This window comes from Cheilinus undulatus, linkage group 23 (genome assembly GCF_018320785.1).
Source record: "Cheilinus undulatus linkage group 23, ASM1832078v1, whole genome shotgun sequence".
Classification (NCBI taxonomy): domain Eukaryota; kingdom Metazoa; phylum Chordata; class Actinopteri; order Labriformes; family Labridae; genus Cheilinus; species Cheilinus undulatus.
This window is the reverse complement of record NC_054887.1, coordinates 33,110,558-33,182,646: the sequence shown is the minus strand read 5'-3', so window position 1 is coordinate 33,182,646 and position 72,089 is coordinate 33,110,558. Positions and strand designations below refer to the sequence as shown.

Sequence of the window (72,089 nt, the reverse complement as noted above, 5' to 3'; positions counted from 1 at the left end):
ATCCTTAAGAATCACTAGCTATTTGTCTTATTATATTTGTCTCATTTGTCTAAACCTTCACTGAATTAGCTTTACTGAACAGTAAAGGTGAGGGGGTCAAAGGTGGCCCCGTGATCCTGATACTGCTCTGAAATAAACTGGACTGGATGAATGAAGTCTCAGTTATTTCTCGCTCTTGCTTTAAAGTTCCAGCATCCCTGCAGAGACCAGCACCTGATGGACCAGTTACCCTGGCTCACGAAGCTGCAGAACCGGCTCCTGCAGCCGAAACCATCTTTAGCACCAGCACATTCCTCTGTAATGCTCCTCTGACGACAGACGTCAGGAGGAGGAAGAAAATCCTTCATGAGGTTTGAGCCAAAAGCAGCAAAGAGAGCTGACAAGATTATTTTTAGAGGAAATACTCCACCCAATCAAACTTCACCTTACAGCAGCGTTTGATTAGGGGTGACCAATAATAGTCGAATATATTCACAAATGTTCTTCCAAAACAGCCTCACTGGACAAACGACTGCTCATGAATCAAGGATCTGCACAGAGCTGCACAATTAATCAGGTTTCAGTTCAGCTACTATTGTGGACAGGATAATGAGAGCATGGTAATCATGACTACTTTGGCCGTGTTGTGCTTGTTTTGTTTCCCTTTTTACCATTTTTACATTATCATCTCTATATATTCAGATTCTTTCCCTTATCTGTTTTCATTTGTTGAATTAAGCCGCTTTTAGACCATGTGATGCAGATGCTGTAAAATCATGGTTATTGATCAAGATCTTAGTATTAGTTCAGACTATCCTGATCAGTTTTTCCATCTAATCAATCAGGTTTGATTGCTCCAACAGACAAAATGGATTACTTCGTGTTTGTTTTGGATTGTAAGTATTATTGTTTTTTCTTTGTTGATTTTGATGCAGTAGGAATATTCAGGCCTTCATGTCTACAGATTTAGCTGGGAATGGCCCCTGATAAACCCAAAGAATGGCCCCTGATAAACCCAGGGAATGGACCCTGATAAACCCAGAGAATGGCCCCTGATAAACCCAGAGAATGGACCCTAGTAAACCCAGAGAATGGCCCCTGATAAACCCAGAGAATGGACCCTAGTAAACCCAGGGAATGGACCCTGATAAACCCAGAGAATGGCCCCTGATAAACCCAGAGAATGGACCCTAGTAAACCCAGGGAATGGACCCTGATAAACCCAGAGAATGGCCCCTGATAAACCCAGAGAATGGCCCCTGATAAACCCAGAGAATGGCCCCTGATAAACCCAGAGAATGGACCCTGATAAACCCAGAGAATGGCCCCTGATAAACCCAGAGAATGGCCCCTGATAAACCCAGAGAATGGACCCTGATAAACCCAGAGAATGGACCCTGATAAACCCAGAGAATGGCCCCTGATAAACCCAGAGAATGGCCCCTGATAAACCCAGAGAATGGCCCCTGATAAACCCAGAGAATGGCCCCTGATAAACCCAGAGAATGGCCCCTGATAAACCCAGAGAATGGCCCCTGATAAACCCAGAGAATGGACCCTAGTAAACCCAGAGAATGGGTATGAACCCATTTTTGCCATTTTTAATCCTATTTCACCACTTTTTCTACCCATTTTGCAACTTTCTGCCTATTTTTTTGCCTCTGACTACCCATTTTTGACTCTTTTACATCCCATTTTTTGCTTTTTTTATAGCATTTCACTACTTTGTCATTTTTTATTCCTCTAAATCCATTTGTTACTAATTTTCATCTCTTGTTATGCCTGTTTTTTGCCATTTCAGACAAACTTTGTGCCATTGTCCCCCAGTTCTTTAACCTCTGTTAACCCATTTTTCTTTGTTTTTAACAATTTTTTCCCACTTTTTAGCTCTATTTCACCACCTTTCCTGCACATTCTGCCACCTTTTGTCTGATTTCATCTTTGTTGACCCATTTTGATCCATTTTAATTCTGTATTAATAAAAGGGATTCACATTTACATTTTGTAAAATGATTTGTTACTTTGATAGGAGTAGTTATTATTCAGCTAAAATAAATAAATAAATAAAATATGGTTATCATGAACCTTCATATCATGGATGCCTTTACCCAGTTTTAATGTTATTGTTTATCTGTAATGGCATCATTGACAAAGAAGCATTTTTGACTCAGAAAGCATTAAGTTAATGGCTGATATTATTCTAAACATAAATAATATAAACTCAACCCTTAAATGTGTTTGTTAACTTGTGCTACTATCCTTTAGTTCTGATTTTTACAATAGAAATACTTTATTATAACTTTATGTCTGCATTTGTTTTCTTTTGACACATAAAGTTATAAATTCTTCAGGAGCATCCTGTTGATTAAAAACATGCCAGACAAAGAAGTATTTAGAAAACAGAAGAGACTCACCAATCAGCTGCACACATCAGTCATGGAAAATAAAACACCATGGTGGTTTTTCTTCAAAGAAGAGGACGTAAATGAAGCCGTGACTTTGCTGAAGTTTCTTTAAATTTCCGTCTCTCTGCGCTCTTGGACAGCTCCTTATGCGTAATGACACCACGGAGGCGCGTTACGCACCAGTTAAAGTCACGAAGAAGCTCCGCCCACATCATTCAGGAGGGTGTGTTGTCATTGAAGGTGTGTAGGGATGTGAGTGCAGTGACACAGAGAAATGTTATCCCACTCACACCCACCCCACAGTTTCACCGGGATGAGTTCAGAAACAATGGGACGTTTGAACCTGGGTTTGTTTTGGAATTTGACTGGAAAACTAAACATCTAGTTTTGAAGGTGTTCTTTTGTTTTTACATCAGTAGGTCAAACTTATATATGTGAAACCTAAATCCAAAGCTACTTATCCAAAAAGGTTCATTTTTACTGCAAATAAACAAGAAAACAGCAGGAACTTTAATAACAGAAGTGTCAAATTGTTTATTTGTTTGCTGTTGGCGCCCCCTGCTGGTTGTAGCATGGTAACAAATAGATGTGGGTTCAGGATCTTCACTAAAGCTCTAAACCACTGATCATCAACTGGCGGCCCAGGGGCCATATCAGGCCTCCCAAAGCTTCCTGTCCGTCCCCCATTAGATCATTAGATTAAGAAAAGCAGGGAAAGAAGATGCTGTGGTTTTAAGACTATCCCTTGGCTTTAAAAGTCTGCAGCTGTTAAATCCATCCCACAAACAATTAATATTGAAATATTTTCAGAGTGACTTCACATTTGATCTGTTTTTGCAGAAATGTAATGTCATATTTAGTAGATATTTTAAAAAGAGATAAGGTTGGCAGAAGTGCTGCAAAAATGACCAGATAAAGTGACAGAAAGAGGTTAGAGAGCAGCAAAGGTAGGTGATCAGTGGCGAAATGGGTTTTAAAGTGGCAAAAAGGGAAAAAATGGAAGAAAAAGTGGTGAAAAGAGGTCAAAACGTGGCAAGAATTGGTAAAAGAGAAAAAGGGGGGAATATAAAAAATGGTTACAAATGATAAAAAATAGTGCAAAAAAAGTAATGAAAAGGGGTCAAAAAGTGGCAAAAAATAAAAAAACAGTGGCAAAATGGATAGAAGTGGCACAAAGGGGCTAAAACATGCAGGTAAAGTGATTTAAATGGGTAAAGGAATGGTAAAAATTGGTATAAAGAGGCAAAAAACTATCAAAATGTATTAAAAGTGGCAAAGAGGGGTTTTAAAGTTGCAAAAATGTTGACATTATATAATGAAAAGGGGTTAAAGTGGCAAAAATTGAAGAAAATTGGATAAAAGGATAAAAAAAGTGGCACAAAGAGGATAAAACATGCAGGATGAGTGGTTTGAATGGGTTAAAGAATGACAAAAATTGTGTTATAGAGACAAAAAGTAACAAAAATGTGTTAAAAGTTCCAAAAAGTGGTTTTAAAGTTGCAAAAACTGTTTAAAAAACTATCAAAAAGGGGTTAAGAAGTGGCAAAAATTGAAGAAAATGGTAAAAATGGATAAAATTGGCACAAAGAGGATAAAACATGCAAGAAAATTGGTTTTAAAAGGGGTTAAAAGTGTCAAAAATGAGTCAATACTAGTACTAAATCACAATGGTGGAGGGCCCATCTCTGGGATTTTCAGGGGCCTGGCCTGTTCTGTTGTCAGGCTCTGGTGGCCTGCTGCATAGATAATAGGGATAGATCTCATTGATAGATCTCACTGGTAATTCCTAAAAATTTCCGACATTTTGAAAGAAAATACAAATATTACTAAAATAATATTTCAATTAAACCCAAAATATTGATTTAATTTTTGTGTATTTGAAAGTCTGGCCCCCAGAGTTTCTGTCAGGACTAAATCTGGCCCTTGTGTAAATGTTCTTGATGACCCCTGATCTAAACTCTGCTCCTCTTTAAGGTTAAAAAAATTTGAAACATAAAATGTGATATTCATAAGCAGGCCTACCTACTTTGTCGTTTAATCGTGTGTTTGTACTGTGGTGATTTTGGGGCCTTGAACATTTTTCCATCTGCCAAAGAGGGGGCTGAAAGATAAAGTTTGTATCGTAAATTTCTGTATCGTATAGCGTTTAAGCTTGGGTTGATTTTCTTTTTAAAATTGCACCGAACATTTCATGGCTTTATAAAATAGGAAAACGTATTTTGATGAAAGATAATAACATGTCACCCACATATCTATCCATCTTCAACTGTAAATCTGCCAAATATCAAGATAAATTGATCGTAATTGTGTAGTTTCCCAGTTGTCAATGAAGGCAACTCTCGTCACTGGGAGTAACATGCTTTGGTGTAACGCTTTAAAGGATGACCGTGTTACTTGGTGACTGCCATAGTCACAACATGTGTCGATTATTAAGAATAGACTATTCATGTTGCTCTGTTTATCTTTTAGATTGAGGATTATCTTGTGATTGTTTTACATTGTTATAAAAACAAAATAAAAATAAACTGACGAGTCTTCACAGTTTCAGCAGCAACGACAGATTCTGCTCAAAGTCACCAGTTTACACGGTCACTGTTTGAAGCGTAACACCGGTCTGCGTCAACAACCGCTCCGGTGTGTCCGTGTGTTTGTTTGACGGGTTGTCTCGGTTCATTACCGGGAGGGGAGACCCACCGAGCGGTCTGCTGCTTACACAGAGACTCGGTGAGTTTACAGCGGTGTTTTATTTGATATGAATGTGATTGTTTATTTCGTATTTAGCAAGTTTATGGAGACTCGATTAGCCTGCTAGCTATCTTCTTGCAAACGTAGCAGAAAGCTAAATGCTCCCATTACCGGACAGCGGACCGTCTGTCGCACTATTACTCTAATTCTTTGGAACTGATTGACTGAAAACTCTGACTGGCAGTGATGAAGCACGATTTTAGTTTTAAAAGACACATCATGTATTATGCATCCTTTTAATTCTTGTAATATTTGCGATTATGTTTAGCCATGACCGGGGTATGAGCATTGGCCGATAATGGAAGCAGGGTCCCCCCTTTCTGTTAGTCATACACCACCGGAATACAATAAAATGCTCGTATTTTGGAGGAGATCCCAGGGGCATTTGTGATTAAATCTTACTCTTATTGTAATTTAACTCAGGTCAAAGCTAACATAGCTGCTAATGTGCTGTCCCATCTGAATGAACGTGATGCTAATAGCTAATCCTGTTCAAATGTAAACGTTCGCTTGTTTTAGCAGCGAACCCGAAGCTGTCACGGAGAAGACGCTGCTTTCATGCATCTTTTATGTTTGCAGTGTCAGATAGCAGCACTAGCTTTTGAAAGATTAGCTGCCTACCCCTCTGTTTAACACTACTTAGCATGGTAGCCCTATTAGTACCACTTCAACATGCTAGCTGCGGCTAACCTGCTAGCTAGCTGTCACTGCGCCCTGAAAAAGGAAGATTTCTGCTGTAAAAGGCCACCTGTCTGCTAGGTTTCATGTGAAGCATGATATTTAATGTCAAGGTTTATTTCTAGTCTGTTCACATGCAGATAGCATCACAAACCGTTGCAGCAGGCTGGCTGGACATCATGTGAATGAACAGAGAGGCTGTTGTCAGTAAACTGGGTTAACATTTGTTGCATTCACTGCAGTTTTGGTGCAAGGGAAAGAGGCTGTTTTTACCAAAAAGATAAGTTTAAGGTCATTATTATTCTTACCTGAAGATAATTTAAAAATAATTATCAGATTAGCTGAATAATCCATGCTGTCAAACTTGATGTGGAACATGAAATTGTTGGATTTTATTTGATACCATGTTTTAAAAACAATGAAATCTTTGACATTTTAACGATCAATCCCAATCATTCTTTGTATTTTTTCAAATGCATAACAAATAACTATCTCAACTCTCTTTTAAAGAGAGCGGTCCTGTTTGTACTCTTTGTTAAATTATTAACAGAGAACATCATTAATCCACCCTGGCTGGAGACAGCACTAACAAAGATGTGGTGTGAAGGATAAACTCCCTTAAACAGGCAGAAACCTTGGACAACCAGACTCTTGTTGATCGTACAAGTACATCTCAAAAAATTAGAATATAATGAGAATTTTCAATATTTTTTGTCACTCTTTTCTGAAAGGTAAACCCATATATTATATAGACTTGTTACACCTGGAGTGAAATATTTCAAACCTTTTTTTCTTGAAATGTTGATGATTATGGCTTACACATAAGAAAACCCCAAATTCTGTCTCAAAAAATTAGAATATCACATAAGATCAATATAAAAAGGATATTTTAAACAGAAATGCCAGGCTTCTGAAAAGTATGTTCATTTCTATGCCTTCAGTACTTGGTTGGGCCTCCTTTTGCATGAATTACTGCATCAATGTGGCGTGGCATGGAGGCGATCAGCCTGTGGCACTGCTCAGGTGTAATGGAGGCCCAGGTTACTTTGATAGCAGCCTTCAGGTCATCTGCATTGTTGGGTCTGGTGTCTCTCATCTTCCAGAGATTCTCTATGGGGTTCAGGTCAGAATGAAGCACAGTAACACCATGGTCATTGAAGCAGCTTTTGGTACCTTTGGTAGTGTGGGCAGGTGCCAAGTCCTGCTGGAAAATGAAATCAGCATCTCCATGAAGCTTGTCAGCAGAAGAAATCATGAAGGTCTCTGAAATGTCCTGGTAGATGGCTGCGTTGACTGTGGACTTCAGAAAACACAGTGGACCAACACCAGCAGATGCCATGGCAGCCCAGATCATCACTGACTGTGGAAACTTCACACTGGACTTAGAGCAACGTGGATTCTGTGCCTCTCCACTCCTCCTCCAGGCTTTGGGACCTTGAAGGGGTCCGAACCTATGGAGACTGAGCGTTCAGTGCTGCAGCCCCCACCCTCTGGAACACTCTACTTGCAGACATCTGTAGCGCTCCATCTCTGGACATTTTCAAAAAAACGTCTCAAGCACCACCTGTTCACCACAGCCTACAGTCTTCACTAAACCAGCCCTTACACTCATCCTTCCCCTCACTTAGTTTGTCCATGTCTTATCTGTTTCTTGTAAAGCGTCCTTGGGTTTTCTGAAGGTGCTATATAAATTCAAGATATTATTATTATTATTATAGACAAAGAGATGATCATAAAGATGGAGCTGATGGGAGCTGGTGAGGATAAAGTTCAGCTTTTGTTTTCCACATGGAGTCTTTTACCCCAAAGTCACACTTGGAATGCACAGATATCGATACCAGTATTTGGTATCACCAAGTCTCACTGCAGATACTGTACTCACTTATTATAAGTCATGGTGTTGGCCTCTCGTTATCAGAGTTTGTAGTCTAAGTTGGAGCCATGTCTGCAGTTTTTTGGTATTGTTAACATAAATGAGGATGACAGAGTAGAGGAGGGAGAAAACTAACCCTCAGGAAATCTTAATTTATGACCTTAAATATGCAGGTTATGGTGCATTCAGCATGGCTTTTAAATGTCAGGCACGTAGAAGAAAATCCAGCTCATCACAGGAAGTTTCCTCATCAGATAAGTGGGATCAGCTGATCGTCCATGTGAGCTCTATCTATTTATTAATGAAGCTGTTGGTTATTGTTTGCTGAAGTGTTTGAATTCAGCTCTGAGCATTTGGTTGAGTCTGAACCCTGTAAACAGACGGGATGAGCCTTTAATAGATGGCTGGAGTAACTGTATCCATTACCCAGCATCCCCTGGGGTGTCGGGTTACAACAGGACCTCCAGAGCTGGTCTCCATGGAGACAGGGGAGAGAGGAGGGGTTGGCTGGTTGGTTTGAGGTGGGTGGGGTTTCACCTGAGTTTGACTGACAGGTGAGATGATTCTGAGATGCTGATGCTGTCTGTTTCCTCTCGGTTGTTTTTAGAACATTATTACGTGTGTTTGTGGTTTTATTTTGAAGGGATAAGCTCTACAATCTGGTGGAAAGTCTTGTTTTTAAACTTGTCTGCAGACATTTTTTAACTGTGACTCAATGATACTGATTTAAACGCTGTTAATTCTTAATGTGTGTCTTTAAATAACCCGAAGAAGTGACGTGAAGTCCTGTGAGTCACACCACCTTTATTTGTCTACATGAGCGAGCTGCTGAATTCAGCTTTTGTACACATGAGGGAAACACACCCACTTCACACACACCAGGCCGAGCAGGTGGGACCGGTGTGCTGTGGAAACAGCTGAGTGGGGCAAAACAAAAGAAAGATGAAGATCACGGCTATCAAACCAAGACCATAATGATGAAGAATAAAGAAGAGAGAAAAATCTCTGGTATGAAGATAAACTCGATGTCTCTGTCAGACAGAAACGAGAGGAGTTGTCCGGCACTCCTTTGTCTTTGTGTTCATTGGAGTTTGACCCCGAAAGTAAAGTCTACTGCATGAATCAAACACTTAATGGGTTTATAAGCCATTTCATTGAAAAGAATAACAAAAGCAGTCTCAATATGCTGAAGCATTACTGAGTGACAGTTTTTGAGAAGGGGGCTTCGTGGAACTGGGTTATGATCCCTCTAGTTTTCCCTAATGTATTGCAAATGAAAGACAAAATAAATCAGATATTCTAAAACAACTCTGAATCATCATGAATAGAGCAAAGAAATGTCTACAGGGATTCTGATCTGTCTGTAGTTTCTGTTTTTTTCATATCTAAGTAGTTTAAAGTGTGTCAGCAGTCTGCAGGTCTGGATGTAAAGAAAACTTAAGAGGACCAGGAGCCGTCTCTGTCTCTGTCTGTCTGTAACGAACACTAACGTTAAAGAAAACTTTAGAGGACCAGGAGCCGTCTCTGTCTCTGTCTGTAACGAACACTAACGTTAAAGAAAACTTTAAAGGACCAGGAGCCGTCTCTGTCTCTGTCTGTCTGTAACGAACACTAATGTTAAAGAAAACTTTAGAGGACCAGGAGCCGTCTCTGTCTCTGTCTGTCTGTAACAAACACTATCTGTATGGAGTAGGGATGCACGATATTGGATTTTTGCCGATATCCGATATGCTGATATGTACATATTTATTTTAGCCAATACCGTTATTGATACCGATATTTAAATATGTTTTATTGCACTAATATACCGTCCCTTGAACACAATTTAAGGTTTGAGGATGAAAAACGAAACAAACTTTTTTCTTAAAACACACTTTAAAGTTGAAAGAATGAGGATGAATAAAGAAAAAGATCTCAGTTTACATAGGTCTGTTGGTCCAGCCTGAAACTCCACTAATTTATTAGTATATATGGCCAAATTTTACAGCCGATATATGCTGATATTCACAGCCAAAATATCGGCAGAAATTTTGATAACTGCCGATATCGATATCAGGCCGATAATATGATGCATCCCTAATATGGGGGTTTCTAGCCATGTGCAAAGTCAAAGCAGCTGCTGACTAACCCAGGAGGCGTCTTTAGAGCAGAGCCTTCTCTGCCAAGTAACACTGCATATCCTTTTGGCAATAAAATGGTAGAATATATGATGAGAGTTCCTGGCTGAATGTAGGTTATGATCCTGAATCATTTATTGCTTGGATTTATTTAAAAAATACGTAACATGGGAAACCTAAGAATAATCGCGTATTAAATTGCAATATTGGTTAAAAAAATGGCAGATTATTTTTTAAATCGTTCAGCCTTAGTTTTGATTTTTTTTCAACTAATTGCCCAGCTCTCCTCAAAGTATAGTGGAAAAGGAGTTGACTTGTTCACTGTGGTTATAGTAGTCAAAAATGTAGAACAGTTTTAAGGCATAGAAATGTAATGTTAAAAAAATGCAAAGACAATTTATTCTCTCTCTCTCTCTCTCTCTCTCTCTCTCTCTCTCTCTCTCTCTCTCTCTCTCTCTCTCTCTCTCAGATAAAGGTTATTTTTACCTGTCAGCCTGTCTTCTGTGTTGCTGGTTCACGTTTTGACCTTCCTGCCTTATGACCCCTTTCTGATCACCTGTGAAGCTCTACAAACTGATCCAGCCAGCGTCTCCATCCACTGCTGCAACATGGTACACCTAATACACCTGCTAACTTCTCTACACTGGTTCCCAACAACCACTGAACTGGCATTTTACACTTGATATGAAACAGTACATGGGTTTACTTGTCTTATATTTAGCTGTAAATATTGGTAAAACATTTAAAACATTGGAGGGACAGTGGTGGGTCAGTTGTGGGTCAGGGGTGGACAGGGGCAAATAGACTGAAAAAGATAATTATTTTTTCTGAGGGGAGGTCAGTAAAAATAGCTGATGGCATTAAATGGATTTTCTCCTCTATTGGACATGAACTCTTTAGGGGGCACTTCATCAGGTCTCCTCCACTTAGAGGGCTCCCTAAAGGACAGCTGATCACAGTTTTTAGTCCTAGAGGCCTCCCTGGTGGGCACCGTTTCACATTTTGTCCTTGAACATGCTTCCACAGAGCGCAGCAATTTCATTTTCAAACATTATTGAACCAGAGGGGTGACCTCCCCCCACCCCCTCTGAGTCCACCAGTGAGTAGAATGATATTTTTGTTTTTATCGTTCGGGTTTCAGACTGGAAGCTGTTTTTTAGCTTCTTGTCAGAGTCTAGGGAGACGTTAAAGCTCTGAGCCTTGTGGACGTTGTCTTTCGTTCAGTAAATAGAGAATGTGTTGTTAACAGCTCTGTGTGTTTTTGTTTGTTTGTTTGTTTGTTTTGGCGGTGTGTGTTCAGAGTGTATGATGTCTGAGAGCAGCTGCTATGGCGTGCAGCAGCGGTCAGAACAATGCAGAGACTCTGGAGGGGTTTCACGAGGTGAACTTAGCCTCGCCCACTACACCTGACCTGCAGGTAAATACACACATCTGTCATCACAGAATGAACAGACCTGTTTTTACCATGTTTTTAGGATGTTTACACTCTTTATTCTCACTGATTAAAGTGTCAGAACCAGAGCTCTGGATGATGAAGTGTGTTCTGTTAAATTCAACATTTCTGCCTTTGTGTTGTTTTGTTGTTTTCCTGCAGAACCAAGCAGAGCAGCGACCACCTGTCCGGCACAGCACCCCTCCCACCTCTCTGTACCGCACACATTCACTGGGAGCGCCCCCTGCTGGCCTCCCCACATCACTACGGGCTGACCAGCTCCCAACGCAACCGGTTTACTCCACGCCACGGCACAGCCACAATGGAAGGTAGAGGAAGTAGCGAAGCTGGATGTAAAAGAAGAAACTTATTAAAACCTAAATCTTTTTTATGAAAAAGGTCCGTAGGATGAAGAGAAGCCTTCTAAAGTCAAAGGCAAACTCCTCTCTCTGTCCCAGATGCACAAAATCCCTGGCTACGTAGACAAAGAGATGTGTTACTCTGCAGTTGTTAGGGGGAAATTTGACCTTTGCATGTGCAAATCTGCCTGACTTTACCAAGCATCTGAATCCTAGACACTGGCGCTGATAAACATGCACGGTCAGGGTGAAACATAGGCTGTAATGCTAGTTGAAGTCATTACGTCACCTGGCTCAACTTAAGTCAGGGGTGTCAAACTCAAGGCCTGGGGGCCAAATCCGGCCCATGGTGCAGTTTTACCCAGGCCGCAAGATCATATATTTTAATTAGAACTGGCCAGTATGTCTGAGGTCTGCAGATTTCCTCCAGAAAAATTTTAATCTCATATTTTGCCCTTTTAAACTCCTAATTTTGACTTTTCATCCCATATTTTGACCTGTTAAATTTATGATTAAAAATTTAATCTCATATTTTGACTTTTAAAACTCATGATTTTGAATTTTATCTCATATTTTGACCTTTTAGAGTCACAATCTTAAATTTTAAGTCATACATCATTCTTTTAAACTCTAAATTTTGATTTTTTTATCTTGTATTTTGAACATGTCAACTCCTAACATTGATTTTTAATCCCATATTTTGACATTTTAAACTCAATATTTAAAATTTTATCGCATATTTTGAATTTAAACACATGGTTTTGGATTTTATCTCATATTTTGACCTTTAAACTCATGATTTTTACTTTCTATCTCATATATTGGCCTTTTGAAAACATTATTTTGACTTTTGTTTTGTGTTCTGTTCTTTTGAGCCAATATTCAACATTTTATCTCAGATTTTGAGCCTTTAAACTTATCATTTTGACTCTAAAAAAAATCTCAACTTCATTTATCACCAGTTTTTCCTCCTTAGTTTATTAGCTGTGGAAAATAAAATTTACAGTTTACGGTTAAAATTTAAATAACAAAAATGTTTTTCCTGTTAGGCCCTCAGGTTAAACCTAAATTCAGATCTCGGTCCCCACTGTGATTGAGTTTGACACCCCTGACTTCAGTATATTTCCTTGATTCCCACTTAAAGCTTTTTAGCTGTATGCTTGTAATCGATGTCTGACCCTTGTTGTTTGCCCCGCCCAGTGTGCCAGGCCAGGAGGGGGAGTCGGTGGACGGCACCGTCCTGTCAGGTGAAGACGGCGAGGAATGCAGCGCCCTGAGCGACAGCCTGTCAAGGCTGAGAAGTCCGTCGGTGATGGAGGTCAGGGAGAAAGGATACGAGCGGCTGAAGGAGGAGCTCGCCAAGGCCCAGAGGGTAGGAGGGGCACGCCTCTGATCTAAAACCTTTAGGACTGAAGTCGAGTGATTGTGTGTCGGACTTCATCTCATCACACTGCTCATGATTTCATTTGTGTTCTGTTTTATTTAGGCATATTTTCATTCAGTTTTGGTTATTTATTTTACTAAAGATGGAAATATTTCTTTCTTTTTAACTGTTTTACTCATTTTTGTTTTTGTATATTTTGCCATGCTATAATTTAACTCCCATGTGTTCATTGGGCCGTTGTTTTTTTGTTCTGTTGTTTTCTGTTTCGTGTGTGTGTGTGTGTGTGTGTGTGTGTGTGTGTAAGGAGCTGCTGTTGAAGGATGAGGAGTGTGAGAGGTTGTCTAAAGTCAGAGATCAGCTCGGCCAGGAGCTGGAGGAGCTCACCGCCAGTCTCTTCCAGGTCGGTCTTCCTCCCCTCCCTGTCCCTGTCCCTCTGCTCCGTGTCCTTTTTTCCTGTCTGTGTTCCTCCTGAGAAAGATTAAATGACCAACACAGCACTTTCTCTCTCCGGGCTTCATTCTCCAACATCTTCAGTGTTTCCTTGAATTTATTCTGAAGAGGATCTGAAGGAAAGAGTTGGGCTGGCTGCACACTAGATGAGTTTAGAAATGTTAGCTGGTTTTAAAAACATGGGAGACCAATGACCAGATCTCAGAAACTCTTTCTCCTTTCCTTCTTCATTTTCCTCCTGCTTTTTGTCCTCCTAGAAGGTACTGGAACTCTAATTCAAGTGTCTTTATTCTGCATATGTAACCAGACATTAGCTCTAAGTCTTTTTAGTGAATTTTCCCTTTAATGGAGCGTGAATCACAACAGTAAAAACAGAATCCAAACACGGACATCATCAGCGAGAGTAATGACCATGAATGTAAGTTTCTATGTCTGTGTGTTTTCCAGGAAGCCCACAAGATGGTCAGAGAAGCGAACGTCAAACAGGCGAATGCTGAGAAGCAGCTGAAAGAAGCCCTGGGCAAGGTGATAAAACTCGCCGCTGACGCTCGCGTAATGAGCTTGTTTAATCTCTGGGTTGGTTTGTACTGGCTTTGAAGAGGTCCGAAAACACTCACAGCACGCCGGGATGGAGATTTAATAAAGTAACTGATATAAAACCAAATAACACAACATAAAATCAGAGTATTTTGTTACTGAAGCAGAGAGAAATGTGATGAAGTTCACCACAAGAGGGTGACAGAGTTGAAAGTGAAGCTTCTCCCACCCCTGACATACTTTTACTGACTCTAATCTGCCAAAATGACCAATTTAAACATTTTTAGGCTATCATATTAAGTCATATTTAGTCTTCTACAGGCCTGCATCAGTCAGCTGAGTAGAAACATTTTGACTTCCTTCGTCTTCAGATCGACGTCCTCCAAGCAGAGGTCCAGGCTTTGAAGACGCTCGTTCTCTCCTCCCCCACCTCCCCCCTGGGCGAGCTCCCCTCCGTGGGAGCATCAGGAGGAGTAAAGACCCCCTTCAGGAAGGGGCACAGCAGGAACAAGAGCACCTCCTCGGCCATGATGGGGACGCAGCCCGACCCGTCGGCCACGCAGCCCATCGTACGGGAGTGCAGAGAGGTATGACCCTGCAGAGCTTTGTCTCAAAATAGCCGTCTGTATGATGCTAACATGTTTGATTGGACTCTCAGGTGGACAGTCAGCTGTTTGGTGAGTTTAAAGCGTGGAAGGAAGAGCCGACGTTGGACCGGGACTGCAGCTTCCTGGAGAGAGTTTACCGTGAGGATATTTACCCCTGTCTCACCTTCAGCAAGAGCGAGGTATTCAGTCATCCTGTTCAGAGGGGACGGGGGAGTGTTGACCTCTTATGAACATTAAAATCAATTTAAATAACCATCTATTTTTAAATATATCAATATGTTGTAGACCTTTTTAGTGGTGAATATCCTGAAGTGTCTCCATATTTGTACAACCACAATTCCAAAAAAGTTGGTACGCTGTGTAAAATGTAAGTAAAACAGCATTCAATCTCATAAACTCATATGTTATTCACAATAGAACATAAACAACATATCAGATGTTGAAACTGAGACATTTAACCATGTCATTAAAAAAATCAGCTCAAAAAAGTAGGGACAGGGCCATATTAACAATTGTGTAGCATCCGGCCAAACTTTCCTCTTGTTGCCCCTTCTTGTTTGGGGGAACAATTGAAACAAAAATTCCTTAGTAAGAAATTCCATGCTTTCAGTGCTTGTAGTTCAAAATTATTCATTTATATGATAATAAAAAATTGTTTATGCTGATTTATTTTTTTTGTGGGGGGGGGGGGGGGGGGTTAACAAATTTAACAAATTATTGTCATATCTTTAAAAATGCTTGTGGTGATTGCCTCTTTAGTTTTCGAGGCCATAAATTCTGCATAACTGTCTCTTTGTCATTGTAAATCCTTTGTTTTTTTGTCCACTGATGTCTGGTTTTTCTTCTTCTCTCTTCTTTTCTCCCAGCTGGGGTCGGCCATCTTGGAAGCAGTGGAGCAGAACACACTGAGTGTGGAGCCGGTGGGTTTCCAGCCGCTGCCCGTGGTCAAAGCGTCGGCGGTGGAGTGTGGCGGACCAAAGTGAGCTCACACACACACACTCAGACACACACACACTCTTTCTCCTCTTCATCAAAGCTTTCACTCTTTCATCATCATCTCTCCATCTTCCCTCGACTTCCTGCTCTAGTGGGCGAAGGGCTGAACTCGTCACGTAAGTCTGACTCGCTCTCTCTTTCTCTCTCGCTCCCATCAGCATCTTTTTATCTCCTCAGCCCCCCTTCGGCCCCCCGCCTGGCCTCCCCTGCTTCTCTCCTCATCCTCCCATCATTAATCCTTCCTCCCGTGCAGGTTTGTTAATCTGGTCCTGCTGAGACGATCTTAATAGACGCCTAACAGACTTCCCTCTCTCCTTCCCTCTCTCCTGCCTTAATATTAGTCCTCTACAGCTTGTTTTACTTTCAGTTTTCCTCCTGTTCAAACCAGTCAGAAAGCCTGACGTTTTTCCTTTCTCTGTGTTTCTGTCTCTGATAGAAAATGTGCCCTGAGCGGTCAGACCAAAACCTGTAAGCACAGAATCAAGTTTGGGGACTCGTCCAACTATTACTATGTTTCTCCTTACTGTAGATATAGAGTAAGTACCAGCACACACAAACACTCAGAATCTCATCAAATGCTCCATCTAAACTGTAAAGCAGCTGCCCACCACTAGTGGCCACTGTTTGATATGATGTAAACAATGACAAACTGATAGCATAGTAAGCATCTTGTAGGAGCAGCTTGGTTTAGCCCTACTTCGACCTAGAAAATGGTGATAGATTTGTACATAGATGTGTCAGCGTATACTCATATATAACTGGAACACTGACAACATTTAGCACAGGAATGTGGACGCTAACCTGCAAAGGCAATTGAAGGCTGGTGGTGCTAGCACTGCTAACAGTAGTCACGTTCTATAAACCCAACTTCATATAGCTTAAAGGGAGGTTTTGAAGTTGGGTTGTATGAGGTAGCAGTAGCAGTGGCGTTAGCCTAGAGTGATTTTAGTTAGCGTTGCACCTTTAAGAGAGTCTCTGGTTGTACTGGCCATGAAGCTAGGCTATACAGTGTTAACAGATGGGTACAGTTTCTCTGCAGAATTTAGCAAGTTTTTGATAAAAAATAGGCAACAAATAATGTTGTTAGCTGATGTCACTGCCTTTATTGAAAGTTAACAGTCAGTTAAAGGCTGTTTTTTGTTCATTGTGAGGTAAATTTACCAAACCTATCAGCCACAGTGGTCTATGGATCATTTAAAGCATTAGAACAGAGCTTTGAGATGGAAAACAGACTTTGCCTCCTCTCTGGCACAGAGCCAGGCAGCTGTGCTCTGATCATGAGGTCAACGTAAGGTCAAGGGGCAGGATAATAATGCGAGTGCTTTCCTCCAATCAGATTGTTGCATTCTTAAATCTGAGAGGGTCATATTTCTCCTTAGTGGGTGTGGCTTCAGCTTACTCAACAGACACGCCCACACCATTTTGGAGCAGAAAATGCTGCCTTATTTTTATGATTTATAAGCCTAATTTTATAAATTTAGAGATGTTTTATCTAACTAAAATTTGACATGGGGGTTCATAACACAGTGACCTGTCATACAACAAACCGAAACACAGATTTATTATCACTTTACAGGGTCTTTAAATTTCGTCAACCAGGAAAAACCTCATTGGGATTAAGAATCTCATTTACAAGAGGCAGCGTCACAATTTATAGGCACAGACATAAGAATAAAAATAAACATAAATTTTGTGAGTGAGTCACAGAATGAAGACTGAAGCTTCCAGAACTTTTAACCTCAGAGTGATCACACAAGTAAGATGGAAGATTTAGTAAAGCCTTATAAACAAGTATATGCCAAAGATTTTGTCTACAAGTGCTCAAAGAAGGCCAACCAACTCAATCATTCAGAATACATGGGTGAGTGAAGGACTTAAAGGGGACATATTTTACCCTATTAAGACAAATTTATATTGGTTTCAGAGGTCCCCAAAACATGCCTGTGAAGTTTGTTGCTGTAAAAACATTCCAGTATTGGATTTTTGCATGACTAAAACCCCTCTGTTTCAGCCCTGCTCAGAACGAGCTGTTTCTGTGCCTGTGGCTTTAAATGTTACTGAGCTTTCTGACTCCGCCCCTGACCACACCCCTCTGAGGAAACAGGTGTGGCACTCCTGATGTTACAATGTTACAGATGCTTTTATACAAAGAGGAGGATCAGGAGAGGAGGGTGGAACTTTCTCCCAAGCAGGGAGGGCCAACCAAACTTGGGGGCGGGGCTAACTCACCACATGACATCATGAGGGAAAATTCTGAGAACGGCCTGTATCAGCACTCATTTTCTGAAAGGTGGAGAAAGAGAGGGAGCAGGGAATGGATTTTTCTGGTACTTAAGGGGATTGTGGACAGGCACAGTCACATATTTTTGTTGGTTCGTTTGTTATAAACTTCAGTGCTCCATGGTACACAGTATCTAAAGATTTAAGGCATTGAGAAGATGCAGATACTGATATCCCATAGATAACACTCTTCTTCTGCTTCTAATTTGGTTTTATTTTAAACATTACAGCTGTATTTATTTGTGTTTGTCCTTCTCAGATCACAGCAGTGTGTAATTTCTTCACCTACATTCGCTACATCCACCAAGGGCTGGTTAAACAGCAGGATGGTGAGTCAGAAACCCTGTCACTACTCTAATAAAGATAATCAGACTGAATGTTCTTATATTTGATTTGTGCTTTCACATAAATGCTGCTAAACTTGTCTCTAGGTTCCTCTTTTTCTCAGAGGTGTGTTTTATTCTGTAAATGGCTAATCTAGTTCATTTCACTGTGAAGATAGATCTTGAGTTTCAGATTAGCTGTAGGTGTCATGGTTGTTTTGGTCGGTGAAATAAGTAGTGTTTCTGTTCATCGTGTTTCCAGCGGAGCAGATGTTCTGGGAGGTGATGCAGCTCCGCAGAGAAATGTCCGTCGCCAAGCTCGGCTACTACAAAGACCAGCTGTGACCGACGGACAGCCCCGCCCTCCAATCACAGCAGACTCTGCCCCTGGAGCCCCGCCCTCCTCTCCTTCCCCTGGATCTGGTCCCCCTCCTCTCCTCCAGTCCTTCCTCTCCATCCCTCCTCCCCTGTGTGAGTGTTTGTGTGCGAGGATAAACGTGGTTGTTTTTCAATCAAAGAGACTGAAGGACGGTGGCGTCTGTGGTCGTTACTGATTCTGAGTTTTTGTTGAGAGTTTAAATCCAAAGTTTGAGATTTGATTTACTGAAGAACTAAACACTCCGATGTATGAAGACAAGTGGCATGGAAATGATATTTAAATATGTCTGCATTTAAACCGAGCTGAGGAGCTTTGACCTTTGTTTTTTCATTCCAAAGTCCAAGTATTTATGATAAACTACTTTATAAACATCTGATGGAGAATAAGGGCCACTGTAGGGGAAGAAAATTACATTTTTCAATAAATCTATGAAGATATTTACAAAAAAGATAGAACTCACAAAACAAGGATAAAAAATGAAGAAAAACATAGTTTTACAATAAACAGATGATTTTACAGAAGCCTTAACTCTTTAGAAATGGTGAATTTTCTCCCAAATTTAAGGTTTGACTTCATTTGAAAACACATTTTTAATTTTCTTTTTCCAAATTTAAATTTAAATTCAAAATATGATGTCTATAAACAACTTTAAAAGCCTTTATTTTATTAAAATGAGTTTGTTTGGACTGTAAATTTGCTCTTTCTTCATATACATAAAGCTCTGTAAAAATCTTGTATTTTCCCCAACAGTGGCCCTTTTATTCTTCCATATTGACTCAAGTATCTAAAATCTGTTCCACTGCTGCTAAAATCCGTCCGTGACGTTCTGTAATCATGGAGGATGTGCTGTAGATGAAATAAGACGCCCATAATGCAAAAATGAAGACCAAACAATCAATTCTTGTTTACTTAAACTGTTTATAAGCTTCTATTTAATTTTAGTTTGTAGGAAATTATGAAGGAAGTTTATTTCTATGATTTAATGATGCATTATTAGATGCAAAGATAATCACAGCCCCATGCAGACAGGATTAAATTCTGGTTTCTATGATTCAGTGCTTGGTAGAGCATGAGGCCCAACGACTCTAACCCTTGACCTCCAAAATCTCGCCAGTTTATCCTTGAGTCAGAGTGGACATTTCTGCTAAGTTTGAAGAAAATCCCTCAAAGCATTCTAGAGATATTACTTTCACTATAAAGGGATGAACATGAGGCCCAGTGACCAAACCAGTGACATCCAAATTAAATGAGTCAGAGTGGACGTTTTTGCAAAGTTAAAACAAAAACCTAAGTGTTTGCTTTCATAAGCAAAGGGTGAACATGAGGCATAGTAGCCATGAGTAAGAGTGGACTTTTGTCAAAGTTTAAAAATATTCAAGATGAGTTCAAAACCAATGGGGGAAAATAAGGCCTCATGATTTTTTGGGGGGATATTTCATTACCAAACAAGGGATAAACATAAGGTCCAATAATCTTGCCCTCTATCAATTCCCCTCTAAAATGTAAGCAATCCATTCTTCTGTCAGAGTGGACATTTGTGCAAATTTAAGAGAAAAATCACTAATTTTTTAGGAGATATCCCATGACCCCAAGCAAGGGATGAACCTTAGGCCCAATGACCTAACCAGTGAGCTCCAGATTAAACGAGCCAGAGTGGACATTTGTGCAAAGTTTGAAAAAATGAGATTGTAGTCATAGGCAAAGGATGAACATCAGGCCCAGCACCCTTGATCTTTGAACTCCCAATTCCAGTCCATTCAACCATGAATCAGAGTGGACATTTATCAAAGTTTGAAAAACAAAATTCAAGATGAGTTTAAAAGTGACAACGGAAGAAAAGGCCTAATGAGTGTTTTTTGAGATATTCCATTATCAAGCAAGGGAACATAAGGCCCAATTACCTATCACCTCTCAAATGTAAGTCATCCATCCTTTTGCCAGAGTGGACATTCCTGCAGTTTTAGGATTAAATCCCTACAATTTTTGGAGTTATTCCATAACCAAGTAAGGGATGAACATTAGGCCCAATGACATTGAATCATTACCTCCAAATAAACCCATTCAATCTTTTAGTCAGAGTAGACATTTGCACAAAGTTTAAAGAAGAGCCCTCAAAGCAAATTGGGAAATCACGTTGACAAGTTAAGGATTGTGATGCACCATAACTTTGAACTTTAACCTCTTTAGTTCAGTCAGTTCAATCTCCAGTTAGAGTGGACTCTCGTACAAAATTAGAAGTAAGTTCCCTGCACCTTTCACAAGAAAAAGAAGAACATGAGGCATGGTTGACTCATAACAGAACTCGGATAATTCTTCAGTCAGAGTGGACATTTGTGCAATGTTTGAGGAAAACCCAGCAATCCTGAGATCTCCCATAACCAACCAAAGGATGAACATGAGACCCAATGAACATGAGCTCTGACCTTTGCCCTCCAAAATGAAAGCACCTCGTCAAATTTCAGAGTGGGCGCTTTTGTTAAGTTAGAATAAAATCCCTCAAAACATTCTTGAAATATCCCATAGCAAATCAAAAGATGAACATGAGGCCTGATAACCTTGATCTGACCAACAAAATAGGCTCAGTTCAGCTGTAGGTCAGAGTGTTGTTGATGCAAATCACTCTAAGCATTCTTAAAATGTTGCTTTAGCAGGCAAGGATGAATATGAGGCCTTATTATCTTGACCTTTGAGCTGTGACCTCTAATATACTAACAGTACATACCTGAGTCAGAGTGGATGTTGGTGCAAAGTTGAAGGAGAATCCTCCAATGCGTTCTTGAGATATTGTGTTTAAAAGTAAGGTATGAACATAAGGCCAAGTGACTTTATGTATGACTTTTAGAATCCAGTTAATCTCTTAGTCAGAGTGGACTTTTGTGCAAGGTTTTAAAAAAATCTTAAAGCGTTTAGAGAAATGTCTTAAACGAAAATTCTCTGACTGGATATCAGGAGCAAACATTATACTTCCATCATCTGCTCTCACCAGTCCTGAGGCTTACAAATTATACCCAACTAGTTAGAAACACTTCCTGTTTGTGGTATATTCTTTGTCCTACAGACAACTAGGCGACTTTAACACTAGAGTACATGAAACATGATGATCCAGGCAAGTTCTGTTTTTTTTTTTTTTTTTCCTATGGTTTCTAATTAAACGTGTGAATCACTTTACTTTGAAGATAATCCTGTCTGAATGGGGCTTATATATGTCCTCTTAGCATTAGAAACCTTGTTTGTGAATGCAGGAATCATTTTATTTATACTTTCTTTAAGAATTTGTGTTTTCTTTGTGAAAGGCTGGTTCCAGATTTTCAAGAAGTTTCTACAAAGTCACAGGAAAACTTGAACACTACATTTTGGCTGTTTAACACTACATGATGTTCGGGCATGTTTGGACACTTTTACAGAGACATTTTTGGGGAATCATCCTTTATAAGCTCCTGGTGTTTTCAGCCTGCTGTATTTAATCAATCAGGATGTGTGTAGATAGTAAGCTGTGTGAATGAATGGTGAGTGTGTGAATGCCTGGTGTTGTGTAAACTTTCTAAATGTTAATTTAAACCCCACTCCACTCCTCTGCATCTCTCTCTCTCCTATTCTAAGTCGGTGTCACTCTCCTGGTTTGGTTTAGTGCCTTTTCTCTCAGACACTCTGAAATAAAAACAGTAATACCTCTGAACCCAGCGCTCTCTGTGGAGTCTCTTTACCAGCTCTAAACGTCATTGTGAAAGTATGTGTGGACAGGTCTCATGTTTGCATGACCATGGCTTTATACTTTACATGTGTAAAGCATACTATGAAGGAATAATCCTAACATGTTTTCATGTATGACTATTGGTATCAACGCTTGATCTAAAACTGGACCTAAGGAGTTAGTATGTGTGTTGGTATAATTATGTGTTAGTATGAGTATTAGTATGCTCATGTGTTAGTATGTGTGTTTGTATGATCATGTGTTAGTATGTGTTAGTATGATCTTGTGTTAGCATGTGTTAGTATGATCATGTGTTAGCATGTGTATTAGAATGCTCATGTGTTAGTATGTGTTGGTATGATCATGTGTAAGAATGTGTGTTAGTATGATCATATGTTAGTATGTGTGTTTGTATGATCATGTGTTAGCATGTGTGTTTGTATGATCATTTGTTAGCATGTGTGTTTGTATGATCTTGTGTTAGCATGTGTGTTTCTATGATCATGTGTTAGTATGTGTGTTAGTATGATCATGTGTTAATATGATCATGTGTTAGTATGTGTATCATATGTGTTAGAATGTGTGTTTGTATGATCATGTGTTAGCATGTGTGTTAGTATGATCATGTGTTAGCATGTGTTGATATGATCATGTGTTAGCATGTGTGTATGATCATGTGTTAGCATGTGTTGATATGATCATGTGTTAGCATGTGTGTTTGTATGATCTTGTGTTAGCATGTGTTGATATGATCATGTGTAAGCATGTGTGTTAGTATGATCTTGTGTTAGCATGTGTGTTTGTATCATCTTGTGTTAGCATGTGTGTTTGTATGATCATGTGTTAGCATGTGTGTTTGTATGATCATGTGTTGGCATGTGTTCATATGATCATGTGTTAGTATGTGTGTTTGTATGATCCTGTGTTAGCATGTGTGTTTGTATGATCATGTGTTAGCATGTGTGTTTGTATGATCATGTGTTAGCATGTGTTGATATGATCATGTGTTAGCATGTGTGTTTGTATGATCATGTGTTAGCATGTGTTGATATGATCATGTGTTAGCATGTGTGTTTGTATGATCTTGTGTTAGCATGTGTTGATATGATCATGTGTAAGCATGTGTGTTAGTATGATCTTGTGTTAGCATGTGTGTTTGTATCATCTTGTGTTAGCATGTGTGTTTGTATGATCATGTGTTAGCATGTGTGTTTGTATGATCATGTGTTGGCATGTGTTCATATGATCATGTGTTAGTATGTGTGTTTGTATGATCCTGTGTTAGCATGTGTGTTTGTATGATCATGTGTTAGTATGTGTGTTTGTATGATCATGTGTTAGCATGTGTGTTAATATGCACATGTTAACATGTGTGTTTGTATGATCATGTGTTAGCACATGTGTTTGTGTGATCACGTGTTAGCATGTGTATGTATGATCATGTGGTAGTATGTTTGTATGATCATGTGTTAGCATGTGTGTTGTATGATCATGTGTTAGCATGTGTGTTGTATGATCATGTGTTAGCATGTGTGTTTGTATAATCATGTGTTAGCATGTGTGTTGGTATGATCATGTGTAAGAATGTGTGTTAGTATGATCATGTGTTAATATGATCATGTGTTAGTATGTGTATCATATGTGTTAGAATGTGTGTTTGTATGATCATGTGTTAGCATGTGTGTTAGTATGCTCATGTGTTAGCATGTGTGTTTGTATGATCATGTGTTAGCATGTGTATGTATGATCATGTGGTAGTATGTTTGTATGATCATATGTAAGCCTGTGCTTGTATGATCATGTGTTAGCATGTGTGTTTATATGATCACGTGTAAGAATATGTGTTTGATTATGTGTTAGCCTGTGCTTGTATGATCATGTGTTAGCATGTGTGTTTATATGATCTTGTGTTAGTATGTGTGTTTGTATGATCATGTGTTAGCCTGTGTGTTTGTATGATCTTGTGTTAGTATGTGTGTTTGTATGATCATGTGTTAGTATGTGTGTTTATATGATCTTGTGTTAGTATGTGTGTTTGTATGATCATGTGTTAGTATGTGTGTTTGTATGATCATGTGTTAGCATGTGTGTTAATATGCACATGTTAACATGTGTGTCTGTATGATCAAATGTTAGCATGTGTGTTTGTATGATCATGTGTTAGTATGTGTGTTTATATGATCTTGTGTTAGTATGTGTGTTTGTATGATCATGTGTTAGTATGTGTGTTTGTATGATCATGTGTTAGCATGTGTGTTAATATGCACATGTTAACATGTGTGTCTGTATGATCAAATGTTAGCATGTGTGTTGGTATGATCATGTGTAAGAATGTGTGTTAGTATGATCGTGTGTTAGTATGATCATGTGTTAATATGATCATGTGTTAGTATGTGTATCATATGTGTTAGAATGTGTGTTAGTAAGCACATGTGTTAGCCTGTGTGTTTGTATGATGATGTGTTTGTATGATGATGTGTTTGTGTGATCATGTTTTAGTGTGTTTGTATGATGATGTGTTAGTATGTGTTTGTATGATCATGTGTTAGCATGTGTGTTTGTATGATCTTGTGTCAGCATGTGTGTTTGTATGACCATGTGTTGGTATAATGTGTTAGTACGTATGTTTCTATGATCATGTGTTAGCATGTGTGTTAGTATGCTCATGTGTTAGCATGTGTGCTTGTATGATCATGTGTTAGCGTGTGTGTTTGTATGATCATGTGTTAGCATGTGTGTTTATATGATCACGTGTAAGAATATGTGTTTGATTTTGTGTTAGCCTGTGCTTGTATGATCATGTGTTAGCATGTGTGTTTATATGATCTTGTGTTAGTATGTGTGTTTGTATGATCATGTGTTAGCCTGTGTGTTTGTATGATCATGTGTTAGCATGTGTGTTTATATGATCTTGTGTTAGTATGTGTGTTTGTATGATCATGTGTTAGTATGTGTGTTTATATGATCTTGTGTTAGTATGTGTGTTTGTATGATCATGTGTTAGTATGTGTGTTTGTATGATCATGTGTTAGCATGTGTGTTAATATGCACATGTTAACATGTGTGTCTGTATGATCAAATGTTAGCATGTGTGTTTGTATGATCATGTGTTAGTATGATCATGTGTTAATATGATCATGTGTTAGTATGTGTATCATATGTGTTAGCATGTGTGTTAGTATGATCATGTGTTAGCATGTGTGTTTGATCTTGTGTTAGTATGTATTTGTATGATCATGTGTAAGCATGTGTGTTAGTATGATCATGTGTTAGTATGTCTATCACCATGTGTTTTAGCATGTTTTTTAATATACATATGTGTTAGCATGTGTTTTGGTATGAGCATGTGTAAATATGTGTGTTTTTATGATCATGTGTTAGCATGTGTGTTAGTATGATCATGTGTTAGTATGTGTATCATCATGTGTTAGCATGTGTTTTAATATACATATGTGTTAGCATGTGTGTTTGTATGATCATGTGTAAGTATGTGTGTTTGTATGATCACATGTTAGAATGTGTGTTTGTATGATCATGTGTTAGCATGTATATTGGTATAATCATGTATAAGAATGTGTGTTAGTATGATCATGTGTTAGTATAATCATGTGTTAATATGTGTATCATATGTGTTAGCATGTGTGTTAGTATGATCATGTGTTAGCATGTGTGTTTGATCTTGTGTTAGTATGTATTTGTATGATCATGTGTAAGCATGTGTGTTAGTATGATCATGTGTTAGTATGTCTATCACCATGTGTTTTAGCATGTTTTTTAATATACATATGTGTTAGCATGTGTTTTGGTATGAGCATGTGTAAATATGTGTGTTTTTATGATCATGTGTTAGCATGTGTGTATGATCATGTGTTAGCATGTGTTGATATGATCATGTGTTAGCATGTGTGTTTGTATGATCTTGTGTTAGCATGTGTTGATATGATCATGTGTAAGCATGTGTGTTAGTATGATCTTGTGTTAGCATGTGTGTTTGTATCATCTTGTGTTAGCATGTGTGTTTGTATGATCATGTGTTAGCATGTGTGTTTGTATGATCATGTGTTGGCATGTGTTCATATGATCATGTGTTAGTATGTGTGTTTGTATGATCCTGTGTTAGCATGTGTGTTTGTATGATCATGTGTTAGCATGTGTGTTTGTATGATCATGTGTTAGCATGTGTTGATATGATCATGTGTTAGCATGTGTGTTTGTATGATCTTGTGTTAGCATGTGTGTTAATATTCACATGTTATCATGTGTGTTTGTATGATCTTGTGTTAGCAAATGTGTTGATATGATCATGTGTAAGCATGTGTGTTAGTATGATCTTGTGTTAGCATGTGTGTTTGTATCATCTTGTGTTAGCATGTGTGTTTGTATGATCATGTGTTAGCATGTGTGTTTGTATGATCATGTGTTGGCATGTGTTCATATGATCATGTGTTAGTATGTGTGTTTGTATGATCCTGTGTTAGCATGTGTGTTTGTATGATCATGTGTTAGCATGTGTGTTTGTATGATCTTGTGTTAGCATGTGTGTTAATATTCACATGTTAACATGTGTGTTTGTATGATCATGTGTTAGCACATGTGTTTGTGTGATCACGTGTTAGCATGTGTATGTATGATCATGTGGTAGAATGTTTGTATGATCCTGTGTGAGCATGTGTGTTGTATGATCATGTGTTAGCATGTGTGTTGTATGATCATGTGTTAGCATGTGTTTGTATAATCATGTGTTAGCATGTGTGTTGGTATGATCATGTGTAAGAATGTGTGTTAGTATGATCATGTGTTAATATGATCATGTGTTAGTATGTATCATATGTGTTAGAATGTGTGTTTTTATTATCATGTGTTAGCATGTGTGTTTTTATTCTCATTTGTTAGCTCGTGTGTTTTTATGATCATGTGTTAGCATGTGTATGTATGATCATGTGGTAGTATGTTTGTATGATCATATGTAAGCCTGTGCTTGTATGATCATGTGTTAGCATGTGTGTTTATATGATCACGTGTAAGAATATGTGTTTGATTATGTGTTAGCCTGTGCTTGTATGATCATGTGTTAGCATGTGTGTTTATATGATCTTGTGTTAGTATGTGTGTTTGTATGATCATGTGTTAGCCTGTGTGTTTGTATGATCTTGTGTTAGTATGTGTGTTTGTATGATCATGTGTTAGTATGTGTGTTTATATGATCTTGTGTTAGTATGTGTGTTTGTATGATCATGTGTTAGTATGTGTGTTTGTATGATCATGTGTTAGCATGTGTGTTAATATGCACATGTTAACATGTGTGTCTGTATGATCAAATGTTAGCATGTGTGTTTGTATGATCATGTGTTAGTATGTGTGTTTATATGATCTTGTGTTAGTATGTGTGTTTGTATGATCATGTGTTAGTATGTGTGTTTGTATGATCATGTGTTAGCATGTGTGTTAATATGCACATGTTAACATGTGTGTCTGTATGATCAAATGTTAGCATGTGTGTTGGTATGATCATGTGTAAGAATGTGTGTTAGTATGATCATGTGTTAGTATGATCATGTGTTATATGATCATGTGTTAGTATGTGTATCATATGTGTTAGAATGTGTGTTAGTAAGCACATGTGTTAGCCTGTGTGTTTGTATGATGATGTGTTTGTATGATGATGTGTTTGTGTGATCATGTTTTAGTGTGTTTGTATGATGATGTGTTAGTATGTGTTTGTATGCTCATGTGTTAGCATGTGTGTTTGTATGATCTTGTGTCAGCATGTGTGTTTGTATGACCATGTGTTGGTATACTGTGTTAGTAAGTATGTTTCTATGATCATGTGTTAGAATGTGTGTTAGTATGATCATGTGTTAGCATGTGTGCTTGTATGATCATGTGTTAGCGTGTGTGTTTGTATGATCATGTGTTAGCATGTGTGTTTATATGATCACGTGTAAGAATATGTGTTTGATTTTGTGTTAGCCTGTGCTTGTATGATCATGTGTTAGCATGTGTGTTTATATGATCTTGTGTTAGTATGTGTGTTTGTATGATCATGTGTAAATAGCCTGTGTGTTTGTATGATCATGTGTTAGCATGTGTGTTTATATGATCTTGTGTTAGTATGTGTGTTTGTATGATCATGTGTTAGCCTGTGTGTTTGTATGATCTTGTGTTAGTATGTGTGTTTGTATGATCATGTGTTAGTATGTGTGTTTATATGATCATGTGTTAGCATGTGTTAATATGCACATGTTAACATGTGTGTCTGTATGATCAAATGTTAGCATGTGTTTGTATGATCATGTGTTAGTATGATCATGTGTTAATATGATCATGTGTTAGTATGTGTATCATATGTGTTAGCATGTGTGTTAGTATGATCATGTGTTAGCATGTGTGTTTGATCTTGTGTTAGTATGTATTTGTATGATCATGTGTAAGCATGTGTGTTAGTATGATCATGTGTTAGTATGTCTATCACCATGTGTTTTAGCATGTTTTTTAATATACATATGTGTTAGCATGTGTTTTGGTATGAGCATGTGTAAATATGTGTGTTTTTATGATCATGTGTTAGCATGTGTGTTAGTATGATCATGTGTTAGTATGTGTATCATCATGTGTTAGCATGTGTTTTAATATACATATGTGTTAGCATGTGTGTTTGTATGATCATGTGTAAGTATGTGTGTTTGTATGATCACATGTTAGAATGTGTGTTTGTATGATCATGTGTTAGCATGTATATTGGTATAATCATGTATAAGAATGTGTGTTAGTATGATCATGTGTTAGTATAATCATGTGTTAATATGTGTATCATATGTGTTAGCATGTGTGTTAGTATGATCATGTGTTAGCATGTGTGTTTGATCTTGTGTTAGTATGTATTTGTATGATCATGTGTAAGCATGTGTGTTAGTATGATCATGTGTTAGTATGTCTATCACCATGTGTTTTAGCATGTTTTTTAATATACATATGTGTTAGCATGTGTTTTGGTATGAGCATGTGTAAATATGTGTGTTTGTATGATCATGTGTACATGTGCATGTACGTTGGTATAATCATGTGTAGGAATGTGTGTTAGTATGATCATGTGTTAGTATGATCATGTGTTAGTATAATCATGTGTATCATATGTGTTAGCATGTGTGTTAGTATGCGCACGTGTTAGTATGTGTATCATATGTGTTAGAATGTGTGTTTGTATGATCATGTGTTAGCATGTGTGTTAGTATGCTCATGTGTTAGCATGTGTGTTTGTATGATCTTGTGTCAGCATGTGTGTTTGTATGACCATGTGTTGGTATAATGTGTTAGTAAGTATGTTTCTATGATCATGTGTTAGCATGTGTGTTAGTATGCTCATGTGTTAGCATGTGTGCTTGTATGATCATGTGTTAGCGTGTGTGTTTGTATGATCATGTGTTAGCATGTGTGTTTATATGATCACGTGTAAGAATATGTGTTTGATTTTGTGTTAGCCTGTGCTTGTATGATCATGTGTTAGCATGTGTGTTTATATGATCTTGTGTTAGTATGTGTGTTTGTATGATCATGTGTTAGCATGTGTGTTTGTATGATCATGTGTTAGCATGTGTGTTTATATGATCTTGTGTTAGTATGTGTGTTTGTATGATCATGTGTTAGTATGTGTGTTTGTATGATCATGTGTTAGCATGTGTGTTAATATGCACATGTTAACATGTGTGTCTGTATGATCAAATGTTAGCATGTGTGTTTGTATGATCATGTGTTAGTATGATCATGTGTTAATATGATCATGTGTTAGTATGTGTATCATGTGTTAGAATGTGTGTTTGTATGATCATGTGTTAGCATGTGTGTTAGTATGCTCATGTGTTAGCATGTGTGTTTGTATGATCATGTGTTAGCATGTGTATGTATGATCATGTGGTAGTATGTTTGTATGATCATGTGTTAGCCTGTGCTTGTATGATCATGTGTTAGCATGTGTGTTTATATGATCTTGTGTTAGTATGTGTGTTTGTATGATCATGTGTTAGCATGTGTGTTTGTATGATCATGTGTTAGCATGTGTGTTTATATGATCTTGTGTTAGTATGTGTGTTTGTATGATCATGTGTTAGCATGTGTGTTTGTATGATCATGTGTTAGCATGTGTGTTTATATGATCTTGTGTTAGTATGTGTGTTTGTATGATCATGTGTTAGCTTGTGTGTTTATATGATCATGTATAAGCATGTGTGTTTGATCTTGTGTTAATATGTATTTGTATGGTCATGTGTTAGCATGTGTGTTAGTATGATCATGTGTAACCATGTGTGTTAGTATGATCATGTGTTAGTATGTGTATCATCATGTGTTAGCATGTGTTTTAATATACATATGTGTTAGCATGTGTGTTTGTATGATCATGTGTAAGTATGTGTGTTTGTATGATCACATGTTAGAATGTGTGTTTGTATGATCATGTGTTAGCATGTATATTGGTATAATCATGTATAAGAATGTGTGTTATCATGTGTTAGTATAATCATGTGTTAATATGTGTATCATATGTGTTAGCATGTGTGTTAGTATGATCATGTGTTAGCATGTGTGTTTGATCTTGTGTTAGTATGTATTTGTATGATCATGTGTAAGCATGTGTGTTAGTATGATCATGTGTTAGTATGTCTATCACCATGTGTTTTAGCATGTTTTTTAATATACATATGTGTTAGCATGTGTTTTGGTATAATCATGTGTAGGAATGTGTGTTAGTATGATCATGTGTTAGTATGATCATGTGTTAGTATAATCATGTGTATCATATGTGTTAGCATGTGTGTTAGTATGCGCACATGTTAGTATGTGTATCATATGTGTTAGAATGTGTGTTTGTATGATCATGTGTTAGCATGTGTGTTAGTATGCTCATGTGTTAGCATGTGTGTTGGTATGATCATGTGTTAGTATGTGTATGTATGATCATGTGGTAGTATGTTTGTTTGATCATGTGTTAGCCTGTGCTTGTATGATCATGTGTTAGCGTGTGTGTTTGTATGATCATGTGTTAGCATGTGTGTTTATATGATCACGTGTAAGAATATGTGTTTGATTATGTGTTAGCCTGTGCTTGTATGATCATGTTAGCCTGTGTGTTTGTATGATCATGTGTTAGCATGTGTGTTTGTATGATCATGTGTTAGCATGTGTGTTAGTATGATCATGTGTTAGTATGTGTATCATCATGTGTTAGCATGGGTTTTAATATACATATGTGTTAGCATGTGTGTTGGTATGATCATGTGTAAGTATGTGTGTTTGTATGATCACATGTTAGAATGTGTGTTTGTATGATCATGTGTTAGCATGTATGTTGGTAAAATCATGTGTAAGAATGTGTGTTAGTATGATCATGTGTTAGTATAATCATGATTTTAATATGTGTATCATATGTGTTAGCATGTGTGTTAGTATGATCATGTGTTAGCATGTGTGTTTGATCTTGTGTTAGTATGTATTTGTATGATCATGTGTTAGCATGTGTGTTTGTATGATCATGTGTAAGCATGTGTGTTAGTATGATCATGTGTTAGTATGTCTATCATCATGTGTTTTAGCATGTGTTTTAATATACATATGTGTTAGCATGTGTGTTGGTGTGATCATGTGTTAGCATGTGTGTTTGATCTTGTGTTCGTATGTATTTGTATGATCATGTGTAAGCAGGTGTGTTAGTATGATCATGTGTTAGTATGTCTATCACCATGTGTTTAAGCATGTGTTTTAATACACATATGTGTTAGCATGTGTGTTGGTATGAGCATGTGTAGGAATGTGTGTTAGTATGATCATGTGTTAGTATGATCATGTGTTAGTATAATCATGTGTATCATATGTGTTAGCATGTGTGTTAGTATGCGCATGTGTTAGTATGTGTATCATATGTGTTAGAATGTATGTTTGTATGATCATGTGTTAGCCTGTGCTTGTATGATCATGGGTTAGCGTGTGTGTGTATGATCATGTGTTAGCATGTATGTTGTTATAATCATGAGTAAGAATGTGTGTTAGTATGATCATGTGTTAGTATAATCATGTGTTAATATGTGTATCATATGTGTTAGCATGTGTGTTAGTATGATCATGTGTTAGCATGTGTGTTTGATCTTGTTTTAGTATGTATTTGTATGATCATGTGTTAGCATGTGTGTTTGTATGATCATGTGTAAGCATGTGTGTTAGTATGATCATGTGTTAGTATGTCTATCATCATGTGTTTTAGCATGTGTTTTAATATACATATGTGTTAGCATGTGTGTTGGTATGAGCATGTGTAAATATGTGTGATTGTATGATCATGTGTAAGCATGTATGTTGGTATAATCATGTGTAAGAATGTGTGTTAGTATGATCATGTGTTAGTATAATCATGTGTATCATATGTGTTAGCATGTGTGTTAGTATGAGTCTGTATGATTATGTGTTAGTATGTGTGTTTGTATGATCATGTGTTAGCATGTGTGTTTGTATGATCTTGTGTAAATATCTATTGGTATAATCATGTGTAAGAACGCGTGTTAGTATGATCATGTGTTAGTATGTGTATCATCATGTGTTAGCATGTGTTAGTATGAGTGTTTGTATGATCATGTGTTAGCATGTGTGTTTATATGATCATGTGTAAGCATGTGTGTTTGATCATGTGTTAGCATGTGTTTGTATGATCATGTGTTAGCCTGTGCTTGTATGATCATGTCTTAGCATGTGTGTTTGTATGATCATGTGTTAGCATGTGTGTTTGTATGATCATGTGTAAGCATCTGTGTTTGATCTTGTGTTAGTATGTGTTTGTATGATCATGTGTTAGTATGTGTTTGTATGATCATGTGTTAGCCTGTGCTTGTATGATCATGTCTTAGCATGTGTTTGTATGATCATGTGTAAGCATGTATGTTAGTATGATCATGTTTTAGTATGTGTATCATCATGTGTTAGCATGTGTGTTAATATGCATATGTGTTAGCATGTGTGTCGGTATGATCATGTGTTAGCATGTATGTTGGTTCAATCATGTGTAAGAATGTGTGTTAGTATTATCATGTGTTAATATGATCATCTGTTAGTATAATCATGTGTTAGTATGTGTATCATATGTGTTAGCATTTGTGTTAGTAAGCACATGTGTTAGCCTGTGTGTTTGTATGATGATGTGTTTGTATGATGATGTGTTTGTGTGATCATGTTTTAGTGTGTTTGTATGATGATGTGTTAGTATGTGTTTGTATGATCATGTGTTAGCATGTGTGTTGGTATGATCATGTGTTAGCATCGTGTGTTTGTATGTGTTTGTATGATCTTGTGTCAGCATGTGTGTTTGTATGACCATGTGTTGGTATAATGTGTTAGTACGTATGTTTCTATGATCATGTGTTAGCATGTGTGTTTGTCTGATCATGTGTTAGTGCAGGTACATCTAAAAAAAATTGAATATCATGAAAGTTTCTAAAGTTTTTTGTCTCTCATTTCAGAAAGTTAAAATCATATTCAATATAGACTCATAACACTTTGAGTAAAACATTTCAAGCCTTTATTTCTGAAAATGTTGATGATTATGGCTTACAGTTACTGAAAGCCCAAAATTCAGTGTCTATACATATACTAACACATGATCATACAAACACACATACTAACAAATGATCATACCAACACATATTAACAAATGATCATACAAACACACATAGTAACAAATGATCATACTAACACATACTAACAAATGCTCATACAAACACACATACTAACACATGATCATACTGACACATACTAACACATGATCATATTAACACACATACTAACAAATGATCATACAAACACACATACTAACACATGATCACACAAACACATACACATGATCATACAAACACACATACTAACACACATACTAACAAATGATCATACAAACACATATACTAACACACATACTAACACATGATCATACAAACACATACACATGATCATACAAACACACATACTAACACACATACTAACAAATGATCATACAAACACATATACTAACACACATACTAACACATGATCATACAACATATACTAACACATGATCATAGAAACACATACTAACAAATGATTATAGTAACGAATGATCATACCCACACATACTAACACATGATCATATTAACACACATACTAACAAATGATCATACAAACACATACTTACACATGATCACACAAACACACATACTAACACATGATCACACAAACACATACTTACACATGATCATACAAACACACATACTAACACATGATCATACAAACACATACACATGATCATACAAACACACATACTAACACACATACTAACACATGATCATACAAAAACATACTAACACATGATCATACTAACACACATACTAACACATGATCATACAAACACACATACAACACATGATCATAGAAACACATACTAACACATGATTATAGTAACGAATGATCATACCCACACATACTAACACATGATCATACAAACACACATACTAACACATGATCATACAAACACATACTTACACATGATCATACAAACACACATACCAACACATGATCATAGAAACACATACTAACACATGATTATAGTAACGAATGATCATACCCACACATACTAACACATGATCTTACAAACACACATACTAACACATAATCATACAAACACATACTTACACATGATCATACAAACACACATACTAACACACATACTTACACATGATAATACAAAAACATACTAACACATGATCATACTAACACACATACTAACACATGATCATACAAACACACATACTAACACATGATCATACCCACACATACTAACACATGATCATACCCACACATACTAACACATGATCATATTAACACACATACTAACAAATGATCATACAAACACACATACTAACACATGATCATATTAACACACATACTAACAAATGATCACACAAACACACATACTAACACATGATCATAGAAACACATACTAACACGATTATACTAACGAATGATCATACCCACAAATACCAACACATGATCATATTAACACACATACTAACAAATGATCACACAAACACACATACTAACACATTATCATACTGACACATACTAACACACATACTAACACATGATCATACAAACGCACATACTTACACATGATCATAGAAACACACATACTAACACATGATCATACCAACATATACTAACACATGATCATAGAAACACTTACTATCACATGATTATAGTAACGAATGATCATACCCACACATACTAACACATGATCATACAAACACACATACTAACACATGATCGTACTGACACCATCCATCTATCCATTTTCTATATCACTTACCCCAATCCAAGCTGTCATCGGGTGAGAGGCGGGGTACACCCTGGACTGGTCGCCAGTCTATCACAGGGCTGACATTTAGAGACAGACAACCAGGCACGCTCACATTTGCACCTACGGCCAATTTAGAGTCACCCATTGACATAATGTGCATGTCTGTGGTGGTGGGAGGAGGCCGGAGTACCCTGACAGCACCCATGAATACATGGGGAAAACATGCAAACACACAGAAAGGCCCCTGGCCCTGACAGGAAAACGAACCAGCGACCTTCTTGCTGTGAGGCAACAGCACTAACCCCTGCACGGCCTTGCTGCCCTAACACATACTAACACATGATCATATTGACACGTGATCATACTATCACAGTATCATACAGACACATGATCATACTAACTTATACTAACACATGATCATACAAACATACTAACACATGATCATAAAGACACACATACTAACACACATACTAACACATGATCATACAAATGCACATACTTACACATTATCATAGTAACACATGATTATACTGATACACATACCAACACACGATCATACAAACACACATACTAACACATGATCATACAAACACATGATCATACTAACACATACTAACACACGATCATACAAACACACATACTAACACACGATCATACAAACACACATGCTAACATGTTTATCACATAAGATTCAAATGCACCTTTGATCTTTAACACATGTCCGGTTTATTTAAACTTCTCAGCGGCACAGAAAGCGACTTGGACGTTTGAAAGTAATCTGTAGGACTAATCTATGATTGCATACAGCAGACTCATTCAAATGCATTTCTGTTCCATAAATCTGCCTTTTAATCAGAATAAAACGTCAAATTAAACAAACACAGATGAAATCAAATACATTGTAGAGTTACAAACCTCCTTTCTTTTAATATTTATAACATTATCTTTACAACAAGAGAGAACAATCACGCATCAACCATTGAGCATGGTTTCAAAATCATCCAGTTTAGATCTACCTTAGACTGCAAATCTAGGAACCTGTTTAGGTTTTTTACTTCCACATGGGTGCATTTAGATTGACAAACCTCAAACACGGGGTTCATTAGTGCAGAATCAACCCTGCAAGAGTCAGACTGTCATCACAGAACATGTATGAATGGCTGTCATCATACACACGTAAGTAGCCATCCAGAGGCAGCAGAGCCAACCATAGTAACAGACCAATACAAAGATGTTTAACATGTGGTCCACGCTGAAGGCTGCAAAACGAAGGGGAGAAAGTTGGCAAAAATATCACTAACATGTAAATGCAGTCTTTACATATTCAAAGCAGCCAACAGTTGCAAACAAAAGATCTATGCTGGGGAAGAACGCTGGCTGCTTTCAATATTGTGAAGTACAAATGAAGCATTCTGCTTTTGAGGAAACCTTCACATGTGCCTTGGTTTGTTCATGAAGGAAACAATTATTTTTCAGAGCAAAGAGCCCTTACAAGGATGAAATATTCACTGAAGTCTGCAAAAAATCTCATAAATAAATCAGTGGGTCCTGAGGGCTACAATCACTCTATGTTAAGTGTTATCAGTATAAAAAGTGGACTCAAACTGCTCTGAAATCAGCTAAAAAAAGTAGTTTGTAGAGTCTGCATGACTGCATAATCACAACTCCAACATGTTGCATTGAGAACACACAGCTTAAAAAAGCCAACATGGAGAATCATTCTATCCAAACTTCCAAGAAGGTCTCCTCAGCAGCTGGCAGTGCTTTTCATCTTGTTGCTCTTTATTTTAACAGCTTGCCCTGAAGCTGGCAAGTTGTGCGACAGGTTAAAACACTGATATGATAACGCTGTTGACCTTGATAAATTCCCACGTAAGCCTGAAATCATTCCATCAACATTAAATCCTTCTACAGATCCAGTCTCCATCTGTACACTTTCAGCGAGTCTTTCATTTAAAATTTCTGTTTGTGCATGTTAAGCCCAGTTTAGACCAAAGATGTGTAACGTTTATATAAACATGCACCAAGCTGCTCTGCAACATACAGTTCACACCCCTGCAACTGGAGGAGGTGATGCACTGATGCAAGAGCAGCAACTCTCTGTTCATCTTCCACTTCCTTTTTCATGCCTGTTTTGTAGCTGCATAACTTGTTGCTACAAATATGATATGAATGAGGACAGTGACTGTGAGTTTCTCATCACGGTTCATGGTTGCAATTCTACTTTTGTCAGCAAATATAAAAAAAACAAGAGGATCCAGACTGGGGAGCCATCGATGGGTGGTTCAACAGAATACCCAGAAAGCTTGCACCAATTTAATCCATGAGCGGAGAAATCCTAACTTTAGCCAGTTATTCCTGGAGCCGTTTGGTTGTTTAAAACGCTGGTTCTAGCCTCAGGACCCACCAGTTTCCTCAATGACAAATCACAACCCAAATTTAAATTAAAAAATCCAGAAATGCATGGGAATTTAACGAACAATGCTGAAACTTGGATTTTGGGTGAAACAAGTTAATGACTGAAATAAAGAGACCCATTTTCCCATGATTGCATTCAATTTTTTCTAAATTTTTTAGACTTGTAAAGTAACCTCAATTTCATGGGAAAAGAAACACAGTTGCAAGAAAAAGGAAGTAAACGTGTTTAAATTCAACCATTATTATAAAACAGAGTAAAAGAATGTATGGGCACATGCATGAGGGGGTGATTGGCTGCTCCTACAATGCTGATTTGACAAATTCAATGCAGGAAATGGTGTCAGCAGGCCTGATACAAGCAGCAAACGCCCCCTGCAGACTGTCCCATTGCATCACAAATCTTTGGTCTAAACTGGGCTGTAAACACTGCAGGAATGACCCGTGCCGTAGTGGTGTAAGCTGTAAGCTCTTAGCCCTTGATTTTATAGCTGGATGTGTTCTCTTGTTGTAAAACTCTTACATGGCTCATTTGTGTTTAAATAACTAAAACTAGTTCACCAGAAAAAGTGTCCATTTGATGTTTTAGTACCATGATTGCAGATAAATTTGTGCAAGCAGTAGTTAAACAGAGTTCTCACCTTTTTTCCTCCTCAGAAACTCTTAATCACACTCAGATCTGTTTGTATTTTATTAACTGTGATTCTTCTCTGACTAAAAAGTCAGCAGACAACTTGAAGGAAGTCTTCCTTCTCTGTGTGGTTTCAAGAGTCTATCGTGGCCACATCCCCCACGCCAGCCCCGGCAGGATAAGCGCGATGAGGACCGAGGAGAACAGGTTCACCGCGTTGTTGTCTAAGATTGGCTTCCCGCAGATCCGCCGAGTCGTGGCCGACTCGTAACCCACCACCTTCCCAATGCTGGAGTCAAAGCCTGAAGGCAGAAACAGAGGAAGAGGTTGATTTACAGAGAAAAAGCTTTGATTCTGGTGTTTGTTCTGGTTTAGATTCAAACTCTTAAATTTCATTTATAGACAAGGCTGGTAAACATGGCAGAAGAGAAACACTCCACTTTTGGGTGCTTCTTTATTACAGTTTAAATGTTTCCTATTAGGATTGGGAACAACGAGACTTCTTCACTCTGAAAAGATTGTTTTGATGTCTGTTGTTAGAGCTGCACCACCCTCTGCTGGTCAAAAAATTACGTGCATTATGAGTCAATGTAAATTTTAATTTGTGCATTTTTTAACAGCTCTGGGCATATTTCTGCAATTTGCCATATCTTGACAAGACTATTTTATATTTCCTAAAGGATTTCCTCATTATTGCCTACTTTAAAATTGTATAGAGATGGATGTTTAAAATGTAATAATTAAATTTAATAATTAAAGAGAAGGTGTTTATCAATCATCTACAGCAGGGTGCATAGCCCCTACAAATCCAGGAATCATTACACTGAGAGTTGAATAAATTGTCAGCTACGAATGATGCCCTGATTGATTCATAATTGGATGATTTTGTCTTTATTTAATCTACTTTTAAATGTGATTTTATTGCACATGAACAAAGAAAAAGACAAAAAACCCAAAAAGAGAGAGAAATACAATGCATGCAGTACATGATAATTTGGAAGTCAGTTTTTTGTGAATAAAACTCATAATTTCAAACCACCTGCATTTCTTTTTTCTTCATACTTTTAGTCCTTATAAATAAAACATTTCTGACCCTGATTCCTCTGTTCCCTCTCATTGTTTTCTAACCTCAACCATTGTCCTTTAAAGCGGACATATTTTACCCCTTTAAGACGAGTTTATTTTGGGTCAGAGGTCCCCAAAAGTGGGGAGGGCCAACCAAACTTGGGGGCGGGGCTAACCCCCCACATGTCATCATGAGAGGAAAATCTGAGATTGGCTTGTTTCAGCACACATTTTCTTATAAAAGGAGAGAGGGGTATATAATGTCCCCTTTATATCAGCGTTCCCTACCCGAGTACTGCATGTGAGCTCCCAGGAAAGAGTCCAGCATGGATCCCAACAGCCCGGCCACGCCTCCATACATCACGATCGGCCACTGCGGGTCGACCAGGTGGAGGTCGTTGATGAACAACAACTGCGTCATGAAGTACGCTGCGCCCACCGAGAGACCGCCAAGGAAGCTGGCGGCCAGTCCGACAGGAGTCACTCCGCCGTTTGTTCCTGGAAGGGAAGGAAGCGGAGAGAGAATTAAACAGCCTCTGCTAACCATATCCATCCCTTTCTGACCACCCGTCTTCTGATGGTTTCACTTTTATGTTCTCGGTTTTTGCATCAAAATGACCAAGACTGATTCAACTTATGTGCAAACCTACTTAACCGTGTCTTTATCATGCTTCTGACCTCTGCAGAATTTTCAGAAATCTTTCTAAAAATGTTCTTTCTGACTTGTGTCTGCTATTTTATTAACTATTACTGTCTATTTTTAGAATAAAGGGAGGCAAAAGAAGAGAAGAATAATTAGGAGAAATAAAAAGTCCTGGTGGATATTCTGTCACTCAGCTCACACAGTTTTCAGGAGCAGAAATATTTTATCAATCCCTACATGGAAAATCAGGATAGTATTTTTAAAATGAGCTGTAGTAATTAATGCTGCAATACTTTAGTATTTTAGTAAAGCTTATAAATCATAAATGAGCTGCACCACACTGTGTAAAACCCCTGATTCAGATCAGTGGTGGGGGGATTCAGGAGGAGACAGGCCGGGGAACTTTTTGTTTCTCACCTGCTGGGACTTCCTCCCAGGTTGTGATCAGTCTGGGCTGTGATTGGCTGAGAACAGGCCCCACCTCTGACGCCCAGGTGTCTCCAGCGCTGCAGGCGAGCGCTCCCAGCAGAGACAGACACATCCAGGAGGCCGAGTACTGTTTACTGAAGTCTATGGGCATCTCACCTGGACCCACCTGGAGAACAGACACCATTTGAACGAACTTATCCGAAATGTTCAGGATTTTACTCCTCAGATGATCCGGGTTTCTTACCTCAATCATGTAGAGCAGCGCCAGCTCTGTGGGGACTCCTCCGTTACAGAAGACCTGAACCCAGTTCCTCTGGCCGCCTTCACACAAACACAAACTTTAACACACTTAAGCTGTAACGCTGATGAAGAGCTTACTTTTCCAAAACGCTCACCTTCTTTGTAGTCGGCGTCTATCTTCTTCTTCTGCGCTCCTCCCCAGCGGGTGAGCCTGGACGAGGTGATGAAGAATGTCAGCAGGGCTGAGAAGAAGCTGAAGTTCGCCATCGTCAGCACAAATCCCACCAGGAGAGCTGCGAGGAAAAATGTCACATCAGAGAAACAGTCTGAATCCCTCACCATGTTTGGTGCTGCGGTGAAAAATGAAGCCTGGGGATGCAGCATGTGAGATGGATGCAGAAAAAGTCTAGTGTGTGTGCTCTTGGTGAAGTTTCGGTGTTTTCTCTGAGTCTCAAACTGGAAGAGAACAGGCAGGGGCTTTCTGCTCAAATGATTTATTGGTTTGATAGCATGGATGCCTTCAATTACATCATAATGGTCACATGACCATTTTTAAACATCTAACTTTATGACTTACCAGAATTTTTCATTCAAACCACACAGTTAAGACTTTGTTTCAAGGCCAGAATTTATTCCCCTGAGCAAAGACATCAGGCCACATTCACCAACCATCCTTAGAAACAGTTTGGTCTTAAAACCTTCAGGAGTTTTCTAATATGAGACACATTTATATGATCAGTTATATCCAATAACTGAGAATGGTCATTATCTGCTGTAGCATGTTCACACACATTACGTCCCTTTTCTGTGACAGATCTCTTTCGACAACTTTGTGAACTAAAGCTTGCTCTCATTGCATGCACTTAGGACATGTTGATGCTGCACGGCTAATGTTAGCAGTGTAGCTAAAGAGGGTGGACACACCTCCTGCTGCAGCAGCATGCAGTAAAGCTGGAAACTGCAGAGAAAAATCTGCCATGGCTTTGCTGCTTTACATCATGCACTTGCAGAAAGAAATCCAACGACTGACAGAAGTAGGGTTGAGCAATTAATCGAAAACTAGATTAAATCGCAAATATGGCCTGGTGCAATTTTCAAATTGCAGAAGGTGTAATATTTCTTTAACCTGACTAACTTGTGTCAAAATGCCAATTTTAAAACATTTTTTGCTGCAGAGATGTTATAAATTACTTATCAGGTAATCATCCAATTGGCAGGCTTTTAGAACAGTTGACAAAAATCCTACTTTTTTGTAAATTTTTCTTACTAAATATGAGATGTGACTCCCTTCAATACAACAATTCCTATCCAATTTGCGATCAAAATCATCACAATTAGATATTTTTCTTAAATTTTCAACCCCAGTTTTATCTAATATTGAGTTTTTTTGTAATACAGAATGACTTATTGCTTGGGGTTGTTGCAAAAAAAGCACAAGATTAGGAACTTAAGAAAAATAGCATATCATACTGCAATCACAATATTGAACGAAAAATCCTAATTAGATTATTTTCCCAGATCATTCAGCCCTAGAAAGAATCATGTAAATAATGTTTTAGAAATACTTTCCCATATGTTTTCCCCTTGATAATAAAACATTTTAATTCTAAATGTCAACAAAAGCTCAGTCAGACACAGTGTATTTGATTGTATTAATCTGATATTATCTCATATCGATCACAGGACTCTGACAGAATTAAATCAAAAAGTCAGATCAGATCAGACTCGTGCTGCAGCACAGAGACAGTAGTTTCCTAAATAATTGATTTTATGTCCTAACTGCATGGAAATGTGCAATTTGCTGTGCAAATTTGATGTACAAGGCGCATCTTGAGATTTAAAATGAGAAGCTAAAACACCAAAGCATGATCTTGTGTAAAACCTCGTTATCTAAATTCATCTATGGACAAAAATTCAGCTTCTTCCCTCAGGCAGGCTTTATTAGAGAGAAACAGTCAGCTCTTTATGGATTAAAATATTATGTCTGCTCCCTGCAGATTTTAGCTCAAAGAGAATTTTAAAAAACAAATTTCTCTCTCATGTTTGATTCTGGTACTAAACGACTCACAAACTTAAATGGTTTGGTATTTTTGGGGATTCACAATATTATTGGAATGATATCAGTATTAGCAGATAGCTTAAAAAGTTAAAATGTCGCAATCGGCAGATACGGAAATTTCTGCTGATATTTACGAGAGGGACCTGGATGTAGCTGAGGATGTCCAATTCACATCGGAAGTCGGAAAATCAACGCCATATCTCGCCTTCTAATACCGGAAATCAGTTGAACTGAACGTCTTCTTCATTGTTTCCTCTGTGTGCCATGTTAATAGAGGCAAGTTCGCCACAAAAGGAAATACAAGTAGACAAAAAATATGTGAGCTTTCAGGTTATAAAGCACAACAATAATGTTACATTAATTTTAATGTATGGATTTATGATCCAAATTCACATATCACTGAACACAGACATAATCACTCATCATTGTGTCCTATATAGGAGGGTGGGGTTGGCCTTCCCTTGAAGAGAGGCGTCACTAACATTGGTTTTTAAATACTTCCAAGGCCCTCGTTGGAAAACTACCACCTTTAATACCGAACTTGTTGTTGGAGGAGAATTATGGCGCCTACATGCCTCACTCCAAATCTGTTCTTAAAGTCCCTCAAACTCGAACTGAACGAGGTAAAACTGCATTTTCCTCTGATGCCCAGAAACGCCCTCCGTCAGACTCAGAGCTTTGATTCTGGCTCAGATAGTGAAGCAGACGCTTCCTCAGTCCTAAAAGCGAGGTTGATCCTGATTATGTTTATGAGCTTGTAATCTAAACAGCTTTTAAATTGGGTGAAACCTCAATGTCTTTAAGAGAGTAAATAAATGCTTACATTGAAAAGCAATGTTAATTGAACCATGACCCATAGATATCTTTAAAGTTTTCCAAGAAGCTAAAAATCCCCCAGTGTCATCATAAATCAGACTAAATGGCAAATGTCGCCAGAAACTTCCTGGCTGTTCAACACGCCAACAGAGACATAATGAACAACTTAAAATAAGCTTAAAAGGTCAGATAAGATCTCAGCAGACACAATCAGATAAAACAGACATTAAAAACTGGATTCATTCAAAAACTACCCCAGCAAAAAGGACACAAAAATACTTACAAACAAGACAGCACTATAAACATGAGTTTTTATGGCTGAGGGGTTTTACATTAAGAAAAACAAGATAAACATAATTCTTGCTGCTTTGAAAACTATCTTGTTTAACAATCTGCTTCAGGCTAAATAAGCATAGAGAGGGAACACCGCAGTTACACAAAGACCATGTCTACATGTTTTGGGTATTTAGATACCAAGTTGACTGCACTTTTGGACATCCATCCGTACTCTATTATCAATCTGTCTTCAGTGAAAAGTCCACCAGAAAGCAAGTACTTAGAGGCAAACACAAAGCATCTACACAGCTATGGGATATTAAACCATTTTCACTGAGGTGCAAACACACAAAGCATCAAGGATTACCAGTTGGCATCCAAACACCCAAGTGCCACCCTTTGGAGGTCTTCCAATCACGTCCAGCTTGGGGAAGACCTCATGGAAATCACTGCAGGGATTATATATCCACCCTGGCCTGGGAGCGCCTCAGGATTCCCCAGCAGGAGCTGGATGATGCTGCTGGGAAAGAGGGATGTCTGGGTGGACATCCTACCACGACCCAGCATCGGATATGGGGAAGACAGATGGATGGGAGGAAGGGTGGGTTGATGGATGGATAGAAGGACAGACTGGGAGGCAACTAGGAGGCATCCTAATCAGATGCCCAAACCACCTCTACTGGCTCCTTTCAAGGTGAAGGACCAAGGGCTCTACTTCAAGATGCCTCTGGATGTCCAAGCTCCTCACCCTATCGCATTTCAACCGCATGTATCCAAAATCTCATTCTTTTGGTCAATGCCCAGAGCTCATGACCATGGGTCAGTGTTGGGACATAGATCGACTGGTAAATTGAAAGCTTTGCCTTCTGGCTCAGCTCCTTCTTTACCACAACAGTCCAGTAAGACGTCTGCAATGCTGCTGATGCTGCACAAATCTGCCCGTCAGTCTCATGGTCCATTCTGGCCTCACCCTCAAGACCCAGAGATACTTGAACTCCTCACCCAGTGGGAGCAATCCACCATTTTTCACCAGAGAACCGTGGCCTCAGGCTTGGAGGTGCTGACCCTCTTTCCAGCCACTTCACACTCTGCTGAAAACCGCACCAGTGCCTGCTGGATGTTCCCAGTTAAGGAAGCTAACGGAACCACATCATCACAGTCATTTTTAACAAGTTATATTCCCATGCATCAAATCAACCATTAGCCATGATAGAGAAAGGCTCAAATTTGCAAACAGCCAATGTGACCGAATTGAAAAGATGCCACTCAAGTTGGCACAGTGCTGTGACGCACAAGTTCATGCAAATACACACATAAAGGTCTCGGTCAGGATGGATGTACACAGCGTTTTTTTTCTAGGAGTGAAAGAGCTAAAACAAACGCATCAGAAGAGAGTGGACGACATTTTCTAGATTACGGATCCAAAAAAGACACATCTGAAAATAAAGACTTGGCGTGCTAAGACCTTAGGACACGTAAACAATCACTACTTTTATCACCTGTGGGAGTGAAAATCGCACCACCATGGCGTTCTTATCTAACACTATGAAAAAAAAGAAGACCATGAGTTGTTAAAGGAGGTTAAACTTCTTTAAACCAACCAAAACTGATTTCCTGGAACAAGTAAAATGTCATGAAACATTTGTAACTCGTCCTGGGACTGCAGGAACATTTGGGCTGCTTGTGTAGAACGAACCAGTTGAACCACAGCGTGAGAGATGCCCAGTGAAATCCCTGCCAGTTTGATCACATTGTGTTCTACATGGAGATTAGTGTTGTTTTCATGCTAGTGATGGAGACTTTGATGTAGAACACGGAACAATTTGGGACATAAAAGCAGCTTCAGTGTTCTTGCAGGAGGTCGAACATCCAGCTGCTGTTGAAGTTCAGACTTTATCACGGGATTACGCCGTCTTTAGGCAACTGAATCCTTCTGCAGATCTCTCTAAAAACAAGGCAAACCAAAAACGCTCGTGCTTCCTGTCAAAAACTTTTCCTCCAAAAGTTTAGGGGACTCCACATTTCTTTTTTCATACTTTAATCACAGCTGATTTTAAACTTTGTGTGATGCGCTGTGACACAATTAGAGGCTTTTTCTTTAAAAGTTTAATGTCAGCCTGTTTTTGAGAAAATTTTGTAACGACTCCTGGAGGTACAGGCTCTTCCTGTTGTACAATAATGTTACACAATTAAAGAGGACATTTTATGCAAAAGTCACTTTTTCAGGCTTTTCTAACAAACAAATGTGCCCCTGGCCTGTCCATAATCCCCTCAAGTACTAGAAAGTCCCCCCCCCACACTTTTCAGAAAATGTGTGCTGAAACAAGCCGTTCTCAGATTTTTCTCCTCATAATGTCATGTGGAGAGTTAGCCCCACCCCCAGGTTTGGTTGGCCCTCCCCCACTTGGAAGAAAGTTCCGCCCTCCTCTCCTGATCCTCCTCTCAGCTGCGACGAAGATCAGGAGAGTCACATTCATTTAGCCATATCTATTTCCTGAGAGGGGCGTGGTCAGGGGTGGAGTCAGACCGCTCAGTAACATTTAAAGCCACAGACACAGAAACAACTCGTTCTGAGCAGGGCTGAAACACAGTTTTCAGACATGCACAAATCCAATACTGGAGGGTTTTTAGAGCAACAAACTTCACAGGCATGTTTTAGGGACTTCTGAGACCAATATAAACTTGTCTTAAAAGGGTAAAATATGTCCCCTTTAAACTTGAGATTGGAAAGTTAAAACTAGTAAAAGAGAGAATAAATCAGTCTTTTAGAGTTTAATTATGGATGAATGAAAGGACCCAAGGTTATTTTAATATTCTTTTTCTTTGCTGTTTTTTAACAAGTTAAAGGGAAGAATATTTTGCTTTTTAGCTGCAAAAATATCTCTCTTAGACATTTAAAAAGCTGTTTTTATGAGTCCAGATCCAAGCGTATTTTACTCAGCAAGTTTTTCTAAATAAACCCTTAAAATCTCCTCCTTACAAATCGGAGTAAAATAAGTCAAAAACGACTATCCAGGAAAACAATAAATAAACTGAATTCTGTGTTTTTATGAGGAAAAGTCTGGGTGTTTTCAAACCAGAGACTCATGGTAGCCATGGTCATATACCTACAATAAAAGGCTGCTACTCCTGAACTCCTCAGTCCAGAATCACTATCAGTATTACTGGCACAGAAATAGAGGAATAAATACAATAAAGTGCATTTTTGAAACTTTCTGCATAATAATCAGCATGAAAAATGAAAATGTAAAATCTGGATTTTACACTGACATCTCATCCTGCAGCCATATTTACATTACTAGAGACTTGATTTACTTATTTTACTATTTTCATGATACTCATTTGGTGTTGAGGCTGTGGACAGATGGGGGTTTCCACTATGACTTCCAAACCAAGCCATGGTGAAAGGGTTTCCTAATTCTCTTTGAATCGAGGGCTGGGGCTAAGGGCCGAGGGCTACCTAGCCCTTGAAACAAAGATTTTTCAGGACCACACTTGAAACCAAGGAGTATGATGAATTTCCCACCATGCACTGCTTTCACTTGTGAAATGACACAGTGGACTCATGACCTCAGACATACGTATATTTTTATGGATGCAATCCTGTTTTTGGAGTAAATATTTGTTTTTAGATGGCAGGGGTTCTTTCTGAAGCAGTAGGACTGTCTGATGAATTATTATGATCAGGAGAGCTTCTAATGGTGAGCTGTGTCACTTTCACTATTGTTTGTGTTCAGCCTGACAAATGCATTAACTGTGTCTGCTGTGGTGGTTTTACCCTGGGATGGTTAACATGGCCAGATTTCAGAGAATCAGAGCTTTCTGGTGGTGTTTAACATGTGGTATACATATGAACAGTCATTTTGTAAATCACTTTAAAAAACACCAGCTGTCCCACCGGTGGAGACTCATATATTCATGGTGTTAACGCTCATCTTTCTTCCTTTTTCACAGCACTATGTTAGCCATGCGACCAAATCCACAATTTCCTTCTAAATCTGAGACCCTGACCTCACCTCCCAGGGCTCCAGATTTATCCAGGCTGTGCCTCTTCAGCGCTCTGAGCGTCAGCACCAGAGGAATCAGGATGGAGAACAACCAACGCCATGGAGACACGGGCTGGAGTGTACCTGTGAACACATTTAACAGTCATTCAGGTGTTCATAATCCCTGTTAAGGCATAAAAACAAAGACACTAGATGGTTAAAATGCTGTTTAAAGTTAAAAACATGCTTGCGTGTTATAAAGAGATTGATGATTCAAGCCAACAAAGTTGTTCTGCTCGCTCCTGTCAGGGTGGTTTTAAGGATTACCATGTCTCTCAGCTGTAGGTGGATGATTTCAATAAGTTGACACGGGAATACAACTTTTCTAAAACCGTGAAACGCTTTGAAGTTTCTCTTGAATGCTTCATTTAAGGATGAATAGCTGGAAAGAAATGACTCCTGGGAACTCAGATAATCTCCCATCAAAACCACATCATAATCTTTGTGACATTTGTACAATTTTAAAAGCTTTGGTGGTTTCTATTAATCCTGATTTTGTGTGACAACAGCACAAAACCACTTCAAGGTTCTCCTCATAAAGGGAAGTATTTGTCCTGACATTTAAAGTCCCACTGAAGCAAAGTTTCAGATTTACAGATACATTGATAGACAAGCTGAGGAACAGAGTCGGACGATTTTCAGCATGCTTGACCAGCAGGTTTCCTCCTACATCACTGATTATTTTTTGATCCACACATTATGCATGCATAGTGTGTAAACACGGGCTCAATCCTAACCTAGTGCTCTAATCTGATGGATTACTTTTGAACAATCAGTCCCGGGTAACTGCACAAGCACACAGCGAAGAAAAAAATGTACTTGCCCCCTTTCTTATTTCTTATTTTTTAGCAAATTTGTCACACTTAAATGCAAGCTCATCAAACAAATTCTAATATGAGACAAATATAACCTGAGTGAATGCGTGAGTCAGTTTTTAAATGATGGTTTCATCTATTAAGGGACTAAAGCCATCCAAACCTACCTGGCCCTGGAAAGTCGTTGCCCCTCTTTGGTAAATCATGAATCAACTGTGATTAACCACATTAGTTCATAAAGCTGAGAGATCAGCCATCTGAAGAAATTCAAGAACAGATGAGAAACAAAGTCACTGACATCTATCAGTCTGGAAAGAGTTACAAAGACATTTCTAAGGCTTTAGGACTCCAGACAACCACAGTGAGAGCCATTATCCACAAACGGAGAAAACTGTGAACACTGGTGAACCTTCCCGGCAGTGGCTGGCCTACCAAAATGACTCCAAAAGTGCATGGACAACTCATACAGCGGGTCCCAAAAGAATCCAGAACAAAATCTAAAGACCTGCAGGCCTCGCCGACTCAGTTAAGGTCAGAGTTCATGATTCAACAATCAGAAAGAGACTCAGCAACAATGGCATCATGGGAGAGTTCCAAGGCCAAAACCACTGCTGACCAAGAAGGACACAAAGGCTCGTCTCACATTAGACTAAAAACATCCTGATGGTAGGACCTGGACCACTAGAACTATAAATCCTGCTCTCTAGCAGAAAATCCTGAAGGAGAATGTCCAACCATCAGTTCATGACCTCAAGATCAAGCACACTTGGGTTATGGAGCAGGACAATAATCCCAAACACACCAGCAAGTCCACCTCTGAATGGACTAAAACTAAATAAAGGTTCTGGAGTGGTCTAGTCAAAGTCTGGACTTGATTCTGATTGAGATGACCTTATGCTGGAAAACCTCATGTGTGGCTGAATTACAAGAATTCTGCAAAGAAGAGTGGGACAAAACTCCTCCTGGAACAACCAGTTATTAGATTTAGGGGGCACTGATGTTTTCACATAGGGCCCGGTAGGTTTGGATGCCTTTTTTCCAGGTCATTGTTTATCTTTACCCCTTAGCGCTCCAGCGGCACAGATCCGTAAATTGGTAAATTGCTTGGTAACTTTTGAACCGTAAGTCATAGGCACTAACTTTTTTTCCTGTGAAAGCTCTGTGTTGTGCCTTTCTATATATGTTCTTCATGCATTCGTAGATTTTACAGAACATTTTCTAGTGAGCCCAGAACTTGGCTGACTCCCCGGGGTCTCTGAAGACAGGGTTGTTGTATAAAGGAAGAAGCGACACAGCTTAGAAAAACACTGATAACTTTTGAACCATACATCGTAGACACCCTTTTTTCTTCTGAAAGTGGACCATTTTGCCGTTCGTTTGTTACCCTCGATGTCTCCGTAGCCCTTAAGGAAGCCGTTCTAGCGAGCCCGGAACTTCGGTGACCTTTTGGGGTCTTTAAATATTAAATCCACAGTGTTAGATCCAATAATAAGTGTCTTTTTGTCCATTTTTAATCCATTTTTGATCATGTACTTTGGCAAAGCATTGGGGGAGTTGTAGTCGACCAGTTGCTTCTCTACTGCTTAAAGGAATGGCACAAATGAATCTAACTGCAAAAAAGCACGTGGACTTTCTCTTGTATTTATTTAGATATTTTAAAAACCGTTAGTCACAGAATGTGACTAGCAAAGAAAAGGCTTTGTCACTATTGTTTACTGTGTGTTATAAATGAAATCTTAGAGTTTCAAAGAGTTTCCAATTTTTTTTTTATTTTGTCCTTAGAGTCTTATAACTTTTTCATTATTCAAGTGAAATTACTGTAGATATATTCTTAAAGCCCAGATTGTCCTGAAAAAAAGATGTATTGAACTTGACTGTGCACCAAAGGATTGATTTTTTTTACAAGCTTTTTAAGAAAAAAGTCCAGGCGAAACATGATGGTGAAAAAAATAGCTGTGAGCTCTAAGGGTTAAAGAGCTGGTGATGGGTCCTGAGGCTAGACTAGCTGAGAACCACTGCCATAAACAGCCTCACCAAAGGATGCAGCCCTCAGTTGGGTGGACTCTTAAGTTATTCTTTGGTTTCTGATGGACATAAAGCTGAACGATGGCAGTCACCACACAGGAAGTGTTGACTCAAACAACATTTCTTTAGACTGAATTAATCAAAAAGGATGAGCTCCAGGAAAAACTCAGCCTCTGCACAATTTGAACCGATAATGAAATTAGAATTTCAGAGCAGAAGTGATTCTGTTCCAGGCTGTAAACATGTTTACTATGCTAGTAAATTTGATGTTTTAATTTGGTAGATAACAGGGATTTCTTGTCTCTTGTGGAACTGCAGTTTTTCCACTTTATTTCAATATTGAAAGCTGCTACCTGGGGCGATGGTATGAAGTGGTACACTCTGTTTCTCCTCAACGGGCATGGTCTCTGTGTCCAATCCAAAATAGTTTTTTACGGTAAGAGTAAGCCCAACATAATAAAAAGAATAGTTTTATCTTCATATCTTAATCATTTTGTTTTATAACAGCTGGAAAGAGACACAGTGGCACAAGCAAAGAAGAGACACGAGTTTCCAGATCTTTGGATAAGAAACGGCTCTTGTCTTTCCATACTTGGGAGAATATGAGACTAAAACTAATACAATCCTGTAGGTTAATCTTTGAAAATTGTGACTTCAATTTGGACGATATGTGGCTTGTGATGGGTCTAGTCTTGACTAAAAGGATCACTTCTTCCATTTAAATTAACAGGCTCAGGACTCGAGGCCAGTCTCTGTGGTGAAACATGTCAGACAGGAAATGACCTACAGTCGACTTTCTGCTTTATGTCTGGTATGATATCAGCTTTTATAATCAGCAGATTTAAAGTCAATTTCATTGTTAAACATTTACAGGGTATGCTGCTCCTCTGCCTCCAGAGGAGCCAGATGAGGTGGCTTGGGCATCTGGTCTGGATGCCTCCTGGATGCCTCCCTGGTGAGGTGTTTCTGGGCAGGTCCCGTTCGAAGGCCCTGAGGAAGACCTGGTACACGCTGGGGAGACCATGTCTCTCGGCTGGCCTGGGAACACCTTGGGATCCCCCGGGAAGAGCTGGACGAAGTGGCCGGGGAGAGGGGAGTCTGGGCTTCCCTGCTTAGGCTGCTGCTCCCGCGACCCAACCTCAGATAAGGGGAAGAAGATGGATGGATGGCATTTACAGGGGGGCTGCATGGCGGTGCAGGGGTTAGCGCTGTTGCCTCACAGCAGGAAGGTTCCTGGTTCACTTCCTCGTCAGGGCCTTTCTGTGTGGATTTTGCATGTTCTCCCTGTGCACGTGTGGGTTCTCTCCAGGTTCTCCGGCTTCCCCCCACCACCAAAAACATGCTTGTTAGGTTAATTGGTAACTCTAAATTGGCCATAGGTGTGAATGTGAGCGTGCCTGGTTGTCTGTCTCTATATGTCAGCTCTGCCTGACTGGTGACCAGTCCAGGGTGTACCCTGGCTCTCACCCAATGACAGCTGGGATAGGCTCCAGCCCCCACCTCCACAACCCCTAACAGGATAGAAAATGGATGGGACATTTACAGGGGAGACAAGGGCATCCTTTAAAATCCATGATCGGGTGCTTTCCTTGTCAGAGTTGGAAATTGAGATAAAATTAACTAATTATTTTTCTGAACATTTTCTGTGTCCTTAAAGAATTTATCTTGGAAATATTGTGCTGCTTTATAAAAGTATTAAGATTTGTTTTTAATCTTATGTCATGAAAGCAGATATGATTAAAAGACGCCTTTTTCAAAACAATCAAAACATTAACAGAAGATGACATCACGAGTCGAGGGGAAACATGGGATGATAATAAGCTAAGTTTACTTTCAGAGTTTGTGGTCAGCACATACACTACAGCAGCGGTGGGACAGTTGAGCTGGTGTTGGTGCAACAAGGTTAAATAAAGTTAATGCACAAGGTTTAGCACTGCTACGAAAAGCATGACAAATGTTATGAGAGGTCCTGCGTACCTAATATAATTCAAGTTTGACTGATTGGCTTATAAAGACAGAAATGTTTCTATTTGTGTGCACCATAACTTTATGCTTTTTGAGCATTTGACCGTGCCACACCAATGAAAGTAAATCAGGCTCCCTTCCTGAGGAGAGGACTTCAAAACATAAAAATAATGAATAAAAAAGCTGGAGGCTAAAGTTAGCAGGAAGCATCTCTAACTATGTCTGAATGACGCAGCTGCAGAAATTCCTTTGTAAGTCGGACCAGCACTACTACAGGACATTCTCTGTTCAAACTGAGAGTTTATTGAGGGCAAACCCACACAGGGAATATATCAGTTACACTGATTTGATGTGGTAGGAAGAAAAACCAAAAATAAATCACAGTGACACAAAGGAGGACAGAACATGACGTCTAACAAAAGAGCAATCCTGAAAATATGTGATGTAACACATGCCATGAAAAATGGTGATGTTGAGCGTGTCTGTTCCAGATTTTTCTGGTCAAAATGAAAGCATGGTGAGTCCAGAATTAGAGTTGAATTTAGGGTGGTTGCATCATTTTAGTCTGTTATGAAACAGGACATTGTTTCATCAAACTGCTTGTGTATGTGCACAATTAAGGAAAATTTATGTATTGATGTTCTTTTGTGTTGAAATAAAAGCTTTTTTAAGAGTTAGTGTTTCACGGCATACTGAAATTCTCCGTCTTTTTATTTCAAACGGTACAGTACCATAATTTCCCAGCATAAATCCTGTTTCATGATAAATGCAGCACTAGCAAATCATGTCACGTCACTATCAACCCCACCCAGTTACAGAAAAAGCCCAACAGGCTTACAGGAAAACGTGAGCTCTATGAAGACAAATTTATGACGCTTAAGTTATTAGGTTTCTCATACAGGTGCTTTTAAAACAGCTGAATATCTGGTCAGCCTAGAGCAGCTAATCTCTGTTACATGCCACTATGGAGGCTCTGTGGCATGAGGTTAAACAATCAGTGAAAAAGAGAATAAGTCACACTCCATCTAAGAACCTAAGTCCAGAGAGCATTAAGCCCTGAATAAATTAAATGCAATTTAGTCACTGGAACAATGTTTTAGTGTCAAACGCCTGCTCACAGATTTATAGAATCTGTTTAATTTAGAAAGCAACATGAGCACTGATCAGGGCAGGTCAGAAATACATAATATTTTATGGTATTAAATGCTATCAAATCAACCAATAATAAAGAATCACATGTATTTCAAATAAAATCTAACAGCAGATTATCTACTAGCCTAGATTTATATGAAATAAAGTATAAAATATATCTTTAAAAATGTACTTTGTTAACTCTTGAGTCTCCTAGTTTATAGATAAAGGAGTTATGAAAATAAACTGAATCACCGAAATTTTATTGAATGTATTATTTACACTTGCTTCGCTTCCTGGTCAGGGCCTTTCTGTGCAGACTTTGCATGTTCTCCCCGTGCACGCGTGGGTTCTCTCCAGGTACTCCGGCTTCTTCCCAGCACCAAAAACATGCTCGTTAGGTTAACTGATGACTCTAAATTGGCCGTAGGTGTGAGTGTGAGCGTGCCTGGTTGTTTGTCAGCCCTGTGATTAACTGGTGACCTCTCGCCCAACGACAGCTTGGATAGGCTCCAGCACCCCCATGACCCCCAACAGGATAAGTGGTATAGAAAATGGATGGCTGGATTTACACTTCTGGTTGTTAACAAAGCATGATTTCCAAAATGTTACCATCCCTTGTAAACATCCTGTTTCTATCGTGATACTGAACTTAGAATTTTGGTACAGTGGGGAGCGGGTGGCCTAGTGGTTAAAGGCGCTCCCCATGTACGGCCCGGGTTCGAATCCGGCCTGAGGCCCTTTACCGCATGTCTTGACCCCACTCTTGACCCTGTTTCTGACTCTATCCACTGTCCTTCTCTATCTAATAAAGGCATGAAAAAGCCCGAAAACAAATCTAAAAAAAAAAAAAAAGAACTTTGGTACAGTGACCACACTATTGAGAGTACAGACTCACCATAGTAAGTGCTGATAGTGAGGGACAGGATCCAGAAGAAGAGGGAGAGTGCCAGGGTGGCACACAGCACGATCATGTCAGTCATCATCTTGACGTATTCCTTCATCAGCACGTCGTTTTCAGAGTCCATGCTGGCAGAGAAACGGGGCTGCAAAACACACGAGACCAGTAGCTTTGTGTTAGAACAGCATTTATTGATAACTGATGAATGGTTTTGGTGATTTTTTAACAAATATGTCACTGCTTTCAGCCTCTTCAATGAGATTTATTGATTTTTGTAACTGATTACTAATTGTTTCCGTGTCGACACATGTTGACACACATGTGTGATGCTTGGCAGCCAAGGTCAAGCTCAATGGCATTTCTTTTTTCTGGCCTTTTCACCCTGGTAATAGGCACCCTGAGGTACTAGGACAGTGCTTACTGACCACATCCACCCTTTACTCTGCCCTAAAGGTGTGGACTTTGTTATTTTTTCAACAGATTATTTCCCCTGGTAATACGCAAGGACACACAGTGCACAGCCTGGGTACTGTACATGCAAATCCATCAACTTTCTTCCACTTGTCTGGGTTGTGGTGGCAGCAGGCTAAGTCAACCCAGACATCCCTCTCCCTAGTTACATTTTCCAGCTCCTGCTGAGAGATCCTGGGGAGTTCCTGGACCAGATGGGATATATAACCCCTCCAGTGCTTTCTGGGTCTTCCCCACTTCCCTGCTGGACGTGCCTATAAGACCTCCAAAGGGAGGAGGCATCCTGATCAGATGGCTGAACCACCTCAGCTGGCTCTTTTCGAAGCGAAGGAGCAGCGGCTTCACTCCTAGCTTCCTCCAGATGCCTTCACTCCTCACCCTATCGCTAAGGCTGAGCCATGACACCCTCATTTCAACCGCCTGTATCAGCTTTGCATTCCAGCTCAGCTCCGTCTTCACCATAATGGACGTTTTCACTTGTGAACAAAGCCCTGAGATACTTACAGCCATTCACCAGAGGCAGAGACTCACTCCCCTTGGACTTGGAGGTTCTGACCCTCAGCACCATGAAAAATGACATCAAAATAAACTATGTGTTTGTGAAAATAAGTTAGTTGTCAATAGGCATATTCCTGTTTCCTGTTTTTTTTTTCTTTTAAATCAATATTAATGAATTTGTCTTAGCCTATAGCAGTGATCATCAACTGGAGGCCCAGGGGCCAAATCAGGCCCCCCAAAGCTTCCTGCCTGGCCCCCAGAAGATCATTAAATTCAGAAAAGCAGGAAAACAAAATGTTGTGGTTTTAAGAGTATCTTTGGCTTTAAATGTCTGCAGCTGTTAACTCCACCCCAAAATCCATTAGTACTTAAATAGTTTTAGAATAACATTTTATCTGTTTTTTACAGAAATTCATTTATCAGCCATTATCAGTATATATTAAATATATGTTAAAAGTGAAATCCCCTACAATAAAGCAATTGATAAAAAAATTGCTGTATGAGCATAAAAAAAATTTCAATTTTATATTTTTTCATTGTTCTGCCCTGGAGTATTCTCAAATATTGATGAAGCTTAATGTTAGTTCACCAGCTGATACCAATTATCGCCCCCCAGCTCCCACAGCCAATCACAGCTCTTTCTCTCAACACAGCGGTGTATTTAAATATGATGAATTCTCACTAATCCTTGCTCGCATCAATACTGATGGACTATGCTGCTGCTGGCAAAGCTTCACCTCCTCCACACCAGCCTCCTCCTTTATAGCTGAAAGCTTCACCTCCTCCACCCCAGCCTCCTCCTTTATAGCTGAAAGCTTCACCTCCTCCACCCCAGCCTCCTCCTTTATAGCTAAAAGCTTCACCTCCTCCACACCAGCCTCCTCCATTATAGCATAAAGCTTCACCTCCTCCACACCAGCCTCCTCCTTTACAGCATAAAGCTTCACCTCCTCCACCCCAGCCTCCTCCTTTATAGCTTAAAGCTTGTTGCACCCTCCTATCCAGATTCATGTTACTATGGATTAATTTCCTCTGAAATTATTTCTGTTTTCAGTATACATTGTCATGAAGGTACTGATTCATATGGGGGTTTCTACTTATGCACTCTCCGCAACGAAGCATCTTTTGCAATTAGATTTTTTTTGCAAATCGTTCAGCCCTAGTAGGCACCCATATTGGGGACTTTCTTGTTGGATCGCATGCTCACTATCCATGCTGTACCTGTAATAATACTCATACTTCGGTCTTCTGAATTTCAGGCTTGCCTTGTATTTAGTACCACATATAAATGTGTGGTTCAGGTTCTTGCAGCATTGCTTGCATGCTGTTGGGATACTATAAAAGGAATCAAAGTAATCAAGGTGGTTTTGTTACTGACACTTGCTTGGGTTTGGCTACGGCTGAACAATTCTGAAAAAAAATCTGATATCTACGGTTTTGACTCTTACTGCAAATGATCACTTCAATGTCATTCAAATTTTTAACAAGAAAAAACATTAAAAAACAAGGGAAGTAGAATTTTTGCAAACTACTGTGGAAAAATAGCTGTGTGGAGAATATTATCTCATCTGCAAATAGGATGACATTGGTATTTTAATACACATTCCTGGTCAAAGATATATTGCTCCTTCTGTGATTTGTAAACTGCAGGAAGACATGTTGTGATTTAATCTAAATGTCTTACTATATTGCATAGTGGGACATAATTTCATAGTACACTGGAAAATCTAGTTACTTCCGCCAAGGAGGTTATGTGATTGGGTGGATTTGTTCATTTGTTGGAAACATAATTCAAAAAGTTATGGACAGATTTTCATGACATTTTCTGGAAATGTCAGAAATGGCATAAGGAAGAAGTGATTAGATTTTGGGACTGATCCAGATCACCATCTGGATCCAGGAATTTTTTAAAGGATTCTTTACTATTGGGAGATAGGGCTAATGGCAAAGGTCTGTGCTGTTGCCACTTTACACCAGGAGATGGCGGACATGAGTAACTTCAATCCCAGCAGCATGTTTTTGGTATGTTTCTATTCAAAGTTTTGGAGTTTATAGAATCTGAAAGATGCACACCCGGTCGAGGAGACGAGTCGGAGCGTAACAGAGAGAAAGACAGCAAATTGTAGCGAGAATACTCGCAATGCTGGGAGGAATAGAGGAATATTCACCCTCTGCCATGACTTTCAGTCGTCCGGTGAGACCATGGGTGCTTCCGCCATGTCAGTCCACACGTAGCGAAGCCAGTGCCTTGCCTCGCCGTTAGGGGTGTAACGATTCATCGATCTGGATCGATTTATTGATTGTTTGAGCAATGATTCAGTCAAATCAATTGAAAGTATAAACATTGATATTAATCGCCATTTTTACCTTATTCTTTTATTTTGAAAGTCCTCCAACGTGCTTGTTACGACAGTTTCCGCCTATCCACGAGTCACAACACCGCTAGGCACAGATAGCAGGTAATGGCTAGCAGTCGAGAGTATCAATATTGTGTTTTTTTTCCTTTAAGCTACAGATTGTGGTAAAGGGGTTCACAATACCGTCTGATATCGATTGCAGGCCTCGAAATCGAATCGAAGTCAAATCGTGGCAGACTTTGTGATATCGGCAAATATCGAATTGTTGTTCTGAGAATCAATATTGTATTGTATTGTGATGAAACTGGTAATTGGCAAATTAGATTTTGGGAGTGATCTGGATCACCGTCTGGATCCAGGAATGTTTTTAAAGGATTCTTCACTATTGGGAGACAGGGCTGATGGCACTCTCTGAGTGCTTTTCTAGTTTCAAATACACTCATGATTCTAGCTTTCCATGATGGGGAAAATAAGATTATTGAAATAAGCGATTCATGCTCTAGTAATGTTTTGCACTTATTTGGCCCATAGATTTAATCATGTGGTCGATATTTTAGCATTTTTGTCATATTTTGGCCAATGATTTTTTTTGTTCATTTATTGTTTCTGCGTATCATCTATTTTATGTATAGATTTTTTCCCCACTAACTGATTTCATTTAATTCTTGTTTTTCAACATTTTGAGAGTGCTTTAGTTTGATAAATGTATGTGATGCAGCCTTTGCAAAACCAGTGAGTGACTGTATTTAACAATTATGATCTCACTATCAATCGAATAACCATAATCATATTATTTTCCATAACAGAGCAGGCCTACAATGTGTAGGAGTTTGATGGATTGATTCCTCCATCAGTTCTTGCAACTGAAGAATAACATATCCTTTATGGATATCTCAGGGGGAAAATCATTGTTCATCCTCTGTTACTGAGCTTATGGCAGAAACATAATCTAAAAATGCATGCATATGAACAACCAGGATCATGTGGGCATGCAGTCATGGAAAGAGGAGGAAGAAAGAGGGCGAGAGAAAAAGACTGTTGCCCTATTTTGTATTTGGTGCCTTGCTTGAGGACACCTCATCTACAGCAGTCCAGCTACAAGTCCAGTTTCCAGACTTGGCCAACCTGAGACTTATGAAACAGATGGACTTTTCTTTTTTTAATCACTCATCAGGACCAAAAAGTGGGTCACGGAGCAATTTTCAGCAGGTCGCGACTAGGTGTCTGAAAAAAATGTGGCAAAAGTCCTGAAGTCCTTATTGGACATGCATCGATATATTTTACCCTGTTTAACTGGAAAAAATTGGGTAAAAAAAATGTTTGGAAAAATATTTCAACTAATCAATCTCCTTTTCTTGCAATAAATGGATACTTTCCCATGATAATGAAGTAATTTCATAAGTTCTCTGCAAAATTGGCAAAAATTGACACATGCTGGGGAAAGAGGGTATAAAATTAGTCAGTTTTATCCTTTATCTTTTTTATATCTGGTGTTTTGGTCCAATCATGCTTCAAACTGCAACATATTTACTTAAACATGCGCTGTTAAATATGTTTTGTTCCTAAGACAGACGGGTGGGTCATGATGGGTGGGTATATATCAGGGGTAACAAGTACATCCGCACAAGGGCCAGATTTATTCTCAAAAGACTTTTGAATACACAAAAATTACAGAAATATTTTGGTCTGATTGAAATATTATTGTAGTAGTATTTGTATTTTCTTTCAAAATGCAGGACATTTTTAGTCATTACCAGTGAGATCTATCCCTATCTACCTCCCATTTTTGAAACTTTTAACCCCTTTTTGATACTTTTTGCCCATTTTTTCCTCTTTTACCAATTGTTGAAAGATTTTAACCCTTCTTAAACCACTTTTCCTGCATTTTTTACACACTCTTTTTTCCATTTTTGCCACTTTTTAACCCCTTTTTATTACATTTTTTCAACAATTATTGCAACTTTTTAAATCAATGTTCGCCAATTTTCACCCATTTTGCCACTCTTTAAGCCCTTTTTGCAACTTTGCCTGGCTATTTCTGCTGTTGTTGCCACTCTTTAACCCATTTTTTGATACTTTTTGCCTCTTTAACTCATTTTAAAAAATTCTTTAGCCCATTTTAAACCACTTTTTCTGCATGTTTTATCGTCTTGTGTCACTCTTTTATCCGTTTTTGCTACTTTTCTTCTATTTTCCACTTTTTAACGCCTTGTCATTGATTCTTTGCACTTTTTGCCACTTTTAACCCATTTTTAATACTTTTTGCCCCTTTTTACTCTTTCACCAATTTTTCAAGATTTTAACCCCTCTTAACCCCTTTTCCTGCATGTTTTACCCACTTTTATCCCTTTTTGCCTCTTTTTAAGCCCTTTTCATTTTTTTTGGCACTATTTTTGACACTTTTAACCAATTTTTGTTACTTTTGCCATTTTGTTCCCACATTTCATCACTTTTTCCACCAATTTTTGTCCCATTGGACCACTCCATTTCACCATTTATCAACCATTGTTTTTGTAACACTTTTGCCAGCCTTACCCCTTTTGTAAAAATATAGAATAAGTATGACTGAAAAGTACATTTCTGTAAAAACAGATCAAATGTTAAGTCATTCTAAAACTATTTCAATATAATTGTTTGTGGGATGGATTTTACAGCTGCAGACATTTAAAGCCAAAGGATACTCTTAAAATCACAACATCTTCTTTTCCTCCTTTTCTGAATTTAATGATCTTTCGGGGGCCAGACAGGAAGCTTTGGGGGCCTGATATGGCCCCCAAGCTGCCAGTTGATGATCACTGGTATATATCATCACCTGGAAATTTAGTCTGTTTTTTACAACTACTTCATACTCACAATTTGCGTTTTTTTTTTTCTTAAAATACTGTCTTGGTCCCACCTGTAACTATGATCATATTAATAGCCTATCATTACTGTTATGGCTGCTATTTTTTGTCATCTTGTATCAAAGTATTGCTGTCATGTTTTTCATTACTTGTGTTATTACTTGGCCCTTTACTGTGAGCCATTTTACTATATCGTTTACTAGAGTCATTAAAGGTTTATTTTATCATATCTTTAAATAACAGAGACAATCACATTTTAAATAAAGGCTTCATGAACACATTGACAATTTTCCAACCTTAGTGTTTCTGATGACGCCTGATGAAGATCAGAAGACCACTTAACCTTCACATGTCTGTTCCACATTTAGTTATGGTTAACGCATGTCAGAGCTGCTGTAATCGTCTCCACACCATGAGAAACATCCTGTCAACATTACAGTTCAAGTGACAGGTGACAAAAAAACCACAATCCTTGTTCTTCACAAAATTATAAATCACAAGGTCCTATGAGCACCCAGAAAAAGTCTAGGTTGATATCTCCCTTAGGTATTTTTGCTACAGGTTCGTTTTCTCACAGTTTGCTGCCATCCTTCCTCTGCAGCTCCACAGAGGAAACACTGTCTGAGGAGCACAAAGAAGCAATTTAATATTGAGGAATCACAGATGGGACTGCTGATGTCTAACATTTAAACACAAAACTTTCTCTGTTGATTTTATTAGCTTGAACTTATACGGAAAGTTTATTCGGAAAGATCTCTGAATGGGTTTTATTATCTTCCCTTAATTTAAGGATAAAAAAAGCTGCCTCAATCTTAAGTGGGTGTATGTAACTTTAAATCTGTATACTAATACTATCAACCTGCGAGGATATAGGGAGAATAATAATGAAAAAAATTATGCAAATGAGCAAAATAGTTGGATATGATATCAAAAGGCGCTGAAAAGCATAGATACACCAAGTTAATGTTAGAAAAGTACAAGAAGAAGAATAAATTATGGGTTATATTAGTTTTCTGAACTAATGTTATGACATTATAGTAAATAAACTTAAGGGATACCATGAATTTAATACCCTCACAAAACACAACCTAATATTTTCAAGCACTCTGAGGATATAACATAAATGGAAAAATATGCTTACATATATATGTAGCACCGTTTGTTCTATTAATGAGAGCTGGTAAGATGTAAAGACAAAGGGCTGCCTTTAAAAATTAACCAATTAAACACTTCAATTAAACACTATCAGGCGATCTTCAGATAACTGACATGGTCTTTATCATTAGCCTTGACTGCAGCTGCCATATACGCTTAAATTAATGCTTATACGCTCATCAGTTAAAAAGTACCCCTTGTTTAAGTGTCTAAAAGAGATATTATGATAAAAATCGAAGTGAACTCACCAATCATCTCCCGAGCCATCGTCTCTACCGCCCCCTTCACTCTTCTCTGACAGCTAGCTAGCAATGCTAGCTAAATTTACCGTAATATATCCCTTCAGGATAAAACCAAACTCCCGCCCTACGGGGGCTGACTGAAAAACGTCTCCTCCAACAACTCAATCTACCAAAAATATAGTAATGTAAGTGTAGGAGCCGTGTAGAAAAAAAAAAAATCACCGTTCAGCCAAGCCTCTGAGTTAAACACATGATAAGACCCGGAGGGTAAAGAGGGTCGGACCGAAACATTTCATTAACGGACCACTTCCGCCAACAAACCGTTCAAAGTTCTTAAAGAGACAGTAACCAACTGAATGAAGGAAGGGAGGATACTTACCCTTAAAATAAGACGATCATATATAGAATAGTAATAATAATGTTTACTATAGAAGGCTCTAGAATTGAAAGAGTCACTGAATATAAATATCTTGGCGTATGGATTGACAAGGATTTAACGTTCAAACACCACGTAAACAACCTTGTCACTAAAATGCGACAAAAGATTGTTTTTTTGTACAGAGATAAATCCAGCTCTCCTTTATTCTGTAGAAAAAGAGTTGTTGAAGCTGTGTCGTTATCTGTCGTTGATTATGGTGATGTGATTTACAGACATGCTGCAGCTTCGGTGCTAAAGCCTTTGGACAGTGTATAACACTCTGCTCTTAGATGTATTACTGGTGATGGGTACAGGACTCATCATTGTGTTCTGTATGAGAAGGTTGGTTGGCCTTCTCTGGAAGAGAGGCGAAACAAACACTGGTTTTTATATATCTTTAAGGCCCTCGTTGGAAAATTACCACCTTATATCCCAACCTTGTTAGAGTGGAATGCTGGTAGCTATACAGATCTACTGATCTGTTACTTCTTAAAGTTTCTCCAGCATGTACTGAACTTGGTAAAACAGCTTTTTCTTTTGATGCTCCAAGCTCATGGAGCATCCTCCAACACTCTCTAAAAATGATGTCCTTCCCTCTCTTTCAGAGTTCAGGACTTTGATTTCTAGCCGTTGTGTTTCACATTGCAGCTGTTTTACCTGATTTCATTTTATCTACCTTGTCACTGAGGAGATTGTTGTTCTCAGTGATTGTTCTATATACTGTACTTGTTTTATTGTGCTGTGGTTTTAATGTGTCTGTAATCTCGACGGCATTGGAAATGAGGGAAACCTCAATGTCCTTTCGAGAATAAATAAAGGTTTGAAATGAAATGAAAAAAATATAATTAATGTTGGATAAAATGTACATAATATTTGGTGGAATAGAGTTATTTTGGCAATGTTTGCACAAAATGAGTTTCTTTCCGACATCCACTGATTTAATTAAGTTATTTAAAACAAAATATTTAATGAAATAATAATTTATACCTGTATCAAAACCTTAGTAACTTAAAATACAGGAAAAATAATTTAAAAATATATAAAATAATGAGCATCACATAAAGAAACACAGAACTAACATGTAAAATAACACACTGACCTTTTTCTTATTGTAAAATATGAATTTTTCTGATGTATTTGTATGTATATGAACATATGTATGTACATACATATTTATGTAAAAGTTTATATGTTTATCTATCTATCTATACATACATACGTACATATAAACACACATACAGTGCTTAACAAATGTATTAGACCACCTGTCATATTTGTCTCAGAGACCATCCAGCATCATGAACTGCTTTAATGCAGACTCTTTCATTTTCAGTCAGCTCTCCACGTTTTACCATTTTGAACAGGAATGAGGAATTTCAAACTGAATTCACCCTAATTTGAGCCGGCTCACTGGGCTTCTCTGAGAAGTCAGAAATGAATCAAGCATAACATATTAATCAAGAAACATTAATGTGCTTTACTATTTTTTCAGTTTTTTTTTAAATCAGTAAATTTGAAAACTCATGGATAACAAAAATAATTATATTTTAGCATTAAAGATATCATTTGGGTTAAAGAGCTTCTACATATTGGGGTATTACGGAAGAGTATTAGGGCCACTGAAAAAAAAATTTGAGACAAATTTTTTTTTTTTCACTTGTGAGAAAAAAGTCAGAATTCTGAGATTAAAGTCAGAATTCTGAGTTTAATCTCAGAATTAAAAATATTTTTTTGAGTTTAATCTCAGAATTCTGAGTTTAATCTCAGAATTCTGACTTTTTTCCTCACAAGTGAAAAAAAAATTTTCGTCTCAAAAAATTTTTTTTTCACTGGCCCCAATACTCTTCCGTAGGGTATTAACCATTGCAGAAACATCAAAAATGATTTTGGTAATTACCAATGCTGTTAATTTAGGGCAGCTGTGGCATAAACCTTACTTTGGTTAGGGTTAGGGTGTAGCATAAACCATAGACAGGTGGTCTAATAAATTTGTTATGCACTGTGTATATATATATATATATATATATATATATATATATATATATATATTTTTTTTTTTTTTTTTTTACATAAGCATACATGTCTGCATAAATATATATATACATATGTTTAGTCACAGTCCAACCCCCGTTGTTACTATCTGAAATGGTCATGAATGTATCAATGCCTGGTCCATGCATTTTATTACTTTAAAACTCACTAGTATTTCTTGTTTTAAAAGAAACTTAATAAGTGATTAACTGTGTATTTTTGGTGTTTGTTTTTGCAGTCACTTTGACTTAAGGTTTACTGAAACAGTGATTGCTGCATAGATATTTTTATTGTTGTAATCTGTTGGAATTATCTTTGGAGTACCAAAACTACCATCTTCACAACAAATTAATCTTTGAATTACTGGTAAAGAATCGTGAACCTTTAATGTTGTCTTGTATTGTTGCAAAGTTTAGAAACGAAAACTTTTCAGGAAAATAATACTATTCACAAATTTGTCCACCACTACCACTGAGTACAGTCATCTAAAGAGGTAAAGAAAAATTAAGCGACCGGTCTTAAAGTTGGGAAAAAAAAAAAGGGGTTTGTTAGGAGTTTTTTGACATTTCATTGTCCTTTAGTCTTTCAATAAAACAAATGTTGAAGAAAAAGTTACAAAATAAAACTGTGTGTAGGGTTTGGTCTCCATGTGTACAAAACAACAAAATTTGACCCCAATATGCATTTGGTTCACATGTGTAATCATCTTCATCTGTTTTCAAGGAACAGCCAAGTACACAGAAGGAGGTTGACCCAAGCCTCTGTATTCTGAGAAATACACATAACTAGCTTTGGAAACAAAGCTTGTTCTTGCAGTCGTTATGAAGTTCGAAGCTTTGCACATGATGCTTCCTGTCATCTGTGATCACATGAATAGAAATAAAGAGCACACACAGACATGGTTCTCAAACTACTGATACAGCTGACCCCAGTGCATGAAGACAAGCTCTGTTCTGTTGCTGTCAGAGATCCATCAGTGGGACCCATGGACCGCAGCAAATATTAGATAAACCCTGAGTGACGTCAACCAATTGGTAACTGAAGGAGGCTTTTGAAGCCAAACCCTTCTGATACATTTAAATTGTGTGCCAAGTCAGCTTGTGTAGAACAAGTGCAGTTGAAGTTTGACACGTCCTCTTACTATCAGGAACACGCTAAGCCACAGATTTTAGACCTGGTTTTAGGTCGTCTAAGGTACAGTTTTTTCTGCATTGTCAAGGTAGTTCATGTGCTATCCAAACATGAGCACTATGGCGTAAAAGTTGTCTGCAAAATGACATCAGTTGGAAACCAGGAAAGACTTCTGTAGTGCATGCAAAGATGCTTTGCACTGTGCACATGATAAAGCCTTACAACAGCAAAAAAGGCATAATTGTTGGGTGCAGATGGCCTTTAGGGCTCACCCCATGTAAGCAGGCGGCCTGATATCAAGCCTGAACTGTGGCTCTTTTCTCTCATGTCATTCCCCTCTTTTTCCTCCCTGTCTCTGACTCTATACTCTGTCCATCTCTTGGATAAAGGTCTAAGAAATACATTTAAAATATATAACAATAATGAAATAAATCACATTTCTCAGAATATTTTGGCAAGTAGAAGTTTAATTTTTTAAAATTTTTGGTCTTTCACTAAAATGCAGCTGTATCGCCTGCATATCGGCGTATCATGAATTCTTTCTTACAACTGGGGAAGAGGAGAGTTCAACTTTAAAGCCTCTGAGTTGATTCTTCAACCACAGCTCTCCTCCAGGGAGGTTTCTGGGGCATCCTGGACTGACACTGATGGAGCAGTCTGTGAGCCTAAATCCTCTCCCCTGCATTTAATAACCTTAGATAGCCGAGGATATTTAAATGTGTTGATTCATTTTGAAGAAAGCACTTCTGTACAAGGACGAATCTAACACCCGTGGCAAAAATGTTTAACAGGGAACAACATAGTGAAACCATTCTGGAGATACCTATCGCTGTTTATATAAAGCATTTTATTGTATGAGAAAATGTAAAAAACCCAGCATCGCAGAGCCTATAATCAAGAAGAAACATCCTAAAGAAAACAGTGCTTTTAACAAATCCAGTAAACCTCATAAAATAAACCATCATGTGGGTTTATAATCAAGTATATCGAGGACTAATCGGGTATGTCTTCATTAAAGAGTACAGAGAGTGTTCACTAACATCTATTTTTCATTTTTGTGATACCAAGACATTGACATTTATGGTTGTGCTGACATTTGTGGAGCCGCTCAACAACAAGGTTTTGTCTTTCTGGTTGGTTTTTTGCAGATATGTTGATTCAGAGAACAAGTCCCCTGGTTTTGACTCTTTAAATCTGATTTTTCTAATCATCTCAATCAATTGTGATCTCATTCTTGAGATCCCATGATTCCCATTCAGCTCCACCAACAACTACGAATAGAGATATCTCAAACTTTTAACTAGCATGGAGCTAGAGCTAATAGCTTTTCTCAGAAGAAAAGTATCTTTTTAGTGAGTGGCAATACTTTCTGAGGGTGGCAGTGACTTTCTGTTTGTGTGGTGGTGGGTGGAGGGGGGGCAAAAGCAATTCAGGGCGTGGCAGCAGCTATTTGGAGAGCAAAACTACTTATCAGGGGACGTGTTAGCTTTTTGGTGCACGGCAGCAACTTTCTGAGGGGTGCAAACCCTGTTTTACAGAGAAGCAGCAACATTTTGGGGGTGGTAGTAGCAATTTGGGGGATTGAGAGTAGCTTTTGGGGGACAGCGATTGCATTTGGGGGGCAGAAACAGTTTTTTGAGGAGGGGCGGAAACTTTTTGGGTAGTGGCAGCAGCTATTTGGAGAGAAGCATCAGCGACTTTTTAAGGGTAGTGGTAGCTTTTTGGTGTGTGGCAGCAACCTATGGGTGTGGCATTAGCTTTTTGGGGGGCAGAAGCAGCTCTTTGGGGAGAGACAGAAAGGTTTTGAGGTATGGAAGCAACTTTCTTAGTGAGTGGAAGCAACCACGTTAGCGGGGGAGGTTGCTCTTTTGGGGTGGCAATAGAATTTAAGGGGATGGTAGCAGTTTTTTTTTGGACCAGCATCTTGTTGAGGGTTGGAATCAGCATTTTGGAAGCAGCAGCAACATTTAGGGGCAATGGTACCTTTTTGGTGAGTGGAAGCTACTTTCAGGTGGCATGGCAGCTTTTGCGGGGCCCACAATAGGATTAAAAGGGAAGAAGATGTTTTTTTGGGAACAGCATCAATTTAAAGGCTGTATCAGGAGGAGCTACCAAGTGGAGGCAGAAGCAACTTTTGGGGATTAGCAGCAACTTTTCAGTGGCGGCAGTAGCTTTTTGTGGGGCAGCAGCATCTTTTTGGTGAGTGGAAACAATTTTCTGAGGGTAGAATAAACTTTTTGGGCAGAGCATCAACTTTTGGGGGGTTGGCAGCAAATTCATAGTGATGGCTGTAGCTTTTTTAGGCTGGCAACAGTTTTTAAGGGTGCAGCAGCAACTGTTTGAGGATGAAAGCAACTTTTTAGGGGGTGGCAGACTGGCAGTAGCAATTATGAGGGCATCAGTTGTTTTTTGGGGGTGGAAGAACATTTTGAGAGGTCAAAGCAACTTTTGGGGAGTGGCTGCAACTTTTCAAGGAAGGCAGCAACTTTTTGAGGCCTGGACAGTTTTCTTGGGAAGTGGCAGCAACCTTTTGGGGGGTGGCAATGGCAAATTTGGGGGTGGCATCAGCTTCGTTGGTGGCAGCATCATTTAAGAGGGCAGCAGCAACTTTTTTGGGGTGATTTTTTTAGAAGCAGCTAGGATTTTAGGATGCAGAGTTGCTTTTTGGGGAGTTGCAGCAACTTGTTAGGGGTGACTTCAACTTTTTGAGGGCTGGAAGAATTTTTTTGGGTAGTGGCAGCAACTTTTTGGGGGTGGTGGTTGTTTTTTGGGGGGCTGCAATACCATTTAAGGGGTGGCAGCAGCTTTTCAATGAGCTGCAGCAACATTTTGAGGGATGGAATCAACTTTTGCGCAGTGGCAGCAACATTTATCAGTTGCTGTAACTTTTTGGGTGGTAGTAGCAACTGGTTTTGTGCAAAAATAGCTTTTTGGGAAGAAGTAGCATCTTTTTTATGGGTAAAGTTTGTTTTTTAGCAGGTGGCATCAGATTTTTAGGGGTAGCAATAGCATGTCAGGCTTTTTGGGGATGGCGGTAGCCATTTTGGGAGTGGCAGTAGCTTTTCTGGGGATGGCAGCAGCTTTTTGGCAGCAGTAGTAGCATCATGTGGGTCAGCAACTTTTGGGTAGCGGAAGTGGATCACTAGGCAACGACTTGGCCCATTCACCAGAGAGTGGAAAGTCAAATCCAGTCTGGAAATTGATTTGGTCGCTGGAGAGATGCCCATTCACTGAGTACCGCTGAGGAATGTCTGATTAAAGCCTCGGACCCATCAACACTCAGGCAATGCTCCTTCATAGGCAGCAGGCTCCTCCATCAAACATCTCTCCATCAGTGCATGACCACAGGATCTTCTTTGTGCAAGTGCATGTAATTCAGCCTATGAGAATGCAGCGTGATCAGTAGCAAAGTGTAAAAACTGAATTTCCTCTCAGGGTATTAATCAAGCTCCCTCTACCTCTAACAAACAGCATCATGCAACATTCCTGAAGAGTCTCTGTCATGTTTTTACAGCTTTTCCTTGAAACATGAATGGATTTCAAGGCAAATTTCCCACGGTGGTCCATCCTTACATATTTCACTTCATGCAGCAAGAAGACGCATGTCCACAATAAAATGTGTGACAGAGTTCATACTACTTCAGGCTTGGTTTCTAGGAAAACTGCACACAGTAAAGCATAAATGACAAAGAGAAAGTGTCATTTCTGCAGCTCGTACGTCATCAGATGTCCATAGATTCAAGGTACCGGTGTTAAATAAGCTTCATCTGTAGCTGCATCCTTTGTGGGGTACTGTTATCCTTTTGGGAAACAACAGCAACTTTTAAAGGGGTGGAAGCAACATTTTGGAGAGAAGCAGCAACTTTGAGGAGTGCCAGCAACTTTTTATGGATGGCGCAATGTTTTGTAGGCAGCAATACCATTTAAGAGGGCAGCAGGATATTTTTTTTTTCAAAGCTGTGGGACGTTTTAAGGGGTGGAAGCAACTTTTAGTTTTTGTTTAGCTGTAGCAACTTTTTGAAGGTCGGAAGCAACTTTTGGGGAGTGGCAGCAACTTTATGTTGAGCAACAGCAACTTTTTGGGGAGTTCCAGCAACTTTTGAGGGGTGGAAGCAACTTTTTAAAGAGTTGCAGCAGTTTTTTGTTGAGCAACAGCAACATTTTTGGATATTAGTGGTAACTTTTGATGTGTGGCGGCAACTTTTGAGGCGTGGCCGCAACTTTTTTGGTAGGCGGCAGCCACTTTTTTTAGGGGTCAGAAGCAACTTTTGAGGAGTCGCAACAACTTTTGGAAGGGGCAGCAACTTTTAAGGAATGGCAGCAACTTTTGAGGAATGATAGCAACTTTTGGAAGTGGCAACAACTTTTTTGAGGAGTGACAGCCACTTTTGGGAAGCGGCAGCATTCTTTGAGGAGTGGCAGTAACTTTGAGGCGGTGGTGGTAGCTTTCCTGGGGGTGGCAGATGCATTTAAGTGGTTTAGGTGTTGACTAAGCTTGATCTGTCTTTTGTGGTAATTTTTGGGTCAGATAAGAAAGATTTTAAGCCTTAATCAGAGAGTTTTTTGTCCTTGAATGTCTCCAAAATGTTGTTTTAAGCCACCATCACCACAAAATCCAAAGTGCTTACAAACCCAGACTAAATAACTACTTTGTCTTGGACCATCTTGTGGTTTCCAGAGCAAAGCCAGCAGACAGCGATGAAATCAAAGTAATAAATGTCTCTTAAAATACACTAATGGCACCAAAATGATGTGGAGATTTTTAGCTTGAAGCTGTTGTGTTTGAAATAATGGTCCTTACTGACATTTTATTTCAGGCGAACGTTATCATGGGGGTTTTGGTGACGAGAGATCCTTTTTTAGTGATGTTCTTTGTAAAATGCCGTTGGAGAGATAAAATATCAATGTATGAGAAGAGCTTTAACTCCTCAGCATGCAAGCACGATATCCCCCTTATACACCAAACTAATTTACCAGGATTAGCACATATTTGGTCTTTAAAGAGATTCTCGACCCTCCCGTTTAGCCTCATACTGGAGTTTGTGACTGTAATGACTCAGTAAAGTTGCATTCTACAGCTTAAACCTTTGTGAACTTGCCATGCAAATCTCCAGATTCGAATCTTTGATGGTCAAAATAAGCTTGAACATATTCGCCTGTCAACATGATTTTTCCTCCTTCACTGAAATCAGACACAGTCATTGTGAGCACAGATCCCAGCCTGTTTGGATCGAAAGTCAAATCCTTGAGTTTAAACTTCTAAAAAAAAGTGACAGTGATCATCTCAAAGGAGTGTAACACACTGGCCCAGCAGAAGAAGAAAAAAAACACCTGCAGCATGTTCTTGACCCCGTCTAGGACAGTGTCCAGCACTAAAATTAACCCAGAGAATAACAGCAATAGAAGAGTGGTGATGATGATGTCACTTACGGAGCCGGAGGGACTGGATGAAGATGAGAGTGGATGCGATGTGTGAAACTTCGAAGCAAGATGTCACTTTAGAAACAGCAGAGATCCTCCCCTGGAGCAAGAGAGAGAGAGAGAGGGAGAGAGGGGACAACATAGGCTCATGGGAAATGTAGTTGTTGATCCCTTTAAAATCCCAGGAGTTTTGAGATAAATGTATTTAGACTACAGAGGCATATTGCATTAAGAGGGGAGAGCTTTCTGCAGCAGAGGCATTCACAGAAGCAGACATGTCCCGACTGCTCAGTTTGATCCAGTTGGAGGCAAAGCCTGATTAAAAGCAGCATCCGGTATATTTATATATAATAGATCAGACTGCAGCGGAGAACTGTTAGAGAGAAGTTACAGGTCATTCAGAAAGTTCTCAGACCCCCTTTCACTTCTGCTCTGTTTCAGCCTGATGCTACACTTTAAAACAGGGTGT

At 38.8% G+C, this 72,089-nt stretch overlaps 3 protein-coding genes across 7 annotated transcripts in view; 1 reads left to right on the top strand and 2 right to left on the bottom strand.

Moving 5' to 3' along the window:
- The window catches only part of LOC121505235 (proline and serine-rich protein 2), a 13,845-nt gene extending 11,318 nt beyond the window's left edge, over positions 1-2,527 (bottom strand). Inside the window, exon 1 of the mRNA XM_041780361.1 lies at positions 2,394-2,527. The gene's annotated coding sequence lies outside the window, so the exon portion shown is untranslated. The remainder of the gene's footprint in view (positions 1-2,393) is intronic.
- Positions 2,528-4,988: 2,461 nt separating this feature from the next.
- LOC121505547 (RAB3A interacting protein (rabin3)) lies at positions 4,989-22,213 on the top strand. Of its 3 annotated transcripts, XM_041780966.1 has the most exons (14): positions 4,989-5,108; positions 10,267-10,408; positions 11,098-11,214; positions 11,392-11,558; positions 12,789-12,960; positions 13,277-13,372; positions 13,870-13,947; positions 14,331-14,546; positions 14,618-14,746; positions 15,434-15,546; positions 15,656-15,679; positions 16,000-16,099; positions 18,103-18,172; positions 18,429-22,213. In XM_041780966.1, the coding sequence occupies exons 3-14, from the start codon at positions 11,125-11,127 to the stop codon at positions 18,509-18,511; spliced, it is 1,338 nt and encodes a 445-aa protein (XP_041636900.1). In that variant the 5' UTR covers positions 4,989-5,108; positions 10,267-10,408; positions 11,098-11,124; the 3' UTR covers positions 18,512-22,213. The 3 variants fall into 3 exon arrangements, with proteins under 3 accessions (XP_041636900.1, XP_041636902.1, XP_041636901.1); XM_041780968.1 differs by lacking the exon at positions 13,277-13,372; XM_041780967.1 differs by lacking the exon at positions 15,656-15,679.
- A 14,091-nt stretch (positions 22,214-36,304) lies between these two features.
- tmem19 (transmembrane protein 19) lies at positions 36,305-71,712 on the bottom strand. 3 transcript variants are annotated; one of them, XM_041781254.1, is made up of 9 exons: positions 62,626-62,879; positions 61,519-61,843; positions 55,051-55,198; positions 48,187-48,300; positions 41,175-41,312; positions 41,024-41,100; positions 40,768-40,945; positions 39,996-40,205; positions 36,305-38,944 (listed from the first exon to the last, which is right to left on the bottom strand). In XM_041781254.1, the coding sequence occupies exons 3-9, from the start codon at positions 55,178-55,180 to the stop codon at positions 38,784-38,786; spliced, it is 1,008 nt and encodes a 335-aa protein (XP_041637188.1). In that variant the 5' UTR covers positions 55,181-55,198; positions 61,519-61,843; positions 62,626-62,879; the 3' UTR covers positions 36,305-38,783. The 3 variants fall into 3 exon arrangements, with proteins under 3 accessions (XP_041637188.1, XP_041637190.1, XP_041637187.1); XM_041781256.1 differs by lacking the exons at positions 61,519-61,843; positions 62,626-62,879 and adding an exon at positions 71,630-71,712; XM_041781253.1 differs by lacking the exon at positions 61,519-61,843.
- Positions 71,713-72,089: the final 377 nt, after the last annotated feature.

What these genes read in the sequence shown, in the direction of transcription:
- tmem19 (XM_041781256.1), bottom strand. Translation starts at nt 55,180, where the DNA reads ATGGACTCTGAAAACGACGTGCTGATGAAGGAATACGTCAAGATGATG. An exon ending in AGACGCCGACTACAAAGAAG is followed by an intron (nt 41,101 to 41,174) that starts GTGAGCGTTTTG and finishes GTTTGTGTGAAG; the next exon opens with GCGGCCAGAGGAACTGGGTT. An exon ending in CGCTGCTCTACATGATTGAG is followed by an intron (nt 40,946 to 41,023) that starts GTAAGAAACCCG and finishes TCTGTTCTCCAG; the next exon opens with GTGGGTCCAGGTGAGATGCC.
- LOC121505547 (XM_041780966.1), top strand. Translation starts at nt 11,125, where the DNA reads ATGGCGTGCAGCAGCGGTCAGAACAATGCAGAGACTCTGGAGGGGTTT. An exon ending in TGAAAGAAGCCCTGGGCAAG is followed by an intron (nt 13,948 to 14,330) that starts GTGATAAAACTC and finishes CTTCGTCTTCAG; the next exon opens with ATCGACGTCCTCCAAGCAGA. An exon ending in CTCCTTACTGTAGATATAGA is followed by an intron (nt 16,100 to 18,102) that starts GTAAGTACCAGC and finishes TGTCCTTCTCAG; the next exon opens with ATCACAGCAGTGTGTAATTT.